This window comes from Euleptes europaea, chromosome 2 (assembly GCF_029931775.1).
Source record: "Euleptes europaea isolate rEulEur1 chromosome 2, rEulEur1.hap1, whole genome shotgun sequence".
NCBI classification, from domain to species: domain Eukaryota; kingdom Metazoa; phylum Chordata; class Lepidosauria; order Squamata; family Sphaerodactylidae; genus Euleptes; species Euleptes europaea.
Window position 1 is genome coordinate 131062304 of NC_079313.1, and position 72089 is coordinate 131134392.

General features: G+C 45.8%; 1 protein-coding gene across 1 annotated transcript; it reads left to right on the forward strand.

Annotated features, from left to right (window-relative positions):
* Nucleotides 1–19845: 19845 nt before the first annotated feature.
* On the forward strand, nucleotides 19846–51490 carry SLCO4A1 (solute carrier organic anion transporter family member 4A1). The gene is made up of 11 exons (XM_056845186.1): nucleotides 19846–20665; nucleotides 24156–24246; nucleotides 25697–25818; nucleotides 31860–31971; nucleotides 36032–36186; nucleotides 37711–37906; nucleotides 40173–40338; nucleotides 41912–42084; nucleotides 45148–45212; nucleotides 48382–48530; nucleotides 51298–51490. Exons 1-11 carry the CDS (start codon nucleotides 19846–19848, stop codon nucleotides 51445–51447), a joined length of 2199 nt encoding a protein of 732 aa, XP_056701164.1. The 3' UTR covers nucleotides 51448–51490.
* Nucleotides 51491–72089: the final 20599 nt, after the last annotated feature.

Consider the following 72089-nt stretch of genomic DNA (forward strand, 5'->3'; position numbering starts at 1 on the left):
CTACAGTGAAAAGGGAATTTGGGCAGGACTGAGTGGGAAAGCTGGTAGCATGCAACCCATGATGTAGAACCCTACATCACTGGTAGCTAGGGTTGCCAACCTCCAGGTACTAGCTGGAGATCTCCTGCTGTTACAACTGATCTCCAGCCGATAGAGATCAGTTGACTTGGAGAAAATGGCCGTTTTGGCAATTGGACTCTATGGCATTGAAGTCCCTCCCCTCCCCAAACCTCGCCCTCCTCCGGCTCCAGCCCAAAAACCTCCTGCCGGTAGTAAAGAGGGACCTGGCAACCCTACTGGTAGCATTGGGGGTGGATTTTAAGTTGATAAATCCAGTCCTCAGTCTTGACTTTTGAACCCCAAGGATTACTCTGAAGAGGCCAGAATTTGACCTGTTGATGGACTTTGCTCTGATGGACAAAAATAATCTTTTGTAAGTGGAAGAAGCCAGCCTGGGTTATCTCAGAAGCTTGCAGATGCTGTGGAGGCCAGATGGAGATAACAATTCAACAGTTCTGCTCAATAAGAAGATAAAGATTGCGGGTCTTTTCTGTAGAACTGAGAACAGAAAGTGGAAGAGCCACAGAGGCTGGCTTATATGATGAGCCAACAACCTTGGGGTAATAAAGGTGGAACAGACAATTAAAAACTTTTCCTTGATCAGCACGATGAGCAAGGAAGGGAGTTTCCTTGGAACGTACCAGTTGCGTTGAGCACCCAAAAGAAAAGAATTAGATAATAAAGCAGGTTAATTGGATAAGCAGGGGGGAAAGTTATCACTGCTCCTAAGAATGGGAGGAGCTGCCACTGATCAAGGGGAAAGTGTGCAAAAGACAAGATCAGAACATCCTAATCCCATTCTGCATGCATTATCTCTGGGCCAGTTCCAGGTTTTCAGAGACCCTGGGCAGACAGTTCCCAGGTAGGGATGCCAGCCTCCAGGTGGGACCTGGGAATCCCCTGGAATTGCATCTCATCTCCAGACTACAGAGATCAGTTCATCTGGAGAAAATGGATGCTTTGGAGGGTGGGCTCTATGGCATCGTACCCCTCTGAGGTCCCTATCCTCCCCAGGCTCCATCCCCAAATCTCCAGGAGTTTCCCAGCCTGGATCTGGCAACCCCCATCCCCCACCAGTGGCCATGGGGATGACAACCTGGCAGCCCTACTCACACCTCCTGTATCATCTGCAAAAGGTTGGAGGGGCTGAAGATAAGGGATGCCAGACTCCTGGTGGGACCTGGATATCCCCTGGAATTACAGCTCTTCCCCTGGAAAAAATGGATGCTTTGGAGGGTAAACTCTATGGCATCGTACCCCACTGAGGAGCCTCTCCTCCCCTGGCTCCCTCCCCAAATCTCCAGGCGTTTCCCAGCCTGGATCTGGCAACCCCACCCCCTCCTCCACCAGTTGCCAGGCAACCCTATTCCCAGGGCCCCCTTCCCTCTTCGGCTCATCACCAGACACTCCTTCCCTCCCACCCACCTGCATGACCCCCACCTGTTCATATGTCCTTCTCTTGTCTGCTCACAAGCAGCACTCCCACTGCTAGGGTGCCCAACCACCAGGTACTAGCTGGAGATCTGCTATTACAACTGATCTCCAGCTGACAGAGATCAATTCCCTTGGAGAAAATGTCCACTTTGGCAACTGGACTATGGGATTGAGGTCCCTCCCCTCCCCAAACCCCGCCCTCTTCAGGCTCCACCCCCAAAACCTCTTTCTGGTGGCAAAGAGGGACCTGGCAACCCTACCCACTGCCCATGCTCATAGCTGCCTGCAGAACCCTCCCCAGGGGCATCAAGCAGTGCATGCAGCATTGGTGGTGGAGTGCTAGCAAGTGAGTTGGCATGGGGGTGCTGCCAGCAGTGGGTCACTCCAGAAACCTTGGGCCCTGGCCAATGCCCCAGCCGAGGGTATGCTGGCGCCGTCCCTGAATTACCTTATTGCTTTCCTTCTTGTTGGTTTCCTTATATTTTAAAGAAAGATTCTGTTTCCCCCCTTTCTCCCCAGTTTCTCCTGGTTGGAATATTTTGGGAGATTCATCTGTCGGAAGTATTCCATCTATGAACCCCAGAGGGAGAGAAGGTTGCTATGCACACTGCTTTCGAATAAGGTAAAAACTCAGGGTAATTCAAGCTGCCCTGACCTGGATGGCCCAGGCTGGCCTGATCTCGTCAGATCTCAGCAGCTAAGCAGGGTCAGCCCTGGTTAGTACTTGGATGGGAGGCCACCAAGGAAGACCAGGGTTGCTGTGCAGAGGAAGGCAATGGCAAACAGTCTCTTGTTAGTCTCTTGCCTTGTTAGTCTCTTGCCTTTTGGGTTGCCATCAGTCAGCTGCGACTTGACAGCGCTTTACACACACAACTCAAGCTGCAATCCTGGAGGCAGTTGTCTGAGACTAAGCTCTATTGAATGACGTGGGATTTGCTTCCAGGTAGACTTGCTTAGGAGTGCTCCCTCAGTAGGGTTGCCAGCTCCCTCTTCCCCATTGGCAGGAAGTTTTTGGGGTGGAGCCGGAGGAGGGCAGGGTTTGGGGAGGGGAGAGACTTCAGTGCCATCGAGTCCAACTGCCTAAGCAGCCATTTTCTCCAGGGGAACTGATCTCTGTCAGGGGAAGGTTAGTTGTAATAGCAGGAGATCTCTAGCTAGTACCTGAAGGTTGGCAGCCCTATCCCTCGGGGTCCTTCCTTAGCTTTCAGATAGATGGGTGTGAAGTAGTATTGTCAATCTTCGGGTGGGGCTTGATCTCCCACAATTACAACCAATCTCCAGACTACACTGATAGCAGTTCCTCTGGAGAAAATGTCAGCTTTGGAGGATGGCATCTATCACATGTGAGCCCATGAAGCTGCCTTATACTGAATCAGTAGGGTTGCCAGGTCCCTCTTTGCCTCTGGCGGGAGGTTTTTTTGGGGGCAGAGTCTGAGGAGGGTGGGGTTTGGGGAGGGGAGGGACTTCAATGCCATAGAGTCCAATGGCCAAAGCAGCCATTTTCTCCAGGTGATCTGATCTCTATTGGCTGGAGATCAGTTGTAATAGCAGGAGATTTCCAGCTATTACCTGGAGGTTGGTAACCATATGATTCAGACCATTGGTCCATCAAAGTCAATACAAGTTGAGTATTCATTATCTGAAATACTTGGGACCAGAAGTGTTTTGGATTTCAGATTATTTCGGATTTTGGAATATTTCCATATGCATAACGAATATCTTGGGGATGGGACCCAAGTTTAAACATTAAATTCATTTATTTATGTTTTATATACACCTTAGACATATTGCCTGAAGGTAATTTTATACAATATCTTTAATAATTTTGTGCATGAAACAAAGTTCATGTACATTGAACCATCAGAAAGCAAAGGTGTCACTATCTCAGCTACCCACCACAGAGCAGAGAATAAGCACGGAAAAGATCGCTGAATGGGGCTTTTTCCCTTGAGGACACTGAATAAACTGTCTTTTGCGCACCTGCATTTTGACTGTTTTGGCAGGAGGCATCATGTTGGTGCTCAAAAGAATTTTTTTCAAATTTTGGATCATTTCAGATTTCGGATTTTTGGATAAGGGATACTCAACCTGTATTGTCTACTCAGACTGGCAGTGGTTCTCCAGGGTCTCAGGCAGAGATTTCCACATCACCCCCTACCTGATCCTTTCAATGGGAGATGCCAGGGATTGAGCCTGGGACCTTCTGTATGCTAAGCAGATGCTCTGCCACCAAGCCACAGCCCCTCACATCCCTGTTGAACTCCCTCCCCTCCCCAAAAACTCCCCTTACCAAGCTCTGCCCCCAAATCTCCAGGAATTTCCCAACCCAGTGGTGGCAAACCTAGCTGGAGGTGACTGAGAGTTTAGTCTATTGCCTATTTTATTGTTATGCAATCATGTGATCATGGTCTATATAATTTCTTTCTTACTATCCATATTGGTGTTTTATCTATGGGTTTTAAAACTGCTTTGCCTGAAATGCATTACATTTTCCACTGTCCATATTTTATGTGTTTTTTATTTTTTCTTGGTTTGAAGGGTTTATTGTTTTGGTGTGATTTGATTTGCAGAGCTGTACATTGCGCTTAATAAATCATTTCCCTTTATTTCAATCAACGAATGCACCTAGGACTGTCATTTGCCTGTCCGGGGCAGGTTAACCTCCTAATAGCCCCAAGCCTCCACCCTCAATAAACTGAGGGGTAGGAGAAACAATGGCTGGAAAATGGTCTCCATGATGACACTGTAGGAGGTTTCCCATGTTGCTATGGTCTTTACCATAGAGATTAGGGGAAATTCCTTGACCTTCACTGAAATTGACATCACCTGTTCTCCAACCCCCACCTTCACAATCTCCTAGGATTTGCTGAGACAGTGCTGGCAACCCTAAATGACTCTACGTGTGTTCCTCAGTGCTCGCTGGTGGCCCATTGGGGCAAATGGCAACCCAGATTTTCAGGGCTGAGCAAAGGTGAGGGGCAAAACAGGCTGTAGCTAGAGATGGGCGAGCTCTTTCCCACTCACCTGCATCTTTATTCCGCCACATCTGACCTCCAGTGTATTTTGAGAATTGTAATACTCAGAACACCTGTCATTAATGTTGATAGTTAGGGCCCTCCAGCCATTAAGTCCAGAGTCTAAACTCATCTAACTGCAACACTGGTCACAGTTGAAGAAGAAGAAGAGTTGGTTTTTATATGGCAACTTTCTCTACCACTTAAAGAAGAACTGGCTTACAATCACCTTCCCTTCTGCTCTCTACAACAGACACCCTGTGAGGTCAGTGGGGATGAGAGAGTGTGACTAGCCCAAGGTCACCCAGCTGGCTTCGTGTGTAGGAGTGGGGAAACCAACCCAGTTCACCAGATTAGCCTCCTCCGCTCACATGGAGGAGTGGGGAATCAAACCTGGTCCGACAGATCATAGTCCACCACTCCAAACCACCGCTCTTAACCACTACACCACACTGGAGATGCTATGAGGTTATTATTTTGGAGATTGTTGGTGTGAGAAATGGTCATTGTTCCAGACCTTGTACTCCATTTGGACTCACTGGTGTTAGACAGTGATGGACGAAGATCTTCTAGCCTCAGAGAGACCTGATATTTGACAGTTATATTCCATCATGCAAGACTTTATGAATCACTTAAACCGACATCTTGAAGCTTCAGATAGCCCTTCAGCAGTCAAAGGAACTATATCCAAGCAGATTATTTGAGAAATGCTAGATCTCTTTAATAGTGGATTGGTCTTGGGGGAAAATATCACTATGCTGTTTTCTTGTGTCCTGCTAACATATTGCTGCATCAGTTATTTCCAGTTGGCATCCCTAGGGTGAGTTTTGTTCCATAGACTATGGGCAAAAACGCATGGTCGCTTTATCCTCCTTTAATCCCTGTTTTAGCCAGGATCAAACTCACATTAGGCGAAACGCAAGCGTTCAATTCTGGCTGAAGCCTGGCTGAAACAGGGATTAAAGGAGGATAAAGCGACCATGTGTTTTTGCCCTATGTAGCAAAGAAGACATCCAAAAAGAATTTCTGGGCCTACCTCTAGGATGGCCAGCCTCCAGATGTGGTGTGGATGTCTCGCAGATGTTACTACTGATCTCCAGACTACAGAGATCAGTTCCACTGGAGGAAAGGGCAGCTTTGGAAGGTGGACTCAGAGACACTGAACCCCACTGAAGTCCCTCCCCAGCAATCCTGCCTTCCTTAGGATCCACGCCCAAATCTTCAGGAATTTCCCAACACAGAGCTGGCAATCCTACCCATCTCTATGACCCTGGAAGATTCTCAAATGTACCTCTAACACAGTCTCTTTTGGAATTCACCAAAGTAGGTACAGTGTATTACAGTGCAATCCAAAGCAAAATTACACCCTCACAAGACAAAGTGTGACCCTGACCTGGATAGCCTAAACTAGCCTGATCTCATCATATCAAGAAAGCTGAGCAGGGTCAGCTAGGGTTGTCAACCTCCAGGTACTAGCTGGAGATCTCCTGCTATTACAACTCATCTCCAGCCGATAGAGATCAGTTCGCCTGGAGAGAATGGCCGCTTCGGCAATTGGACTCTATGGCATTTAAGTCCCTCTCCTCCCCAAACCCCGCCCTCCTCAGGCTCTTCCCGAAAAACCTCCAGCCAGTGGCGAAGAGGGACCTGGCAACCCTAGGGTTGGTCCTGGTCAGTATTTGGATGAGACACCACTAAGGAAGCTCATGGTTGCTATGCAGAGGCAAGCAATGGCAAAGCACCTCTGAATGTCTCTTGCCTTGAAAACCCTACGGGGTCACAGTAAGTCAACTGTGACTTGACGGCGAAAGAAAAAAGTCAAATCAAAGTCAATGGGCTTAGAAGGGTTTAACTCTACTGAGGATTGCACTGTTGATGCTCATGATCTATGAGATGTGCTTTACAATATAATTACTCAGGACAAGAGGAATCATGAGTGCGAACAAAACATCCATTGTTGCCCACCCCCCTCAGTTCCTTAACCAAGATGCCTATCAAATGTGCTTCTAACTCTCTGGGGAGCCTGGTTTTTCATCAAAAAAAAAAAAAAAACCCTCTGTGGTTCTTTCACGATGAGAACCAGATACTTATCTAAGATGGATATTAATAGGGTTGTTACAAGATGCTAGTTAAGTATTATTTAGTTTAGCATTTCAGAAGTACAATGCCATTACATAGGACCCAAAGTGACATGAAGTTCAGGCTCTATAGTTCTTGTCATGCTACGCTAATTGCCATGGAAAATAAATGGCTTCCCATAAGACAGCCTGGATAGCAGATGCCTCTTGTCTGGAATACGTTCAACATCTTTGCAATCTATAACCTTGGGATTGCTCTGGAGTGCACTTTTATTGCTGTTATCTCCATCAGGAGAGGGCATGAAATATCCCTTTTGTACTTCTTGATGTCATTAAAGTGCGTTAGGTTCTTTTCTTTTTCCTTTCTTTTTTCATCCAGTAAAAATGTTGCATCTCCAATATGTGTTGCCAATACAATTCAGTCATCCCAATCAGACTTCATACCAATCTCTGTGTGCAATCTTAGGCTTGTAGGGTTGCCAGCCTCCAGGTACTAGCGGGAGATCTCCTGCTATTACAACTGATCTCCAGCCGATAGAGATCAGTTCACCTGGAGAAAATGGCTGCTTTGGCAATTGGACTCTATGGCACTGAAGTCCCTCCACAAACCCCACCCACCTCAGGCTCCACCCAAAAAACCTCCCACCAGTGCCGAAGAGGGACCTGGCAACCCTATAGGCTTGCTTCCAAGGAAGGAACTCCCTATTTATTCAAAGGGTCTTAGTACTAAGTAGGCTTGCCAACTTCCAGGTAGGGTATGGAGATCTCCCAGAATTGTGGATGATCTCCAGACTACAGAGTTGAGTTCCCATGGAGAAAACGGCTAGCATCACAGAATCAAAGAGTTGGAAGGGATACCAGGGTCATCTAGCACAATGCTGGAAATGCAAGAAAGGCTACTTTGGAGGGTTGACTGTATGACACTGTACCCCACTGAGGTCCTTCCCCTCCCTAAACCCCACCCTCCCCAGGAGCCACCCTCAAATTTCAAAGGCGGAGTGACAATATTTTAAAGAAACAGAATTCCTTTGAGCATGTACACACTGTTGTTTCTTACCTACCCAGCAACCAGCGTGGTGTAGCGGTTTTGAGCGGTGGACTCTAATCTGGAGAACCAGGTTTGATCCCCCACTCTTCCATTTGAAGCCAGCTGGGTGACCTTGGGCTAGTCACAGTTCTCTTCGAACTGTCTCAGCTCCAGGTTGGGAAATACCTGGAGATATTTGGGGCAGAGCCTGAGAAGGACAGGGTTTGAGAAGGGGAGGGACTTCAGTACCATAGAGTCCAGTTGCCAAAGCAACCATTTTCTCCAGGTGAACTGATTTCTATCAGGTGGAGATCAGCTGTAATAGCAGGAGATCTCCAGCTATTACCTGGGGGCTAGAAGAATTCAACATAGATGGGCATAAAGCAACCACAATTCAATAATGATTTTAACATATATAATTGCAAGTTAACCTGCAGTATCACAAAAAAGTATGCAACCTGCAGCCTCACAAAATGACATACAATATCAGTTCATACCAAAGAGTCTCCTCAAGGCCCTAAACAATATACTCTAAACAATGTTTGGAACTGCTCAATTGCTAGTAGTCCATTCAATCCAACTTTAGTCGCTTTAGGGAAGGAGATCATAAGCTGGTTTGATTCTCCTTAAAAAGGAGAGAAAGTAGGCATATACAAACCAACTCTTCTTCTTTAACTACAAAGAGCCTCACACATCTAGGATTAAAGAGAAGATGGTCCAGGTTATCAAATGTTTTTTTCAAGAAAGGCCTAAATCCCAGCTTCGCCTAAGCTCACCAGAGCTTGGAAGCTAAGCAGGGTTGGCAACAGCAGTGCTTGAATGGGAGACCACCAAGGAAGGCAGAGGTTGCTACCCAGAGGAAGGCGGTGGCAAACCATCTCTGCACATCTCTTGCCTGGAATGCTCATGGACGGGGTCACCATGAGTCGGGTCGCAACTCGACAGCTCGTTCGCCTCCTTTTTCCGGCGTAACCACAGGCCACTCTCGTTTTAGAAAATAAGCTCTGTGGTCATCTCTTATTAGCCCAAGCACGTGCTATTCTGGGTCTCGGTGAACCAGTGCAAATCCTTAGCCTGCTGAGCGGGATTATTTTAAGACTGTCCTTCTTTCAGGACCGGCTCCTGATTAGAGGGGATTAAAGTTTCTGCCAAAAATAAACAAAGAGCTTTTAAGCCAATTTTAAAAGAAACCCATCCTTTTCGCATCTCCTGGCAAACAGCTAAGAAATTAATTTGGTCAGAAGTACACCAAACTGCCCCTGAATGTATTCCAATGGAGTTTTTGAGTCAAAGCGAAATCGTTGAGAAAAAACAGCAAAATCCATTGATTTGATGTGAGCCTGCTGGAAACTCTCATTGGTCTCGCAAAGAAATCTTTCCAAGCGTATCCTGAAATAGCACACTTGGCATCATTTCTAAAAGCAGTTTTGGAATCATGCAAAGAGATAAAGAATTCAGCTTTCCAAAAAATAATTTAGACTGTGGAGTATTTTATCTGTTTCCCACATGAGACAGCCAGCGTGGTGTAGAGGTTAAGAAAGGTGGTTTGGAGCGGTGGACTCTGATCTGGAGAACCGGGTTTGATTCCCCACTCCTCCACATGAGCGGCAGAGGCTAATCTGGTGAACTGGATTTGTTTCCCCGCTCCTACACACAAAGTCAGGTGGGTGACCTTGGACAAGTCTTAGAGCTCTCTCAGCCTCACCTACCTCACAGGGTGCCTTTGGTGGGGAGGGAAAGGTGATTGTAAGCCGGTTTGAGTCTCCCTTAAGTGGTAGAGAAAGTTGGCATATAAAAACCAACTCTTCTTCTTCTGATGTTTAATCGGCTTAGCCCTTCAGGTTTGAGGAGGCAGCAATAAGGATGATAAAATTAACAAAAGTATAAATGTAATAAAAATTTTGGGAGGCAGCTGAAGGCTGTTTCACTGAGGACTGCTTTTAATTAAAGCACTCTTAAAAGGTGATTTTAAAATTGGCTTTACGCTTTAATTTTTTTTTAATGTATATGATTAATATCATAAGTCGCCTTGAGCTCCGTAGGAAAAAAGCCAGCTGGTAAACATTTTAAATAAATAAAGAATAAATAAAGAACCACGAGCAATGTTTCCACCTATGGAAACCCTTATACTCCAGGGCTGCTGCACCTGGCTTTTCATTGCAACCCCCTGTGCCCCCTAAAAAGCCACTTCAGAAAATTGCTGGGTTATCCAGAGTGATCTCTGCTATAAAACAAGTATAAGGAGAAGCAGTGTTGATAGGGGATAGAGTGTTGGTCAAGGACAGGGGGGAAATGGGTTCAAATTTCCATTTGTAATGCTGAAGATATACACATCACCCTGCATGCCTTGGAGGATGTATGGAATGCAAATATAATAAAATAAAAGCATTATTGGATTAGACCAAGGGTTTATCATCCCTTGGATAGGGGCTATGGTTCAGTGGTAGAGCATCTCCTTGGCATGCAGATGGACCCCATGTTCAATCCTCAGCACCTCCAGTTAGAATAGTCAGGTGGTACGTGATGGGAGGAGACCTCAGCCGGAGAGCCTGGAGATATGCTGAGTAGACAATACTGAACCTGACGGTCAGTACAAGGCAGCTTCATGTGTTCAACCTGTCTGCCAGGCACAGTGCATTCAGAAAACTCATCAGCACTGCACTTCAGTCACAGCTGGAATCTGGAGAGCCTTGTGATTCACATCTGCTTCGGCAGAACTCCAAGCCATGCCAGGATGGAGAGAGCATCAAGTCTCAGTCTTCATCCAAAAGATGCACTCCCCCAGTCTGCCTATGGACATGTGTGTGTGTGTAAATTGCCGTCAAGTCACAGTTGACTTATGGCAACTGCATAGGGTTTTCAAGCCAAGAAACATTCAGAGGTGGTTTGCCTTTGCCTTCCACTGCGCCTGGTCTTCCTTGGTGGTTGCCCATCCACGTACTAACCAGGACCAACCCTGCTTAGCTTTCAAGATTGGGCCATCCAGGTCAGGGCAGACAAGGAGAGGTGGTTTGCCATTGCCTGCCTCTGTGTAGAAACTCGAGTCTTCCTTGGTGGTCTCCCATCCATGTACTAACCAGGGCCAGCCCTGCTTAGCTTTCAAGATTGGGCCATCCAGGTCAGGGCAGACAAAAAGAGGTAGTTTGCCATTACCTTCCTCTGCATAGCAACCTTAGACTTCCTTGGTGGTCTCCCATCCACATACTAACCAGGGCCAACCCTGCTTAGCTTCCAAGACCTGATTTGATCAGGCTAGTCTGGGTCATCCAAGTCAGGGCTGTGGATTGGAAGCTTTTGTAAAACAAAACAAAAACACGAAATATGTAGGTAAAGGGAGGTACAGTGCATAGGCTGGATCCCACATAATGCATGAGTGGAAAGTAGAATGTTCTTAGAGGGATTCTGCTTACACCTGCGGCAAGGTATAGAACATTAATATAACCATTATATAATCAATATCATTAATATCCTTTTTAAGAAGATGCAGCCTTTTTCCCCCTCTCTGGCTGCAGTTTGGCAAGGAGAATGTCTTGAGGGTAGGTTGCCATCCTTCAGAGAGGGCCTGGAATTACCACTGTTCTGCACACGACATAGATCAGTTCCCCTGGAGAAAATGGCTGCTTTGGAGGGTGGACTGTATGGCATTATACACTGCTGAAGCCCCTCCCCAGGCTCCACCCCCAACTTTCCAAGAATTTCCCAACCCAGAATTGGCAATCGTACTTTAACAAGGACTATATCCCAGGTAATTTGATCCCAAATAGATGCTGGAGAGGAAAGCTAGCTGTGCATTTAGGGTTGCCAGGTCCCTCTTCACCACCGGTGGGAGATTTTCAGGGCAAAGCCTGAGGAGGGCGGGGTTTGGGGAGGGGAGGGACTTCAATGCCATAGAGTCCAATTGCCAAATCGGCCATTTTCTCCAGATGAACTGATCTCCATCAGCTGGAGATCAGTTGTAATAGCAGGAGATCTCCAGCTACTACCCGGAGGTTGGCAACCCTATCCGCATTTCCTCCATGGGTTATGGGATTGGCATGGAGGGCCTATAAAAAACCCTTCCTATTTAGATACAAAGGGACCAGCACATAGTCTTGGCTATGACACTATAAAAGCTTCCTCGGTTATTTCCTGCCTAGTAAAACCTGACTTTGCAAAGACAAAGAAACCCTTATTTATGGCAATCTCACTCTGATGTATGAACAGTTTGCATGTCACCACCACACATACTTCAGTTATTTTAATCCTTTCCTCAACTATCCTGGAGATCTGGATGTAAAACTTCCATCTGCAGAATTTTCCATGGACCTTGGACATTCCTGGGATGTCCACCCCCTCCCAGTTCAGAAACAAAAGATAGGATTACATCTTCCCATATGGAATTCATCCTCTGTGACAGAAATAATATGGATAATCCTCTTAGCCTATGGAAGAATTCAATACATGTTACCAATATAATATGAACAGATGGGGTCGGATGAACTTGCCCATTTTTGTCAAGGATGGGTGGCCACCATGGTCAAGATATGACATATTCTGAAATCTGGGTTGTTTGGGATTTGGGATTGGAAATCTATGGACTTTGATTAAGTTATTTTGCAGTACTTTTAATAATAGACTCCCATGATCAGCCCCTACAACAAAATAAAAAGAAAATACCACAATTGAGATGTAATTGAGTTGCTTTCTTGGCTCGCGGGACTTGTCTATTTATGTGAGCAGTGTAACATGAGATGCCTAAGCAGGCTGATCTCTCCTGGGCTATCAGCTGGGGATTCAAGGATGTATTAGGGGCTTTGTAGATTAGTGAAGTTACAACAGTTGAGATCCATTCTCTCCTAGTTGGCAAAATTTCCAATATGGTCATGCTCTTTGTCTTCCAAAGATAGGATTGATTCGATTGGCCACCCAGCGGCTGCTGAAAAAATCTGACAGGGTTGGACAGTTTCTATTCTCTGGGGCTACTGTGTTCTCCAGATGCTGCTCCAGAGCCCAGTAACGTGGATATAACAAAGTCAGCAGGCAAGTGATGCCATAGAGTTCATCCTTCTAAAGCTGCCGTTTTCTGCAGTAGAATTGATTTCTGTGGACTGGAGATAGGCTGTGGACAGCCTCCAGATGGGAACTGCAGATGGGGAGGGGCCGTGGCTCAGTGGTAGAGTGTCTGCTTGGCATGCAGAAAGTCCCAGGTTCAATCCCCGGCATCTCCAGTTAAAGGGACTAGGGAAGCAGGTGATGTGAAAGACCTCTGCCTGAGACCTTGGAGAGCTGCCGCCTGTCTGAGTAGACAATACTGATTTCGATGGGCCAAGGGTCTGATTCAGTTTAAGGCAGCTTCATATGTTCAACTGGGGAATCTCCCAGTATGATAGCTCATCTCCAGACTACAGAGATCAGTTCCTCTGGATAAAATGGATGCTTTGGAGGGTAAACTCTATGGCATTGTACCTTGCTGAGGTCTTGGTCCTCCCCAGGCTTCACCCCTAAATCTCCAGGAGTTTCACAAACTGGGTTTGGCAACCCTACCCCCCTCCCATCCCCTGCCAGTGATCAGGGAGAACCTGGCAACCCTATCTAGAGTTAGGGTTGCCAGACCCCTCTTTGCCACCAGCGGGAGATTTTTGGGGCTAAGACTGAGGAGGGTGAGATTTGGGAGGGGAGGGACTTCAATGACATACAGTCCAATTGCCAAAGCGGCCATTTTCTCCAGGTGAACTGATCTCTACCGGATGGAGATCAATTGTAATAGCAGGAGATCTCCAGCTAGTACCTGGAGGCTGGCAACCCTATCTGGAGATCAGTCATAATTCTGGGAGGACTCCAGGCTCCACCTGGAGATTGGCACCCTACTCACAACCCTATCCTTTGAGATGGACCTCTGCTCTTTCTGCAGCTGGTTAGTTTCTTTTCAAACTTCCCTTTTATATCCTGCCGTATGATACAATGCCGTCATTTCATTTTGCACGGCCTAAGCCGCTCCCAGCTATGAGAAAATACCGGATAAGAGTGAAATCTCGTTTGCTTTAGTAATTCCTTATCAAATTCACAAAAGCAAGCAAGAGTGAAAGAGAAGATTACCTACCACTGATCAATGGCTTGGCAAATAGGATTACTCGGCATGCCGTTTGACAGCTCAGTCATAACATTCATCTGGTGGAGTCTCTGCAGCTTAGTTTCCACTTTTAATTGGCCCTGCGGCTTGTTATGCTGGTTCAAATGAGAAGTTGATGAAAAACAGTGTCATCCAGTTTCTTAAAACATGGGTTGAGTGCCAAAAACAGTAGGGATCACATCATCGAGTCTGAGGAAGAGACTTTCTTATGGCAGCAGTTTTAGGGGGGAAAGTCATTCTTTTCTTTTTCTTTTCTTTTAAAAGTTGTAGATTCTCAATCATTTCTGCAACAAGGGTTGTTGTTAGCTTGAGTTTAAGGGTGCATAAGCACCACCACCTCTGGACAGGCCGATCATTTTGCAGCATACGGCCAGCGTGGTGTAGGGGTTAAGTGTGGTGGACTCTAATCTGGAGGACCGGGTATGATCCCCCACTCCTCCACATGAAGCCAGCTGGGTGATCTTGGGCTTGAGAGGAAGGCAAGGCAATTGTAAGACCGCTTGAGACTCCTTAACGGTAGAGAAAATTGGGGTATAAACACCAACTCCTACTCCTCTTCCTCTTCACACATGAACACACATGAAGCTGCCTTATACTGAACCAGACCCTTGGTCCATCCAAGTCAGTATTGCCTACTCAGACTGGCAGCGGCTCTCCAGGGTCTCGGGCAGGGGTCTTTCACATCACCTACTTGCCCAGCCCCTTTAACTGGAGATGCCAGGGATTGCATGCCAAGCAGAGGCTCCACCACTGAGCCACGGCCCCTCCCCAATTTAAAGCATATTTTGTAACCATTATTACACGTGATAATATTTGATAATTTCAACATTTGGGGTATTTTTTTTCTTTTCGACCTTGATCTTTACCCCTCCTCCTCACATTCATTTTTAGCCGTGAAATGGATTAAGCAGGAAAGGGATCAGCCCAAGGTCAAGCAGCGGGGGATTCGAACCCGGGTCTTCCTAGTGCAAGGCCAGCATTCTAACCACTACGCAGCACTGCCTGCCTCATCGCTCATGCTCCGAGGGGGACCAACGTCTCCCCACGGGGCATGGCCCCTTCTCCCCATCCCCACCCAAAGTCACTCCCATGAAGCACTGCGCCCACCCCTCGGCCCCTCACCCAAAGAACACCGACGCCTCCCGTTCCTCATCTTCTTCTTCCTGTACATGCTATGCTATGCAGTGGGTGCCTTAACCTGAATGGGCCAGGCTAGCCTGATCTCATCAGACCCTGGAATAGGGTTGCCAGGTCCCTCTTCGCAACTGGCAGGAGGTTTTTGGGGCGGAGCCTGAGGAGGGTGGGGTTTGGGGAGGGGAAGGATTTCAATGCCATAGAGTCCAATTGCCAAAGTGGACATTTTCTCCAGGTGAACTGATCCCTATCAGCTGGAGATCAGTTGTAATAGCAGGAAATCTTCAGCTACTACCTGGAGGTTCACAGCAGCGTTGGCCACAAAGATAAGAATTTAAACACAAGCCATGTAATGCCAAAGTAATATAAAAAAAACCAGGGGATGTAGTTCTCATGTATCATGGATATATATCATATATATTTCTCACAAACCATATACCGCAATTGATATATACACTCTTCCAACTTTGTCAATTTCTATGAATCACAATACAGCGGACATCGCAGCATATCAGTAAATACAGCCAAAATAGTCTCTAGAATAATTGAAGAGCCACCATATTGACAGGGATCCGGTAGTCTTCCTGTTTCGGGCCTTTTCTCACTCAAACTCCCAGTTTGAGTGGTAAAGGCCCCTTCCGATGCAGCACTTCTGGGTGTAAACTGGAAGTGACACGATCAAGGCGGCGCAGCCGCGATCTCTCCCTCACCTCCGCCCCAAAAACCGCCCGCTGGAGGAGAGGAGGGACCTGGCAACCCTAGGTAAAATACTCACACTCAAATACACTCAATCCCTGGCATCTCCAGTTAAAGGGACTAGGCAAGTTGGTGACGTGAAAGACCCCTGCATGAGACCCTGGAGAGCCGCTGCGGGTCTGAGTAGACGATACTGACTTTGATGGACCAAGGGTCTGATTCAGACCAAGGGTTTGATTCAGCATAAGGCAGCTTCATGCGTTCATGTGTTCACCCTTTCTCCCTGTTATTCTCCAGCTGGGTAAAATACTCATACTCAAGAAGGTTTGAATCAGCTGGCTGGAGAGTGTTTAGGTTTAGCGGTTTGCTGGCTTTAGACTGTCAGCTTTTATATTATTGGGATTCTAAAGTTTAGGGACATTCGAGTTTTTTATTGGTGTTACAAGAATTGCTGAAGGTCAGCCGTCTTGGGTTCACTGTGAGGTGAAGGCAGGCAGGCATTATGGAAGTGGTTTAATAAATAAAACAACGGGGGAAAGCCCTGAAGAGTCTCGTTCGAGAGTTCAAGAAATGAGTAGAAAAAGCTCCCCGTGTATGCAGATAAGCATCATCTGCTCATGTCTGCAAAAAATGCGGTTAAAGGCACAGGAGGAGAGACTGGTAGAAAAAACCCTGGCTACTCTAGATTTGACTCATCCCTGCATACTAGCAACCCTTTGTTGACTTCCTGAACAACATCTCATTCATGTCAGAAAATATGCATTACATGGACAGCTAAGGTGTCGTTCTGCTGTTTAATAGTTATAATGTGTGTGGGTTAGGGTTGCCAACTCTGGGTTGGGAAATTCCAGGAGATTTGTGGGTGGGGCCTGGGGAGGGCCTGGTTTGGGGAGGGCAGGGAGCTCAGAGGAGTTTCTCAGAAGCTGTTTTCTCCAGGAAGGTGCCTGCTTGGGTGGGGTGGGTGTTAATAAAAGACTGCCGGAGGACAGGGAAGGCAGTTGAGATCCGCCTTTGACAGCTCCTTGAAGCTTGTACCAGGGTATAAACCCAGGGTAATTTGGTATAGATATCCATTTGCATTAGGGTTGCCAGGTCCCTGTTCACCACCGCTGGGAGGTTTTTGGGCGCGGTTTGGGGAGGGGAGGGACTTCAGTGCCATAGAGTCCAATTGCCAAAGCAGCCATTTTCTCCAGGGGAACTGATCTCTATCAGCTGGAGATCAGTTGTAATAGCAGGAGATCTCCAGCTATTACCTCAAGGTTGGAAACCCTAATTTGCATCCTGCCCTGTGTGTAAAGTAGGGTTGCCAACCTCCAGATACTAGCTGGAGATCTCCTGCTGTTACAACTGATCTCCAGCTGATAGAGATCAGTTCACCTGGAGAAAATGGCCGCTTCGGCTATTGGACTCTATGGCATTGAAGCCCCTCCTCTCTCCAAACCCCACCCTCCTCAGGCTCCGCCCCCAAACCCCCCCACTGGTGGAGAACAGGGACCTGGCAACCCTAGTGTAAAGTGATGTCAACTTCATAGCCGGCTTATGTTAGGGTTGCCATGTTCCCCTTTGCTACCAGCGGGAGGCTTTTGGGGTGGAGCCTGAGGAGGGTGGGGTTTGGGAAGGGGAGGGACTTCAATGCCATAGAGTCCAATTGCCAAAGCGGCCATTTTCTCCAGGTGTACTGATCACTATCGGCTGGAGATCAGTTGTAATAGCAGGAGATCTCCAGCTAGTACCTGGAGGTTGGCAACCCTACTTATGGTGGCCCCTTAAGGGGTTTTCAAGGCAAGAGGCAGAGGTGGTTTGCCAGTGCCTTCCTCTGCACAGCAACCCTGGCATTCCTTGGTGGTCTCCCGTCCAAATACTAACCAGGGCTGCCCATAGCTACCTTTAAATGTGTATGCCATAATTTCGTATTTTAGAGATGTTGTAAAACAACAACAACAACTGGTATTCAATGATTTTAAACCGGATTCTCATTTTAAAAGTAATCTGAGATGTCGGTGCTTAATTTCTGTAAACTGGTCCAATCTGAAAAGTAAGCTGATAAATGTCAGTCAATTAGGGTTGCAACCTCTGGGTTAGGAATTTCCTGGAGATTTGGGGGGGGGGACCCTGGAGAGGGTGGGGTTTGGGGAGGGGAGGGACCACTAATGTTCTGGAGCCCACCCTCAAGCAGCCGTTTTCTCTAGGGGGAACTGATCCCTGCAGGTTGGAGATTAGTCTTAATTCCAGGTCGAGGAGCCTCCATCTGGAGACTGGCAATTGGAACCAAAGTCAAATGACTTTTAGATGAAGGCTTCAGCTGACCCACCATGGCCAAACGTTCTAGAACCGTTCCTTTGTCTCTTCCCCCCTGTCTTAAATTACCAAGCATTCCCCAAACTTGAAGAGGGCCCTCCACTATCCTCCGAATCTTAAATGCTTATAATTGTCACATGGTGTTTCCCGTGTCAGAATAATTTTATTCCAGGCCTTCGCATTTTTTTTTTGGAACTCCGCATCGGCCTGGCAGCAGCTAAGTAGGCAGCACAATCGAGAAATGGAAGGCTGCCGGTAGGCAAAGGTAGCTTGCAAATAAAAGGTTTCTCTACCGCGGTGACTGGGGCTTCTCCGGGATCCACTGCTGGAGAAGTTGAACGGTTTAAGCTGGGCTCTGTTGTTTATGAGGAGCCCCGTGACGCAGAGCGGTAAGCTGCAGTACCGCAGTCCAAGCTCTGCGCACGACCTGAGTTCGATCCCGACGGAAGTCGCTTTCAGGTAGCCGGCTCGAGGTCGACTCAGCCTTCCATCCTTCCCAGGTCGGTGAAAGGAGTACCCAGCTTGCTGGGGGTAAAGGGAAGATGACTGGGGAAGGCACTGGCAAACCACCCTGTAAACAAAATCTGCCTAGTAAATGTCGGGATGTGACATCACCCCATGGGTCAGGAACGACCCGGTGCTTGCACAGGAGACCTTTACCTTTTACTTTTACTGTTGTTTATTCAAACTTTTGTTGGAAAAGGTAGTCTATAAGTGTTTTAGTTAATCTGCTTAACCATTTTTCTGGGATGAGAACATTTTCCCGATTCTTTTATTTTGAGAGCCAGCATGGTGTAGTGGTTAAGAGTGGCAGTCTGGAGTGGTAAACTCTACTCTGAAGAAGTTAGATTCCCCACTCCTCCACATGAGCTGGGAGGCTACTCTGGTGAACCAGGTTGGTTTCCCCACTCCTACAAATAAAGCCAGGTGGGTGACCTTGGGCTAGTCACTGTTCTATTAAGAGCTATCTCAGTCCCACCTACCTCATAAGGTGTCTGTTATGGGGAGGGGAAGGGAAGGAGCATTTAAGCCGGTTCGATTCTTCCTTAAGCGGTAGAAAAAGTCGGCATATAAAAACCAACTCTTCTTCTTTTGTTCTTTCTGGCAGAATGCATAGACGAAGGAGTTCTACAACTTCATCCTTTTAGGACACGATCACCTTTTTTCTTTTTCTTATTTTGCTGTCAAGTCACAGCTGACTTATGGCAACCTCGTGGGTTTTTCAAGGCAAGAGATATTCAGAGGTGGTTTGCCATTGCCTGCCTCAGGACCTTGGACTTCCTTGGGGGTCTCCCATCCAGTACTAACCAGGGACTACCCAGCTTAGCTTCGGAGATCTGAAAAGATTGGGCCAGCCTGGGTTATCCAGGTCAGGGATTCTTGGCATTACTGTTATCCATATCTGTGGAATAAGTTTCTGTAAAAGGCTCAGGATCAGAGGTTGGGAACAAAAATCGGCAACCCTCGCATAATATGCTGTGCATTTGCTAACTCTTCTCGAGTTGGCCACTTTTCTGGTTGTCCACTGTGTGAAGTTGAACAGACTGCTGGACTTGATGGGCCTTGGGGGGTTACCGCACTTGTATTCCCAGCGATGTATTAAGAGGTTGAAAACGTTATAAAAAATACTGTTTGCACTTTGTTTGGCCCCTTTAGCTGCGAAGACGTCTTCCAACCATTTATAAGCCGTGGTATCCAAAAACCCTTTTACAGCGATGATTTTTATAACATTTTCAAACTCTTAATACGTCGCTGGGAATACAAAGTGCGGTGACCCCCTTGGTCTGATCCATCATGGCTTTTCTTATGTTCTTATGATTTTCTCTCCACAGAATGAAGTGGTTCGAGATCTCTTGTTTGTTATTCCTCTCGTTTGCACCCTTACCACAGAAGTGTTCCTTCTGAAATCCCAGATCTCAATAACACCACTGCAAGAATCCAAGCCAGACTGGGGGAATAAACGGAAGGCGGTGCCAAGCCCTTCGCTTCTCTCTGATGGAAATGCCTCACAGGCTGGCGGGAGAAAATGGCTTCAGGTTCACCCAGAAACTTATTTTTAAAAGCACCTCAGACCCAGTGGAGAGTAGCCTTAGTTTTGATATCCCCACTCCCAAAGACTCTTGTTCGACCCCTCTCAGCAATGGCACTTTATACTCCAACGCCAACAGCCCTTCGGACTCGTGCGTTAAACCCCTCTGCAATGCCCGCTCCGAAAGCAAAAGCCCGTACAGCACAGGGATTAAATACGTCTCCTCAGAAGAAGAGGCTCTCGAGTGTGGGTGGGGGGCCTTCACTCCTAGTTGTTTACAGTTCTGCAATACCCCGAAGGGGGTCTTGTTCTTCCTCTGCGCCGCCTCCTTCCTGCAAGGCATGACGGTCAACGGTTTCATCAACACAGTCATCACGTCCATAGAGCGGCGGTTCGACCTGCGGAGCTACGAGAGCGGACTGATCGCCAGCTCGTATGACATCGCGGCCTGCGTGTGCTTGACGTTTGTCAGTTACTTTGGGGGGAACGGACATAAGCCCCGGTGGCTCGGATGGGGCGTGTTCATCATGGGGATTGGGTCCCTTGTCTTTGCGTTGCCCCACTTCACCACCAGCCAGTACGAGGTACATTTCTCAGAGGAGACCGGCATGTGCTCCTCCAACCAGAGTGTGCGGTGCTCGGGAACTGTCTCCAGCCTCTCTAATTACCGGTTCGTCTTCATGCTCGGACAGTTTCTACATGGGATCGGAGCGACACCTCTTTATACCCTTGGAGTGACCTATTTGGATGAAAATGTCAAGTCTAACTACTCCCCTGTGTATATTGGTAATCAATATGTTGAAACTGTTTTCTCTCTGTTTTTCCTTTCAGTATTTTCACCTCCCCAAAGATTATAATTGAGTAGATTAGTGGTAGTCACTCTGCAGCTCACTCTGAGAGCCAGCGTGGTGTAGTGGTAAAGAGTGGTGGACTCTAATCTGGAGAACCGGGTTTGATTCCCCACTCCTACATGTGAGCGGCAGACTCTTATCTGGTGAACCGAGTTGGTTTCCCCACTCCTCCACAGGAAGCCTGCTTGTCACAGTTCTTGCAGAAACCTTGGGCTAGTCACAGTTCTCACAGAACTCTCTCAGCCCCACCTACCTCACAAGGTGTCTGTTGTGGGGAGAAGAAAGGAAGGCAATTGTACACTGGTTTGGATCTCTTTAAAGGTAGAAAGAAACTGGGGTATAAAAACCAACTCTTCTTCTTAAACACATGATCACATGAAGCTGCCTTACACTGAATCAGACCATTGGTCCATGAAAATCAGGCTGAGGTCTTTCACATCACCTACTTGCTTAGTCCGTTTAACTGGAGATGCCGGGGATTGAACCTGGGACCTTCTGCATGCCAAGCAGATGATCTACCACTGAGCCACGGCCCCTCCCTCCTCTTCCTCACAGAGAGCAACTGTCACAATTTCCATCAGCCAGAGGAGCCACATAATTACTCCATACCCTATGTGCCACCCTATCAAACACATCCATGTGATGGAACGTACCATCAAGTCACAGCCTACTTATGGGGACCCTGTAGAGTTTTCAAGGCAAGAGGCATTCAGAGGTGGTTTGCCATTGCCTGCCTCTGCATAGCGACCCTGGACTTCCTTGGTGGTCTCCCATCCAAAGACTAACCAGGGCTGACCTTGCTTAGCTTCTGAGCTCTGACAAGATCAGGCTAGCCTGGGCCATCCAAGTCAGGGCAGACACACCCATACAATAATATCAAACGCAACTAGTCATGTTAAATATATAACTAACCTTTAAAATTACAAGACTGCTTCTGGACATATGGGAGGGTCTCCACCACCACTGAACCTTAGCCAGCCCTTGTGTATCTGGAGTGAGGGGAATGGGTTCCCGCACAGCATGGCACAGTTCAGGTGAGAGAGTGAGACTGCCAAGTTCAACAGAGGAAAGCAAGCTCTTCTGTAGAAAGGGGAACAAACCCATCACTTTCCTAGAATGTGGGGCAGGTGCCACCTTGGTGAATAGTGCTTGGAAGAGCCACAGGTGGCTCCCAAGCCATTGAGTGAGTATCATTAGTGTAGACTACAATTGTGCTTATTTCAATTAAGAACATAAGAAAAGCCATGCTGGATCAGACCAAGGTCCATCAAGTCCAGCATACTGTTCACACAGTGGCCAACCAGGAAGTCCACAAACAAAATGACTGCAGTAGCATCCTGCCTGTGTTCCACAGCACCAGATATCATAGGCATGCTCCTCTGATCCTGGAGAGACTAGGTATGCATCATGACTAGTATCCATTTTAACTAGTAGCCATGAATAGCCCTCTCCTCCATGAACATGTCCCCTCTTAAAGCCCTCTAAATTGGCAGCCATCACCACATCCTGAGGCAGGGAGTTCCACAATTCTATTGTGCTTTTTTAATTCATGTGATTGTACATGATCTATATAAAAACCCATGGCTCACTATTAGCAAATATGCTTTGCTTAATTCAGTCCCCCAGCAGTGCCAGATGAGATTAGCAAAATTTTGTGGGAAGAGGGATTTGCCAGCATTCCCCCAAGGAGCTCGAGGACACATATATGATTCTCCCATCCTTCATTTTATCCCTATAGCAACCCTTTGAAGTGGTTTATGCTACAAGACGACACTCCATTAGTTTCATGATGGAATTTGAACCTGAGCCTTCCCAGATGTAGTGTAACACTAGAGCCTACTCGGCTCTGGCAGCCAAATTTAGAAATTGGGGATCACAGGGTGAAGCAATCACCAAATTGTATTTCTGTTGCGCTATGGCAGCAAGACAGCTAGAAATCCATTGTAAGCTTAAGACCTTCCTACTTACAGATTGTCTTCTAGGTTGGGCACCTCGCCAGTTTGCCTCCAAAAGGTTAACCAAGTATGTTCACACATGCTCTGCGGTTAATGCTGCCAGCACTCCAGTTATGGCAGGAGACCTCCCACCAGAGCCCTTCTTGCACGCTGCACTCTGAGCTGCAGCAGGAGAAATATAAAGAAATCACTGCGGGCCTCTGTGCCGGTACATCACTTCCAGGTACAACCCGGAAGTGTCAATGAGTAGCTCTAGGAATTGCTGGAAACGAGATGGTAAAACTATAGAGTTTCTGGTGACTCCTAGAGCTACCTACTGCCACTTCCAGGTTGTACCCGGAAGTGACATAGCAGTGCTCAAGAGGCTGTGACCCTTTCATTTCCCTGCCCCAAGCCTCCCGCTCTTTGCTAGGCACAACCTGGCAACCTTATCTAGAAAACTGTTTGCTCGTTGCACTTCAAACTATATTTAAACTGCAATTTTCTAAAACTATTCAGAAGGTAGTTTACTGGAAGCAGAGTTACATGACAAAAAAAGGCATTCCCCATATAAACCCCCAGAAGAAGAGTTGGTTTTTTATACGCCAACTTTCTCTACCACTTAAGAAAAAAATCAAACCGACTTACAGTCACCTTACCTTCCCCTCCCCACAACAGACACCCTGTGAGGTAGGTGGGACTGAGAGAGCTCTAAGAGAGCTGTGACTAGCCCAAGGTCACCCAGCTGGCTTCATTTGTAGGAGTGGGGGAACCAAACAGGTTCACCAGATTACCATCCGCTACTCACGTGGAGGAGTGGGGAATCGAACCCAGTTCTACAGATTAGTCCACTGCTCCAAACCACCACTCTTAACCACTACACCACCTGGTTAGTGGCGAAGCAGAGTTACATGCCAAATTAGGGCATTCCCCATATAAACCGCTAGCACCTGCTGGTGCAAATGCATCCCCCAAGATACTCTGTAGCATGTGTCAGATCTCTCCAAAAGGAAATGCAACTCTCTTGGAACCTTACAGTCCTCTTACTCACCTAATTGGCTCTTCGGCGCACAAAAGGGAGCATTAGTCACAAACACAGCTGTTAGCCAGCTTGAGTGCCAAAGAGGAGGCCAAGTAGTTAATGGCTTTTCTTCTCGTAATCACATCTTCCACCACTTCATTCATTCATACACGAAATACTGACAAGGAGCATCCCTCCTACGTTATCTGCTAGTATGGGCAGCTCAATCCCTGGGGCTTCCAGCGCTCCCGGTTCTTTGCCATAGCTCTGATATGGGAGGTTATTTCGATTGCATCGTCTATATGGGATGCAAGCCAGTCCCAATCAGCAGTTGGCAGTGGGTCGAAGAGTCTGAAATGAAACCTTGCACAAACCGAAAATTCACAACCTTTTAAAACTTGGGGGGGGGGGGAGCATTTGAAATATTAGCAGACTTTGCTTCTGATGCCTCTCTTTTTTTTCCCCTTCAGCAATTTTCTACACCGCTGCCATTTTGGGTCCTGCAGCTGGCTATCTGGTTGGAGGACTCTTCCTAAACATTTACACTGAAATAGACCGACGGTAAGTGAGCAAAACACGATCATTCCTTAAGCGCTGCATGTCAGTAGGGTTGCCAGGTCCCTCCCTCCTCCGGCGGGAGGCTTTTGGGGCAGAGCTGGGGGGAATCGTGTGTGCGACTGTGCCAGGGCGCGTGCACATCACTTCCAGTTCACACCTAGAAGTGCTGCATCGTGAGGGGCCTTTTACCTCTCCAACTGGGTACCTGGCAACCCTACATGTCAGATTCCTGATTCACTTAATTTTTGTGGATGGATCCTAGAGAAACTTTCAACAGGTTAAGCAGCCAGATGTAAACATGACCCAAGCAACGAACTAGACTTCCAGATTTCTAGATGGGCCGTTTTACACGTTTGCTTTTAACCTGTTTTTAGGGGAATACTTAAAAGCATCTCAACACAAGTAGTGCAATAGTTACTCTCACCAAGCAGCCAAATTCCTGATGACTGGCCCGAGATCACCCAGCAAAGCTTCTGTGGCAAATCAGGAATTCAAGCCCAATTCTCTAACCACTACACCACAGTGGCAACTTGCCAGTGATAGCTACTCCTCCGTTCCCCCTTTAATCCTACGGCGAACTCTGTTGTGGGAAAATGCTTCCAAATAGCTTGGGAAGGGTAATTTAGATCCTGACAATGGGGAGATATGGGGGAGATATGGATAAATATGGCTAATCCACCCTTCCCCCAGCATAGCTGCTCCAATATCGTTTGAAATCTAATGGACATCAGGTATAGGTTTGCCCTCAATGTTATCTTCATGAATTCCAATATTCATTCATTCATTCATTCATTCATGTATATATATGGAGATATATGAATATTGGCATTCATGGAGATAACTCTGAGGGCAAACCTATACCTGATGTACATTATTTTCAATATAGTTTGAAACCTTTTGCAGATTTTAAAAAATGTGAAAATAATGTACATCAGGTATAGGTTTGCCCTCAAAGTTATCTCCATGAATGCCAATATTCATATATATATATAAAAATGCTGAGGCTGTCCTTTCATGTTCTCCTAGGGTGAAAGCAACGTTTGAATGCACATTAATTTTTTTTTTGTCAGTTTGGATTTGTTGGCTCTGTAAAGCATTTCCCCCATCCTGCCGCTCAAACATGGAAGGGAATCGGGAACTACTAACAAAGATCATGAGGAAAGTCAGCCCTGACTATGGTTGCCAACTTCCAGGTGGTAGCTGGAGATCTCCCACTACTACATCTGATCTCCAGGTGATGGAGATCAGTTCACCTGGAGAAAATGGCCGCTTTGGGAGGTGGAGACTGTGGCATTATACTCCACTGAAGTCCCTCCCCTCCCCAAACCCCACCCTTTCCAAGCTCCACCCCCCAAAAATCTCCAGGTATTTTCCAACTCACAGCTGGCAACCCTAGTCCTGCCCTTTCGCTGATGCAGACTGAACTAATGTCCCTTATTTCTTCAACTTACAGAATTGATCTCACACCAGACAATACTCTATGGGTCGGAGCATGGTGGATTGGGTTTCTTGGTGCTGGCGCCGCTTCCCTTTTGACTGCCATCCCTATCTTGGGTTACCCTCACCGCCTGCCAGGTAGGTCAGAAGTCAAGAGATCAGGTCACATCCTTCCTGAGATACTGGAGAGATGACCGGACCCTTGAAGGTTGCTGCCTTTCCTTGCTTTCCCCTGCTTTGTTAACACAAACGGAAGTATTTATTTATTTAATGTAATTAAAAAAATATATGCCACCTTTCCACCCAATCAGGGTCCACAAGGCGGCACACATTAAAAAAATTAAAACATTTAAACATGTTTTAAACAGTTAAAATTAGAAAATTCAATTGAAATCACATATACAATCAATACTAAAAGGTGGGCCAAAAACAGTTTTTGGGGGTGTGCAAGATGAAATTAAAAAAAATCTTCACTGGCAAAAGACATCAACAGAGAGAGACAGAGAAATCTCCCTGGGGGAGGAAGTTCCCATGTTTTGGTGCCACAACGAACAAGGCCCTTTCTCGGGTTACCCCACCCCCACCTAGCCTCAGATGCTTCCAGCGCAATCCTAAGGAGAGTTAACCCAGTCTAAGCCCATTCATTTCAGTGGGCTTAGACTAGAGTAACTCTCCTTAGGATTGCGCTGTAAGTATGCTAAATTTCTTCTTGCCACGTGGATAGATGGACAGATGGTTTAACCAGCACGACCAGTGTAACCAGCGCAGGCACATGAACCATGGGAAAACTTGGGCAAAGGGTTTTCTGTGCTGATCTGGAGTCATTGCTGTGGGGACCAGAGTGTTCACAAGCCTTTTACATGCAACATTACATTTGTTGAATCAGGGACTGAATCAGGGACTGAGCAAAAGTGTGCTATTCCATCTCCCCCACCTACGCATGATTGCTGAAGAAGAAGAGTTGGTTTTTATATGCCGACTTTCTCTACCACTTAAGGGAGAATCAAACCGGCTTACAATCACTTTCCCCTCCCCACAACAGACACCTTGTGAGGTAGGTGGAGCTGAGAGAGCTCTAAGAGAGCTGTGACTAGCCCAAGTTCACCCAGCTGGCTTCATGGGTAGGAGTGGGGAAACAAATCCAGTTCACCAGATTAGCCTCCACCGCTCAGGTGGGGGAGTGGAGAATCAGACCTGGTTCTCCAGATCAGAGAGCATGGAATCAGTGTTCATATGCTTTCTCAGTGGTATTGGGAATGTTCAAAAAAGCAGTGCTCCTTACCACAAGGAGGGAGTCTACATTCATAACCTCCAACAGGTGTACAGTCCATGCTCATGTTCCGGACCAAGGCTCTGATTCAGTATAAGGCAGCTTTGTATTTTCAAAACAAGAGACAAACAGAAGGGGTCGTGGCTCAGTGGTACAGCATCTGCTTGGCATGCAGAAGGTCCCAGGTTCAACCACCGGCATCTCCAGTTAAAGGGACTAGGCAAGTAGGTGATGTGAAGGACCTCTCTCTGCCTGAGACCCTGGAGAGCCCCTGCCAGTCTGAGTAGACAATACTGACTTTGATGGATTCAGTATAAGGCAGCTTCATGTGTTCAAGTTTGCCACTGCGTGCCTCTTGATGGGGGATTCATATAAACCCAGCCCCCTCCACCTCTGTGCTCTGTTACTTTCAGCATTCTCCCACACACACCCCAGCTTAATTTGGATCCAAGTGCAGGAAAAGACATAAAAGCAATGCAGAACAATCGGGTAAGGGAAGTAAGGGGGCAGGGTTTACTTCCCCCCTGCCACGTGCTCTATTTTTATTTAAAAATAGACCCTCTGTTCCCAGCTTTAGACATGAACGGATGGACAGTTTTCTCAGTAACTGTAGATCTGTAGCACCTAGCTTAACCCTCAATTCACCAGTGATTGGTCCACGGATGCAGAAGAGAAACTGCTGTACACAGGAGTGAAAAAACAGAACAGGATATCAAGGAAGAGAACAGTGCAATATTGTTCATCTGGCATTAATGCGCCCCTTTGCCTTGTCATTCAAGCCGCTGCCAAGCTCAGGGAATTGTCCTCCTACTGTGCCAATTTGCCTATGCAGGGGATGAGAAATTCAATGCAAATTCGCTCACACACCTCTGTGTTTCTCTGTGGGATTCTTTGTGTGTGTGTGTGTTTGCATGGGTTTTCTCCCTTCCCACAGGTATATCTCTGGTGGTGGTTGTTTTCAACCCCGGCTTCTGCATTGTTAGAAACAATCTTGTGCACTTTCCCACCCAGCTTAATGAAGCCTGCTGGCCGAAGAGTGTTTTCTCAGCCTTTCGGATCTTTATTCCCTTGGCTTTGGGGTTTCTTTTTAAGGAATGTCCTTTAAGGATAGCTGCTGGAGTATTTGAGTGTACAACAGAGTAGGAACTAAAGTCCGCATTCACAGGGCACTATTTCATCTGTTCTTTCAGACATTCCCTTTCCCCATAGCTACTTTCTTCACAATAATAATAATAATAATAATTGAATGCCATCAAGTCACGATGAATTTATGGTGACCCCCATAAACTCAATGAACCTTTACTTGGACCACAGAAGTCCAATACTGGCTATGTCTAAGGAATCAGAAGTTAACTCGTTGGCTACTATCCAACTGTTTTCAATTCTAGGTATAGAGGTAGAAATATACAAGGACATTTTTGAGCTTAGGAAACCAGGTGTTTGATTTGATGGCCTGGGGTGTTTAATGTTTAGTTGAAGTCACTGGAATTTGCTTCACAGAGAGAGAGGGGGGGAGAGAGGGAGGGAGGGAGAGAGGGAGAGAGAGAATGAGAGAGAGAGTGCTGCCAGATTGAGGCTTAAAAACAAGAACCAGCACGGTGACCAAGTTTCAATTAGTTATGTAATGAAAATCTCATAATATGCAAGTAATGTACAAAATTACAAAAATGCACAAGGTGGATAATTTGCAAAATCTATAAGAAAGTTGAGTAGCAAACTTTTTACATATGTGTGTGAGCTAATGTATGCGGGTAAGGTGCTATCAAGTGGCAGCCAAAGAAGAAGAAGAGTTAGTTTTTATACCCCGGTTTTCTCTACCTTTTTTAAAGAAGAATCAAACTGGCTTACCATCACAATCCCTTCCTCTCCCCACAACAGACACCTTGTGAGGGAGGTGGGGCTGAGTGAGTTCGGAGAGAACTGTGTCTAGCCCAAGGTCACCCGGCAGGCTTCATGTGGAGGAGTGGAGAAACCAACCCAGTTCTCCAGATTAGAGTCCACCACTCCTAACCACTACACCACGCTGGCTCTCTCAACTTGTGGCGACCCCAGCAAGGGGCTTTCAAGTCAAGCGAGAAGCAGAAGAGGTTTGCCATTGCCTGCCTCTGTGAAGTCTTCCTTGGTGGTCTCCCATCCAAGTACTAACCCTGCTTAGCTTCAAAGATCTGATGAGACCAGGCTGTATCATATCCTTCCACATCCCAGTGCTGCCTTACCACGTAAAATCACCACAAGATGTGATAATGACCACTATCTTAGAAGACGTATTAAAAAAAGCACCAATTGCTATTAGCCATGGCTATGCTAGTTAAAAACGGACCCTTCATGCCCAGAGACAATACACTTTGAAATACTAGATAGTGCCTCTCATACCCTGCATGTGAGTGTCTAGACTAGAGCAGCATTTCTCAGCCAGGGTTCCCTGGAACGCAACGGTCCTGCGAGAAATTGCTAGGGGTTCTGCGGGAAATAGTGATGAATAGGCTGTTCATATGTAAATCATATATAATCATATGTAGGGGTTCCCTGAGACATGAATATTATTATTTCAAGGGTTCCACAAGGGTAAAAAAAAGGTTGAGAAATGCTGCTCTAGAGACACCTCACTAGTCACTGTGAGAAATAACATGGAACTAAATAGACCAAGGCAGTTCTCACATTTGTATAAGCTTTGGAAACATCCTTCAGCGGGCTGCCTGCCATGGAGAAGGATCACGCCACTACTTAAAGAAAGAGGTGAGATGTATTTGGAAACCTAAGATCTCTACTGCTGAGAGCATTATTCCCACGCTAATATCTCCAAAAGCAATTGTGGTAAATTCCAGGTTTCTTTGTAGGCTCTTTCTAAATAACCAGTGGGAAAGGCAACAGAAGAAGAGTTGTTAGGGATTGGATCCCTTTTTTCCTGGGAAGCTTCTTTGTCCCAGAGGAAAGTACCACCACTTGAAGAATGGATCCAAAGGATCTAACCCTGAGAATCAAGAATCGCTCTGTACACTAGAAAAAGGGGCTGGAAACAATGAGATTATGGTTGCCAACTGCCAGGTACTAGCTGGAGATCTCCTGCTATTGCTACTGATCTTCAGCCAATAGAGATCAGTCCACCTGGATAAAATGGCCACTTTGGGAATTGGACTCTATGGCATTGAAGTCCCTCCCCTCCGCAAACCCCACCTTTTTCAGGCTCCACCCCCAAAACCTCCCGCTGGTGAAGAAGAGGGACCTGGCAACCCTAAATGAAATAGGAAAAGGATGTAAGTGGCTTAAATAGGCACATTTTCAGTTTTGGTCACAGCATTCACTTCTTTTTGAGTGATTTTAATGATGGGTTCCCAAAAGTGGTGTCCATAGGGACCACAGAATCTGCCAGTGGGTTTCCTGGTGCCTGTTTTCTTCTTCCCCAAAGCACATCTTCCCAAAGCAAAGCATGTTGTCTCTCCTATACCTTACTGGATCAAGAGAACCCAGAAACAACTGACTCCATAGTAGGAGAATGCTTGGCTTGCAACTTTCCAACATTTAGCTTGGAAAGAAGACGGTTGAAGGGAGACATGACATCATCTATAAAATGATGCATGGTATGGGGAGAGTGGGCAGGGAGAAGCTTTTCTCCCTTTCTCATAATACTAGAACACGGGGTCATCTGCTGAAGGTGGAGGGTGAGAGATTCAAAACAGATAAAAGGAGGCATTTCTTCACACAACACATACATAGTTAAATTGTGGAACTCCCTGCCCCAAGTTGTGGTGATGGCTGCCAACTTGGATGGGTTTACAAGTGAAGTGGACATGTTCATGGAGGAGAGGGCTATTCATGGGTACTAGTCATGATGCATACCTATTCTCTCCAGGGTCAGAGGAGCATGCCTATTATATTAGGAGCTGTGAAACACAGGCAGGATGGTGCTGCTGCAGTCGTCTTGTTTGTGGGCTTCCTAGAGGCACCTGGTTGACCACTGTGTGAACCGACTGCTGGACTTGATGGGCCTCGGTCTGATCCAGCAGGGCCTTTCTTATGTTCTTATGTGATTGATCCTAGTGCCCCATTGCAGCCATGTTCTGATTAGCCCCAGCCCTCCATGGCTGCCATTAGCCCCAGCCCTCCATGGCCTCCATGGCTGCCTCCTCTCAAAATTCTAAAAGTGGCACAGGCTCAACAATATTAAAAGGTAAAGGTCCCCTGTGCAAGCACCGGGTCATTCCTGACCCATGGGGTGACGTCACATCCCGATGTATCCAAGGCAGACTTTGTTTTATGGGGTGGTTTGCCAGCGCCTTCCCCAGTCATCCTCCCTTTACCCCCAGCAAGCTGGGTACTCATTTCACTGATCTCAGAAGGATGGAAGGCTGAGTCGACCTTGAGCCGGCTACCTGAAACCGACTTCTGTTGGGATCGAACTCAGGTCATGAGCAGAGCTTTTGACTGCAGTACTGCAGCTTAACACTCTGCGCCACGGGGCTCTTACTCAACAAGATTGGGGACCCCAATTTTTAGGAAAACAAGAAACAAACAAGAAACCAAGGCAGGCTGTGCATTAAGTTAATTATATAAATTCTCAAAATTAAACCGAATGACTGGCAGAGTCCAGCCAGGGTCTAGTCTTCAGCTAGAAGGTCTCAAGCTGACACCAGCTTATCACTAATGGAAATGTACCATTGAATAACTTAGCAGACCTAAGAGCTCCCCCTTGGTGAGGTGCTTTTAAGAGGTCCCCCTCACTGGCAGTCTTTAAGCTGAGGCTGGACAAACATTTGCTCTAGGCTGATCCTGCATTAAGCAAGGGTATGGCCCCTTCCAACTCTATGATTCTATGATGCTATGAAGAGCTGGAAACAGCCCAATGGTGTTGTGATCAGATCTGCCAGCTACATGGCACAGACTGACTCTTGTTGAAAATGTCTGCATTCAGGATCCCAGCGCTACGTCGTCATGAGGGTTTCGGAAGCCCATCAGCTGAAAGACGGCAGCCACAAAACAGCCTCGGACCCTGATTTTGGAAAGACGGTGAAAGACCTACCACGGTAAGAACTTCTGTTTGCGCCTGTCCTGTAGGGAAATCTCATTTGAGTTAGTGCAGAAAAAATTTGTCTTAACCTTATGTTTATGAAGTGGCTGTAATCAAGGGTCATAACTAGATTTCGGGGGTATAAAAACCAACTCTTCTTCTTCTCCTCCTCCTCCTCCACACCCTGACTTCAGTACAGAGTTCAGCATGCTTAACTCCTTGGTCCCAAACAGCACGCATATGCTAGAGAGTGACCCACATATATTCCTTGCCTGGGGATTTTTGCACAAATATTATCCTGAAGACGTTTCAGCCTGGTTATTAAGTGAAATTCTTGATTTTGCGCCACTTTAGGAGATTATGACCCCACTCTCCTTCCTCAAAAGGAAATTAAATTCAAAAACAGCATTTAAATGCTGATCAGGCTAGAACCATAAACAGCACAGAGATGAAGAAAGCTCAACGTTTTGTTTTGTTCTTGGGGATTTTTCCAGGCACTAATTCAGCTTCCATCAACCCCAGTGCCTTGAACCCTTTCTAGCTTCAGGAAACCCGTTTCTCATAGACATGCCTGCAGAGGACTCTAATCTGGGGAACTGGGTGTGATTCCCCACTCCTCCACATGAAGCCTGCTAGGTGACCTTGGGCTAGTCACAGTTCTCTGTGAGCTCTCTCAGCCCCACCTTCTTCACAAAGTTTATGTTGTGGGGAGAGGAAGGGATGGGGTTGTAAACTGGCTTGATTCTCCTTAAAAGGGAGAGAAAGTTGGCATATAAAGACCAGCTCTTCTTCTTCTAGTCCGACACTCATGAACACATGAAGCTTTCATATTGAACCAGACCCTGGGTCCATCAAAGCCAGTATTGTCTTCTGAGACTGGCAGTGGCTCTCCGCTGTCTCAGGCAGAGGACTTTCATATTACCTTATGCTTGGTCCTTTTACTGGAGATGCTGGGGATTGAACATTGGACTTTCTGAACACCAAACAGCTGCTGTACCATTGAGCCATGGCACCACTATACCGCATTTCTGGGATGCTTTGATCGGAGTGCCAGTATGGTGGAGCTAAGGAAGCAGTAGCAGGTCAGGTGAACTTTTATTCCAAGTCAGGACAAAACTGAAGAGCAGACTCCTGCCCCATCCATGTCCATGTTCCCATATGCATTTCTGAAGGGGCTGTAGAAGGCGGCATGCCTTCTTACATGATTCACCTTGCTGAGGCAACAGATCTCTGCTGGACTTGGCCATCTTCTGGGCATGGAGTAGGGGTCAATGGTTGTGTGTGGGGGGGAGGTAGTTGTGAAATTCCTGCATTGTGCAGGGGGTTGGACTAGATGACCCTGGTGGTCCCTTCCAACTCTATGATTCTATAACTAATCCTGCACTAGGGTTGCCAGCTCTGGGTAGAGAAGTACCTGGAGATTTTAGGGGTCCAGCTGGAGGAGAGACTTCAATGGAGTACAATGCCATCAAGTCCACTTTCCAAAGCAGCCCTTTTCTCCACGTGAACAGATCTCTGTCAACTGGAGATCAGTTGTGATCCCAGGAGGTCTCCAGCCACCACCTGGAGGTTGGGAACCCTATCCTGCACTGCTAATTTCAGTTCTGAGTCGGTAAAGAGCTGGGCCACAGCTTCCCAGTGCTGTACTAGAAAAAGCTTCACAACAGTCCCAAAGCAATCAGCATACATTTGAGTCAGCATACATTTGACCAGCCTTAACATCTGAGAGAGGGAAGGATAATTGGGACCAGCTTGTGTTCCATCAAGGGCCTTTCAGTACCCAGAAGAAAGGGTCACAGCTGGAATTGCTTTCTGAGGAGAAATTCTTAAATAATCACCTTGTCAGATATTCTGAAGGGTCTGAGGGTTTATTCATGTCTTATGCTTCTGGGTTCTGTTTCGTTTTGTGAGACAATGTTTTACCCAGGTCTTGATGTCAGGCTTAGTGGTCTCTAATTGCCTCAGGGTCTTTTTTTTAAAAAAAAAGAAGAATAAAGAATTACCAGTATAGTTACCTTACAGGGGTCTTCTGTTTCCACATCAGACCTTGATCATTAATTCTCAAAGGTAATTCCTAGAGGTTCTGAGGTTTGAAACAGTGTGCTTCATAAAACATGTACATGAGACACTCTTTGGCTTAGAATCTATATTATTCGGCCTAAGACAGGAAGGAGGGCCCAGGATATGGTCTGAAGGCATGAGATGCAGAAAATTTGAAAAAGCTATGCAGATCTGGATCAGGTCAGCTCCTGGATGAGAGATTAGCCTTGGTGACCAAAGGGAATCTCCCCAATCAGAGGCAGTTAGCTTCTGAATACCAGTGCCAGGAGGAAGGCCTTGGCCTCTGTGCCCTGTTGTTGGCCTCCCGGAGGAACTGGTTGGCCATTGTGTGAGAAAGGATGCTGGACTAGATGGACCACTGGAATGATCCAGCAGGGCTCTTCTGATGTTCTTGTGAAGGCCTCGGCCTCTATGCCCTGTTGTTGGCCCTCCTGAGGAACTGGTTGGCCATTGTGTGAGATAGGATGCTGGACTAGATGGACCACTGGAATGATGTTCTTGTGAAGGCCTCGGCCTCTATGCCCTGTTATTGGCCCTCCTGAGGAACTGGTTGGCCATTGTGTGAGATAGGATGTTGGCTAGATGGACCACTGGAATGATGTCCTTGAGAAGGCCTCGGCCTCTATGCCCTGTTATTGGCTCTCCCGAGGAACTGGTTGGCCATTGTGTGAGACAGGATGCTGGACTAGATGGACCACTGGAATGATGTTCTTGTGAAGGCCTCAGCCTCTATGCCCTGTTATTGGCCCTCCTGAGGAACTGGTTGGCCATTGTGTGAGATAGGATGTTGGCTAGATGGACCACTGGAATGATCCAGCAGGGCTCTTCTGATGTTCTTGTGAAGGCCTTGGCCTCTATGCCCTGTTGTTGGCCCTCCTGAGGAACTGGTTGGCCATTGTGTGAGAAAGGATGCTGGCTAGATGGACCACTGGAATGATGTTCTTGTGAAGGCCTCAGCCTCTATGCCCTGTTATTGGCCCTCCTGAGGAACTGGTTGGCCATTGTGTGAGATAGGATGTTGGCTAGATGGGCCACTGGAATGATGTTCTTGTGAAGGCCTTGGTCTCTATGCCCTGTTATTGGCTCTCCCGAGGAACTGGTTGGCCATTGTGTGAGACAGGATGCTGGACTAGATGGACCACTGGAATGATGTTCTTGTGAAGGCCTCAGCCTCTATGCCCTGTTATTGGCCCTCTTGAGGAACTGGTTGGCCATTGTGTGAGATAGGATGTTGGCTAGATGGACCACTGGAATGATCCAGCAGGGCTCTTCTGATGTTCTTGTGAAGGCCTCGGCCTCTATGCCCTGTTATTGGCCCTCCTGAGAAACTGGTTGGCCATTGTGTGAGGTAGGATGTTGGCTAGATGGACCACTGGAATGATCCAGCAGGGCTCTTCTGATGTTCTTGTGAAGGCCTCGGCCTCTATGCCCTGTTATTGGCTCTCCTGAGGAACTGGTTGGCCATTGTGTGAGATAGGATGTTGGCTAGATGGACCACTGGAATGATGTTCTTGTGAAGGCCTCGGCCTCTATGCCCTGTTGTTGGCCCTTCAGAAGAACTGGTCGGCCATTGTGTGAGAAAGGATGCTGAACTAGATGGACCACTGGTCTAATCCAGCAGGGCTCTTCTTATGTTCTTATATTCTTATGACTTCATAGGAACCCCATGTTCACTGCCTTAAATTTCAAGATGAAAGAAAAGTGAACCAAATCAATCAATCAACCAATCAATCAAATATTTTTTCACTTTTCTTTAATTAATGTGGTTCACTTAATTAATTAATTAATGTGGTTCACTTAATTAATTAATCAATCAATTAATTAATTAATATGGAGAGAAGGTCAGGGATTTACAATAAGAAATCAAATGGCCATGAACTAATCAGCTGAGGTTTGTGTGATACAGAACAGAAAAGCATCATTGCAGAGATCACACTAAATAAATGCAAGGCTGATGAGGAGGAGCCCATTACAAAATGCTTAAATGGTCCCCCTATGTTTTCTGAATCCTGCAGGTCAGCATTGATGCTACTGAAGAACCCAACCTTCATCTTCCTCTGCTTAGCTGGAGCAACCGAGGCCACACTCATTGCTGGGATGTCCACCTTTGGTCCCAAATTTCTGGAGTCCCAGTTTAGCTTAAGTGCCTCAGAAGCGGCAACCTTGTTCGGTAAGAGAACTGTTCATGAGGTAAACAGTTGATTATGTTGCTGGTTTCAGATTTAGGGAGGCCCAGGGCTACAGTGCCCAGAGGGTGGCCCCTTCTTCCCACCACCAGCCCCCTCTTGCGCTTCCCTTTTTACCCACACACCTGTGTGTCCCCCTGCCTGACTGCGCCTTCTTCTCCTGCAAAGAAGAAGAAGAAGAGTTGGCTTTTATACCCCACTTTTATCTACCTTTAAGGAGTCTCAAAGCAGCTTACAATCACCTTCCCTTCCCCTCCTCACAACAAACTAGGGTTGCCAGGTCCCTCTTTGCCACCGGCGGGAGGTTTAGGGAGGCGGGGTTGGGGGCAGAGATCAGCGTCATCTACGTGATGACGTTCTCCCTGTGCCTCCATAGAGATACAATGTATACATTTCCCACCATTTAAAGCCCAGCTTCTCTTTTGAGATACATTGCAAAGATCACACTAAAGCATCTGAACACAGCCACTTTGCCAGTGCATTTCAATGGAGGAGAATGGGGGAGACCCCTTCCAGACCCCGTAACTCCGGACCCCCTGACCCAATCTTTACCAAAATTGGTGGTTCTTGCAAGGAGAGTCCCTTCTAGCTACCCTGAAATTTTGGGTCCTCTACCTGCAAAAATGTCCCCCACAAGTCGCAGAAAAACCATGAAAAGCCCCCATAGGGTTTAAATGGCCGATTTTTTCGGGAAACCCAAATTTAAAGCTGAATTCCTACCTTTATCGGTATAGGAAATTCAGCATTCAGGTTTTCCAAGGGGGCGGGGAATGGCCAATAAACCCAAATCTGAATTTTACCGATTTCCCCCCCCCCCCCCAACAGCCCTACTCAAAGCCCTTTCAGTGCCCTTCCCCAATGGCAGTGGCTGGTGCGTGCAGAAGGCACTAGTGTTGCTGTGGCCATCATAAATGCCCCATTTTGCGTTGTCTGCATGCACTTCCTGTTCAACAATGGGAAGTGGGAGCATGGGTGGCACACTCGCAAACAAACGGGCAGGGAAGGGCACACAGACTGGTGGCAGGGGCAGTGACCTTGGGCCAGACACAGTTTTCTCATGAGTCTCTCAGCCCCACCTTCCTCAGAAGGTGCCTGTTGTGGGGAGGGGAATGGAAGGTGATTGTAAGCCACTTTGAGCCTCCTTAAAGTTAGCGAAAAGCAGGGTATAAAAGCCAACTCTTCTTCTTCTCAAACAATACTTGGTGTAATCATTGTCTCACTAGTGAAACTGGGCTTATAGCATTCTGTGGAGGGGAGTGCAATTTTTATTCTGGAACTTGTGCAGAAGGAAGGGTTAATCCTCCCTACACCAATTTTAAATGAACATAAAGACCCTGGGAGATCCATTCATTGATCTCCTTTGTTTCATTCAGTGAAGCCCCACAGTATTACATTTTTCTACAGGCTTTCTTATCAGGGTCCTCTAAGCACAAACCGGAGATTGTAGAGGGGGATGGCTTTTGATCCCATATTCAGGCTTCTTTGTTTCTCCTTCTTTTCTTTGAAAGGTTACCTGGTGGTTCCTGCAGGAGGAGGAGGCACGTTCCTTGGAGGGTTCATTGTGAACAAATTTAAGCTCCGTTGTTCAGGAATCATCAAGTTCTGTTTGCTATGCACCCTGTCAAGTCTGCTGGCGATCTTCATCTTTTTTGTTGACTGCCCCAATATGCCCATGGCTGGAGTAACACAAATGTATGATAGAAGGTAATCCTCATGATTCTTCTTATTCTTTTTTTAATAAATATTTTTATTAAGGGTTTTTGGGGTACAAAAATAAAAAGGGTATGGGGAGGGATATGGGAAAAACATTGGGGAAAAACATTGGGGTCCAAACTTTTCCAACACACAGTAGACAAATCTCTTAAATTAATATTAAATTATGATACACCCTTTAATTTCTTATCATAAAATAGAATAATAGAATTACAGAGTTGGAAGGTACCACCAAGGTCATCTAGCCCAACCCCCTGCACAATGCAGGACATTCACAACTACCTCCCCCCCTACACCCCCAGTGACCAGAAGATGGCCAAGATGCCTTCCCTCTCATCATCTGCCTAAGGTCATAGAATCAGCATTGCTGACAGATGGCCATCTAACCTCTTCTTAAAAACCTCCAGGGAAGGAGAGCTTACCACCTTCCGAGGAAGCCTGTTCTACTGAGGAACTGCTCTGTTAGAAAATTATTCCTAATGTCTAGACGGAAACTGTTTTATAGATAAGATTTATTAGATTTATAGCATATCCTTCTACAAGTCACTCTTAAACACTTACTAATATCTTCACTTAAAATCATATAGGTATCTCTATTGATAACTATTAATAACTAATAATCCTCATGATTATTCTGTCTCCTGGGTGACACTTGGAGAAGAAGCAAAGGGAAAACTCAAGCGTAACTAACACTAGATTTTTTTAATGCACAGGGCAATCTTATTTAGGTCAGAACTGCTCAGTGTGAATCCTTAAATTACCACAGTCATTTTCTTTTTGACAATGATCAGACTAAGATTATGTTACATTGCATTTACTATGCTGAGGTTGTAAATTCAACAGACTTGTTAAGAAGTCCAGTTAAACCATGGAATTAACTTGAAGTGAAAGTCTTTAGAGTTGGGCTAATAATTTTGCTTTTGGAGAGCTGATGTGGCATAGAGGTTCTTCTTCCTGTGCTTTAAAATTCGCTCCCAGGTTCTATTCCAGGTGTCCTTGCCTTCAGAGGTTAGGTGGGTGTTGACCAGGAAATGGGGCCTTGTGTGTGTGGAGATGCCTGGATTTATTCTTGTGTTATATTTTATGGGAGACAAAAAGCAATGAATGGTGCAAGGGAATAAAATTTAATAAATTTAATAAAGTACCCCTATGCGTTTCACACGAGCATCTTCAGGGGGATTTGATAAATAAAATTAAGTGCAATATCAAGATAAAAATTCATATGGAAAACATTAACATAATACAGAAAACACCACATTCTATATAAATTTATACAAAACCCTTCTTTAAATTTACATTAAATACTACTGAACTTTCTCTGCTCAAGCATCCCATGCAAACAATAAAACAATTATGAAAATTGGTATATTATATATATTAGGGGCCCTGATGCCCTGGTGGGGTCAGGGAATCCCCTGCCCCCTTCTCCCATTATTATTTTTTTAATTTAAAAACCCACAGCCCCAGCTGCAGCTCTACATAACTTCTGGTAAAAGTTTTTAAAAAGTGACATAGGGTAGCTCTAGGAATCACCAGGAGCCATGTAGTTTTTCCATAGGGTTTTTAGCGATTCCTAGAACTACCCTATGCCACTTCCTCCTTTTTTTTTTAACAGAAGTGATTTGGCACCGCAGCCATATATAATCATCATCATTATAGATTAGGCAAAGAGATGGCATCTGGCCTAAAGTCACCCACTTTGCTTTATGACCGAGTGAGAATCTGCATGCAGTTTCTATAGCCAACAGCTCTAGCCACTACAACATACTGCCTCTTAGAATCATAGAATTATAGAGTTGGAAGGGACCACCAGGGTCATCTAGCCCAACCCCTTGCACAATGCAGGAAATTCACAACTACCTCCTCCTCCACACCCCTAGTGACCCCTACTCCATGCCCAGAAGATGGCCAAGGTGCCCTCCCTCTCATCATCTGCGGAAGGTCATAGAATCAGCATTGCTGACAGATGGCCATCTAACCTCTGCTTAAAAACCTCCAGGGAAGGAGAGCTCACCACCTCCTGTTCCACTAAGGAACTGCTCTAACTGCTAGAAAATTCTTCCTAATGTCTAGACAGAAACTCTTTTGATTTAGTTTCAACCCGTTGGTTCTGGTCCGCCCTTCTGGGGCGACAGAAAACAACTCTTCTTTGTGGATGCCACTGTATCGAATTCTCTCAAATATTCTGGTCTGGGAGTATTCAAGGGCTCCATATTAACAGCCTACTGATCTGCTCTCTGTGTCACATTTCATGTAGCGTCCTGCCGGAAGGCCGCCTCAACCTGTCCGCCCCTTGCAACACGGAGTGTGATTGTCTGCGAGAAACGTACAGCCCCGTGTGTGGCAGAGATGGGATCATGTACTACTCCCCCTGCCATGCAGGGTGCAAGAGAATATTGACAAATCAGAATAATGGGAAGAAGGTAAGTTGTGAGCAACGGTGGATAGATTTCCCTCTACGACTGTAGCTTTTTTATCATAGAGTTGGAAGGGACCACCAGGGTCAAGTCCAACCCCCTGCACAAAGCAGGAAATTCACAACCAACCTCCCACCCCCAAACCCCTAGTGACCAGAAGATGGCCAAGATGCCCTCCCTCTCATCATCTTCCTAAGGTCACAGAATCAGCATTGCCGACAGATGGCCATCTAACCTCTTGTTAAAAACCTCCATGGAAGGAGAGCTCACCACCTCCCGAGAAAGCCTGTTCCACTGAGGAACCGCTCCAACTGTTAGAAAATTCTTCCTGATGTCTAGAAAATTCTTCCTGATGTCTAGATGGAAACTCTTTTGATTTAATTTCAACCTGTTGGTTCTGGTCCGGCCTTCTTGGGCAACAGAAAACAACTCAGCACCATCCTCAATATGACAGCGCCTCAAATACTTGAACATGGTTATCATCTCATGTGGAAACAGTTAAAGCTGTCTTGTCGTTGAGCCATGTTTTGAATACAGCGCAAACAAACTGGGAAGGGAGGTAAATTCTCGAGCAAAGACTCCCTTGAATTTGTCGGTAGAAGTTCCTTTATGTTATTAACAGTATTTGTGAAAGCTGGTGGATTTTGAGGTCAAATGCTTAATGGGCAATTGTGTTGGTACGTGTATTGGGTTAAGGGTTGCCAGCTCTGGGTTGGGAAATATGTGGAGATTTTGGGGGCGGAACCAAAGGAGGGTGGGGTTTGGGGACTTCAATGCCATAGAGTTAAGGTTGCCATCCTCCAGGTGGTGGCTGGAGATCTCCTGCTATTACAACTGGTCTCCAGCCGATAGAGATCAGTTCACCTGGATAAAATGGCCGCTTTGGCAATTGGACTCTATGGCATTGAAGTCCCTCCCCTCCCCAAACCCAGCCCTCCTCAGGCTCTGCCCCCAAACCCCCAAAAATGCATCAAAATTGTGGTAGTGTGGAATGTACCACCATAACTTGCAAGCTGGGGTAGAGATCTCATTTTTAAATGCTTCCCTCAACGTAAAATATCCTGGAAGCTGAAAACCAGCACAGCAAAAAGAGAACGAGACTTGAACCTTTACATTCAGCTTACCACTTGCAGGGAGGCTTTTCTTTGGGAAACATTCTTTTTTAAAAATCCCTCTTGTCATAAAAAATGGTATGGTCCAGAAATCTACCACCTTATTCTGCCGCACATAAACACCCGGCCTTAGCAATTTCGTGGAAAGAATAATGGTGGCATCTCTTGAACACATATGAAGCTGCCTTGTACTGAAGCAGACCCTTGGTCCATCAAAGTCAGTATACTCTACTCTGACTGGCAGCGGCTCTCCAGGGTCTCAGGCAGAGGATCTTTCGCATCACCTACTTGCCTAGTCCCTTTAACTGGAGATGCCGGGGATTGAACCGGGGATCTTTGGCATGCCAAGCAGATGCTCTACCACTGAGCCACAGTCCTTCCTCTCTTCCCTTGTAGCATTGCCTTTCCAGCTTCTCTGAATTGTCCAGACTTCTTCCTCTGTGAATTGGTGTGTTTTTCTCACCAAGGTTTACCATGAGTGCAGCTGCATTGTTGAGAGCCATCCCATGGCGCCTGGCTCGGCTACAGCGGGAAAGTGTGCCTCATCTTGTGAGAAAAGGACCCTCCTCTTGCTTTTCGTGTTTGTGGTCATCATCTGTACATTCCTCAGTAGTATTCCTGCTCTGACTGCTACTTTACGGTAAGTGATTGGAACCAGTCTTCATTTTTTAAAAATAATTGTTATTGCAATTTAAAAAACACCAACCCAAAAACACACATAACAAACTCAATCATTCCCATGCATACAATATAGTCCAACTTCCCTGGGATTCATTTTAAATTTATCAGTTCAAGCTTATAAGAAAGAAAAAAGAGAAAAGCAAAGGCCTATTCAGCTGTCTTTTGATACACTGCTTAATCTTAAACTATACCAATAATATTAATCATTTCTACCTATTCACTTAATCTTCAATTGGCTAATAACCTCTATTTACCATTCCATATAAACTATATCATATATCATTGAATATATAATCTAATATTGCTATTCCAATTATTTTTTCAAATTTTGATGCTCGTAACAATGTAATGATAAAATAGCAATTTTTTAAAAAAAAATAGCAGTAGTTGCAGCTGGACACAAAGGGGAATGTGGTACTTAAGACCTGTCCACCCACCACTGAGAACAAGACCTGATCATTTACAATTGAGATATGAATGCCACAAGAGAAACAGAAATGAATCGACACTCAAAAACCAGGGGGAGAACATTTTAATGTTCCAGGTCATTCAGCTGATGACCTAAGAGCGGCAGACAAGCCTCAAGGGGAGATTACAATGAGAGATTGCTGAATCTGAATTCATTCACAAGTTCAGAACAATACACACACCCCCAAGCCTGAATAGGGACATAAGATTCTGATCTCACTACACATGCTAATTTCTGCCCCCAGCATTACCCCTCTGCTGTAATCAAGCTGATTACAATGTGTATTGTACCTCTGCATCCTGAGTTCCTTCTTTACAACACCCCTCCCACCTTCTGACTTGGATTTAAGGACTCCGAGATCTCCATTCTGACTGTGGCCTTTTATGCATGGCTGTTTCCCTCATGGTCACCCCTCTGACAACTTCGTATCTTTGTTTTGATGACACGTGCAATTTCCAACCCTCCATGAGGTTTGATGGATTTTCACTTGATACCACTCAATGAAATGCCTTCCGTGATAATCCCAAAAGAGCAGCTGGGTTTATCTGCTGTGGCGAAGCTTCTCAGGAGCCTTGTGGCACCTGAATGACATACCAAATTTTATTCCGGATCCTGGTTCTCCAGATTAGAGTCTGCTGCTCTTAACCACTACACTACGTTGGCTCTCTTGGGAACATGCTAGATGTTTATAAAAGTATGCACTGGGTGCAGAAAGTGGATAGAGAGAACCAATTCTTCTTCTCCCATAACACTAGTGAAGTTAGTGGCAATAGACTCAGGACAAACAAAAGGAAATACTTCTTAGAAATCATAGAGTTGGAAGGGGCCACACAGGCCATCTAGTCCAACTCCCTGCTCAGTGAAGAATCAGCCTAGAGCATCTCTGTCGTGCGTCAGCCTGAGAGTTACTCTTCAGAAGAAGAGGAGGCGGCAGAACAAGCCCTCACTCCTTCTGAAGAGATAACACCGGAACAGCAAGACGGGGCCTCTGAGCCAGAAGACCGGCCGGCTGAAACAAGAGAACAGGAACAGGGAAGAGAAAGCCTTTCACCTTCAGGGTCTCCTCCACCAGTGGAGAGATGAAGAGTAAAAAATAGAATGGCATTGCAGCAAAGGAGAAAGTCGGCCCGGCTTTTGGACAAAAGACGTAAGTTGGCGCAGGAGGAATCAGAGTCTGAAGCCGACAGTTGAGCTGAAACACCTGGAGAGTCACGAAGGCAATATAAGCAAGACTGACTGTTAAGTGCCTCGTGGGAGCAATGTTATTGCATGCCACCTGTCTCTTATCTTGAGAAGCTTCGTTTGGAGTCCTGTTTGCCGTGCTGTTGAACTTGGAAGAAAGCCGTGGCCTGCAGCCAAGACCTTAAGGGCGAGGAGCTTGTGTCTGTCTGTGACCTTGTTCCTGTATAGTGAGTATACTGTTTCTGTCCTTATTAAGGAGCTGCCGGCCCCTCCCGGCAAGCATAAAATACGCGTCAGGCTCTGCTTCCTTCAGCACCGATATATTGCTGTGTGGAAAGCAGAGACTCAGACCTGCCTGTATGCAACATCCCTGACAAGGGATTGTCCAGCCTCTGCTTAAAGACTGCCAGTGAGCTCACCCCCTCCCTAGGTAGCTGATTCCACTGTCGGACAACTCTTTCTGTAAAAAAAAAAAAAAAAATCCTTCTTCACTCCGAAAGTGATTATTGTGTGGAACGCACTGTGTTGCAGGCAGCAATGATGTCCACTAAATCTGATGGCTTTAATGGGAGATAAGTAACCTTAATGGCGGTCCATCAATGGCCATTAACCACGATGACTGAATGGAACCTTTATGTTCACAAGCAGTAAATTATCTTTAGGCAGTTAAGGGGAGACATGATAGAGGTCTATAAAATTATACATGGTTTGGAGAGAGTGGACAGGGAGAAGCTTTTCTCCCTCTCTCATAATACTAGAACGCAGGGTCATTTGCTGAAGCTGGAGGGTGAGAGATTCAAAACTGATAAAAGGAAATATTTCTTTACACAACGCATCATTACATTGTGGAACTCCCTGACCCAGGATGTGGTGATGGCTGCCAACTTGGAAGGCCTTAAGAGGGGAGTGGACATGTTCATGGAGGAGAGGGCAATCCAGGGCTACTAGTCAAAATGACTACTAGTCATGATGCACACCTATTCTCTCCAGGATCAGAGGAGCATGCTGAATATATTAGGTGCTGTGAAACACAGTCAGGATGGTGCTGCCGCAGTCATCTTGCTTGTGGGCTTCCTAGAGGCACCTGGTTGCCCACTGTGTGAACAGACTACTGGACCTGATGGGCCTTGGTCTCATCTAGCATGGCCTTTCTTATGTTATTATGTTCTCTTAATACCAGTTGTTGGGGGATGACAAAAGGGGGAAGGTTGGACTTCTATGCTTTATTTGCAGATCTTTAAGGTGCATCTAGTCACCACTGTGTGAAATAGTATGCTGGATTCGATGGACCATCGGTCTGATCCAGCACACCTGCTCTTGGGGTCCTTTTTGCCTGCCACCATTTGTAAATGCTCCTTTTGTGTTTCCTAGGTGTGTCTCAGACAGGCAGCGATCGTTCGCCTTGGGAATCCAGTGGATTGTCGTGAGGACACTAGGTAACGTATGCAGTCGATAACTAGGGAGGGGCCGTGGCTCCGTTTGTAGAGCATCTGCTAGGCTTGCAAAAGGTCCCAGGTTCAATCCCCAGCATCTCCAGTTAAAAGGGACTAGGCAAGGAGGTGATGTGAAAGACCTCTGCCTGAGACCCTGGAGAGCCGCTACCAGTCTGAGCAGACAGTACTGACTTTGATGGACCAATGGTCTGATTCAGTAGAAGGCAGCTTCATGTGTTCGTGTGCTTTTTTTCATACATGCAGTGAGTAATGCCATAGTTCTTTTTTAAGACAGTTGATCCATGTTGCTTCAGGGCAAGTTCTAGACAGCTGTAGTGATGCAAAGAGAAATGTGTTAGGACCTTAGGGACCAACGGGTGTTTTGTGGCCAGGAGAGCTTTTATTAAGCATCATTGGGCTTTAAACAAGTGCAGGAGCCGCTCTGCTGAGCATTGCTTTCCAAGTCCTTCATTCAGCTGAATGGTTTTTGCATCTGTGTATGAACATCTGAATCTGACTCCTATTGAATCAAACCATCGGTCCATCTATCTCAGTACTTTGCCCTCTGATTCAGAACAGCATTCCAGGGTCTCAGGGAGAGAAAAAGTCATCCTTAGCATCTGCTACATGAGATAGGTCCAGTCACTGGCATCTCCCCTTAGCTAAGACTTTCTGCATACATGCAATATGTGAGCTCTACCAGAGCTCCCTACCAGAAGAAGAAGAGAAGGAGGAGGAGTTGGTTTTTATACACTGATTTTCTCTACCTTTCAAAGAGAATCAAACCAGCTTACAATCTCCTTCCCTTCCTCTCCCCACAACAAACACTTTGTGAGGTAGGTGAGGCTAAGAGAGCTCAAAGAGAACTGTGACTAGCCCAAGGTCATCCAGCTGGCTTCATGTGGAGGAGTGGGGAATTAAACCCAGTTCTCCAGATTAGATTCCACCACTCTTAACCACTACACCACACTGGCTCTACAACATCTGATACACAGGAGTAGCCCATCGTGGCCTGGGATGCCAGAGGGGCCGGGGCACAACATGCATCCCAAGCATCACCCCAACACCACTGCCCAGGGTGGCCAGCTTACGAGTAGCTCGGGGTTCATCCACCTGAGCCAACTGACCTAAGGCACTGCATGGCCTTGGGCTGTCCCTGGTGATACATTGCACCCATTATCAGTTATGCATCGGGCCAAAAGACATACCATACTGAGACTTCCATTCTGGGGGGGATGCCTGAAGAACCTCTAGAGATTGGGTTAATCCAGCGTGGTGTAGTGGTTAGGAGTGGTGGTTTGGAATGCTGGAGTCTGATCTGGAGAACCGGGTTTGATTCCCCACGCCTACACATGAAGCCAGCTGAGTGATGTTGGGCTAGTCACAGTTCTCTTAGAACTCACTCTCTCAGCCCCACCTACCTCATAGGGCATCTGTTGTGGGAAGGGGAAGGGAAGGTGATTGTAAGCCGGTTTGATTCTCCCTTACAGTAAGTGGTAGAGAAAGTCAGCATATAAAAACCAACTCTTCTCCTTCTCCTCCTCCTCAAATATAATTACTTGGAGCTAAGAGCCCTCCAGATTTTCTGCCTAACTTTTTTTTTTAATTTTTAATGCTTTTATTATATTTATATAGGGTACAGAAGGAAAAAAGGGAGGAGGGAAAATTCACTTCTGTCTGCAATAGGCGGTGTTTTCTGTGGTCGGTATTATACGTTCAAAAAAAACTTTATACTTATTACAGTTCGATATACTAGTTTTCATCATAGTCTTATTCAATTAGAAGATTATAAAAAAATCAAATAAATGAATCGAGTATATTCTTGAACATGAAAGACAGCCACTAACGTAAAAAAGAGTAACACAATAAATATACCATGGCTACCATTTCTCTAAAAATTACTCATTGTATAAGTAAGTCAAGTATAATCTTAGATATGAAGAGCATCTACTCATCTGCTCATATGAAAAGGAATAAAGCTAAGTCTAAATACTTAGAGACATATAAGTATGCCATGGTAGCCGTTTCTCATAGAATTGCTCTACAAATTGTTTGTCAACTGGATTCATCATTTTGGCCATATTTACATATTCTGACATCTTTTCTTTCCATTCGTCAACTTCTGGTAAGGGCTTTTGTCTCCATCTCCTCACGAGCACCACTCTCGCTGCTGTTGTAGCATATTTAAACAAGTCTTTGAATCTCGCTGGTAAATCTGATGGTGTTCTACTTAGCAAAACAGCTTTTGGGTCCAAACTAAGTTTTAAATTGAGCATTGTCTGTATTTCACCACGAATCTTTTTCCAATACACCTGTAACTTCGGACATGTCCACCAAACATGAAAGAAAGAACCGTCTGTCTCCCGGCATTTCCAATATGCCCCCTCTTCCTTGTTCTTTTGTTCCATATGAGAAATCATATTGGGGGTAATATACCATCTGTAATACATCTTATACCAGTTTTCTTTTACTTCCTGACTTGCTGTGTATTTTAGTTATTGCGTACAGTTTTTCCCATGTTTCCATAATTATCATTTCACCAAAGTTTTGCATCCATTTTATCATATTAGTTTTGACCGGTTTCTGAGTTGTATTTCAGTAACAGCTTGTAAATTTTTCCCAAAAGGTGCTGGTTATTCTTGGTTATGATTGTTTCAAACACTGTTAGATCTCTCATATCTCCAATTTTTAGACAATCTTGTTTAAGACAGGATCTTAATTGAAGATATGTCAGCCAGTTGACAGATTTTCTGCATAACTTGTGTAACTGTTGTTATTTCATGGTTGCATTTGAAATTTTCACTGCTGAACAGAGATTGCTGTGTTGGGTTATATAATGGAAATTTCCACTGACCCTAAGAATACAAATTATGGTGTTATCCAAGGGAGTGTGCTTGTATTAATATAAAACATTGACCTTGGAACAGGTGTTTTTAAATACTATGAAATCACCAAAGTAGGCATTGTCTGTCTGATTCTTCCCAAGTAATAATTTCCAGTCCATTATTGAAGCTGGCCCAATAGCCAATGGCTGATATTCTCAGACCTCTAATGAATACAATGGAAAATATCCCACTGAGTTTGATGGAACCAAAATTTCTCTTGGGTGGGACACTTTTAGCATGAAATATATTTTTGGCAGATGATGTATCTCAATTCTGTCTTTACACAGGAGGCATTCCAGGCCCAATTGCCTTTGGGTCAATGATTGACAAGTCATGTCTCCTGTGGCAGAAGCAGTGTGGAGAACAAGGATCATGCTACGTCTACCAGAACTTTGCCATGAGTCGGTACACCTTGGTTGCTGGTCTTATTTACAAGGTAATGCCCTGTGGCGCAGAGTGGTAAGCTGCAGTCCAAGCTTTGCTCATGACCTGAGTTCAAACCTGCCGGAAGTCAGTTTCAGGTAGCCGGCTCAAGGTTGACTCAGCCTTCCATCCTTCCGAGGTCGGTAAAATGAGCACCCAGCTTGCTGGGGGTAAAGTGTAGACTAGTGGTTCTCTACCTTTTTCTGACCGTGGCCCTCTTCCAACCTTGTTTCCTTCCTGTGGCCCCCTGTCCTACCAGTAGAAAGGTAGCTATTTAAATGTTTTGTTTGTAAATAGCTAAGGAAAAAAGAAGCATAAACAGTCACACAAAATGCACACAGCAATTTTCACCCTTAGAATATCCTGCCCCCCTGGGGGGGCCATATGGCCCCAGGTTGAGAACCACTGGTGTAGACGACTGGGGAAGGCACTGGCAAACTGCCCCATAAACATAGTCTGCCTAGTAAATGTCGGGATGTGACGTCACCCCATGGGTCAGTAATGACCCCCTGCTTGCACAGGGGACTACCTTTACCTTTTTAATCCCAAATTATCATGTGTTTGCTTTGGCTGTCTTTTACTGAGACCTTTTCTGGCTCTCTGTTCTGCCCTCCTTTCCTAAGGTACAGGCCATGCGGACGGGGCAAGCCAACCTCCATCCAAAGGAAAGTCAGGCAGACAAAGATGGAGGAATAGGTAGGAATGCTGGAGAGTGCAGATGCTTGGAAGATATGCAGTCAAACAGGGAAACCAAACCGTCTGTTGCCCAGGCAATGATTCAAGCCTGATTTGCAAACATTTATAACTAGTCCAGGGGAACCAGTGGGCATCCTGGGTGGGTGGTAAAGTTGACAGGCAGTGCATGGTAACTGGCAGGAGGTTTTTCAGGAGGAAGCATCCTGAAAGAAAAAAATTAAAGAAGAAAATAAGGCTTCTTCTACTGACAGGAAGTTCTTACCGCAAGGTCATTTATGCATGGGAATTTTACCTGAGATTCGTTGCTGGCTACACCTAGGGCTGTGCATATCGATAAACCTGAACTGGGAAAAAAACCTGGAAAAGCCATTTTGGTAAATTTTGGGTTTACTGAATGGCAAAGCCTGGGGAGAAAGCAAAAGCTGAATTTAAAATCCCCCCAAAAACTGGCAATTATTCGGCTTTTCTGGGTTTGGCTTTCTCCAGGCTTTGTGAAGCTCCCCGGAGGAATTTTTTGAGGTAGACCCCCCAAAATTGCAGCGTAGCTACAAGGGACACTCCTTGCCAGATCCCCCAAGTTTGGTGAAGATTGGGTCCGGGGGTCCGGAGTTATGGAGTCTGGGAGGGGGTCACCCCCATCCTCCTCAATAGAGAATAAATAGTGAAGTGGCATGGTCAGAATCTCTATTGTGAATTTCGCTATATATCTCTATGCAGGAGCCTGGCAAACTTTCCCACCATTGCTTTCAATAGTGGGAAAGTTTGCCGGGCACCTCCATAGAGATACATGGTGAAATTCACAATAGAGATTCTGACCATGCCACTTCACTATTTATTCTCTATGGAGGAGGTTGGGGGCGACCCCTTCCAGACCCCCGGACTGAATCTTCACCAAACTTGGGGGTTCAGGCAAGGAGAGTCCCTTGTAGCTATGCTACAAATTTGGGGGCTCTACTTGGAAAAAATGGTCCCCCCAATAGCCACAAAAATCCCCATGTACACTAATAGCCTATTTTTGGGGGGAAACCTGAAAATAAGCCAAATTCCCATATTAACTGGTATGGGAATCTGGCTTATTTCGGGTTTACAAAAAAAAAAAAAAAAAAAATGGCCCCAATAAGCCCGAACCCAAAATGTACCTTTTTTTTTTTTTGCACAGCCCTAGCTAGACCAACAATTTCCAGTTGGGAATCTCTGCACCAAGCTCAAATCAAGACCCACCCCTTTAAATGCTGCTTTGTAATTGGCTTACTTCACAGTGCTTACTGTGAGTGAAGATTCTCCACCCCAAACCCAACTGCCGCATAAAAAAGCATTTTAAGAACAAAAACAAAAACAAAAAAATGGAGCAATCTAAAAGAAAGGAGGAGAGAAATCCAAGCCTTGGTTTTAAAACGCCTTTCTTTTGCTCAGAAAGAGCCCCGAGGAAGCAGGAAGCATTTGAATCCCCACCTCTTTACACGCTGCTTTGTGATTGGCTGTGAGATATACCAATTTTCCTGTGGCCCGGGTTTTACCTTCTGCATGGAGGTTTCGGCCGGGCTAAGCTCAGGGCAGATGGAAGAGTCGGGTTAACAGAGGAATGGGAAGACCCGGACATTGTGAGGGCTGGCAGCAAGGTCATTTCTAATGGACGGAAAACATGTGCAGAACTCTAAAAAACAACTGAGTCAGACAGGGGGCGAATGTGAGTTCAAGTACCCATGCATAAATGACCGTAGAGGTCCTGGCAATTCCTAGAGCTACTCAGACAGAACAAAGGGTCACTCTGGGAATCACCAGAAACTCTGTTGTAAAACTGGAAGTTCTTACAGTGGTGGCAGGAAATAGGACCTGGGAGTGGGTGATCCCCTGCCCACATGGGAGGTTGGGGGTAGGAAGCCCTAGTAGGTGGAGCTTTGGAGATTATACAATAGCAGGAGTCTGCCCTCTGAAACCTCCAGTGGTTCACTGGAAAGAACAACAAATCACAAGTCAGGTGATTTATTTGTGCACAGTTCTGAAGAAGGCAGGACAAGCAGCCACCGTATCTCAATGACTGTGTATCTCAAATGCTCACAAACTCATGTCTTCTTATCTCGCAGGTGATTGGAACCTTCTTCTTCCTCCTCGCCTGGTTGCTGTACAAACCGCCTCCTCCAGAATCCCTCCCGGGTAGCTCTGATGCCTCCGAAAACGGCAACTGTGACCTCAAAGAGATCGAATGTCCTCTTCAGTCTCAAGAGAACTTATAGCACTGTGGTTACGACTAGAGACTTCCCACACAATCTCAAAGATATTGTGTCAGAAAATGTTCTTTGACTCTTCCAGTTTATTATTATTATTTTAAGCTTTCTTCTTCTTTTTTTCTTCCCTTTCTGGGGAAGAATAATTTAATGAAGTTCTTGTCTAAGTTAGTATTTTACCAACAACAAAAGCACACTGCAAAATCCTGTGCACCAATCTTTCCACCTCTGAATCAGGGTGTCACCAGATCTTTGGGGCTTCTCCCTCGCGAGGTGGATGGAGGTGCGTGAAGCTCGGAGAACTTGTTGCTGCAATCTTGAATGTTCCCCCCTCATGGGTGCTGCCATTTTGAATCAGGGTGCTGTCAAGATGCGTATTTTCTTCTTGGTCCGAGCAAGAGATCCTCGTTGTATGAGGTGTGTCCAAGCGTGTGTTTTGACATCTTCGTCGTGAATCCACAAAAGTTTGTGATACTGAGTTTTTAACCGACATCCCAGTGTTAATTTAATTTATTTAAAGAAGGGCTAAACATAGCTTCAAACCATTCCTGTATCAAAGCACTTAAAAAAAGCTGGACCTAATGGTGCAACCTGTGGTAGCAAGCTCCCAATTCTTTGCTGGTGTGTATGTGAATCGACTGGCCCATGGTGGCTCCTAGAAAGAAAGTCCTGAAATCTTGGAAGTATCTGCTGGTTCATCGCTTGATAGCTGCAACATTGTGGTGGCTCAGCCTATAACTCAGCCATAAAGTACAGGTACGGTTCTTTCATGTGGCCTCGCAGACCTTCAAATTCAATAACTTCCAGTGGAAGCCATTCTCATGTTCAGCTGTGACTCACGGAGTGTTGCCATCAAATGAAGAATCCTAGAGTGATGCATGTCTGAATTAGCCAAAGACCTCAGGCAGGCTTCTAGCCAGGATACCTCTGGACCCCTTTTTCTGACCTCTTCCACCTCTTTTGTTAGTTTTTGTTAGTCCTTGTTCAGACAGTAGCTTCCTACCCTGTCCCATGTATTCAGGAGCACAGGAAGCTCTCCCTGGAAAACAGGTCCTCGGAATTGTTTGGACTATTTTTGTAGGTTCTATCTTGTCTGTTGCTACATTGCCTAGGACAGTTGGAGCCCGAATGCCATCACGAGCCCTCTACTGCTTCTGTAAATCAAGTAACATTGTAATGTAAAACTCCCGGGACCCCCTGCGGGTGACAGAGAATTCACCTCTTGGTAGGTATGTGGTAGGCCCCAGAATCTGTTTGAGGAGTCGATTCTGTCTTGTTTCAGAGGGTAGCCATGTTCAGTAGTTAGATTCGAGTCCAGTAGCACCTTAGAGTCCAACAAGATTTTCAGGGTCTAAGCTTTTGTGAATCAAAGTCCACTTCGGGACAAAGGGAGCTTTGACTCTTGAAAGCTTATACCATGAAAATTTTGTTGGTCTCTGAGCTGCTAATAGACTCGAATCTAATTGTTTTCTATCTTGGACTCAATGGGTATTGGCAATGTGGGGGAAAAACCCCAGGGAGAACAATGAATTCCCTCATGAATTCCTGAAGGTATATTTATGGTTTTTCATTCCTCCGCGGTGTAGGGAAACCACTAAAGAAACACTCTACTTCTGAAACAGGCCATGGCTTTATGTCCGAGATGTCTGAGAGTTTGTTTAGCATTTGTGAATTCTTGTGAGAACGAGTGAAGCATTGTAGGAGCCGGATGAATGCTAACCGGCCAACCTGAAGCGCGTATGAACAGTTTGAGCACAATCTCCTGAGAATGAAGAAGACATCTTGGTCAACAGTGTGATTTTGAAGGGCGATCTAAAGTAAATTGGCTGGGGTGGGGGCAGGAATCTTCTCCTCTTGTGAGGAGAATCCTTGCGGGAGGAGATCTCTGGCGTCCTTCAGAGCCATGAGACGATTTTACTGGAAGACTGTGTTGGGAACTGACCTTGGGAGGGAGTCCTGAAAGAACAGAAATGGTGCCAAATCAGAGCTTCAGAATTTTGGGAGGTAAAAAAGGTAACTTTGCTAATACACATTTCTGCCCGAGCCGATTCCCATGGTTTGGTCTGAAATTTGAAACGACCAAAAAAGTAGAGAAGCATCCAAACGTTCTTGCTCCTTCACTTGTCATTAACTGGCTTGCTCTGGCTTAAGGCCATGGTACCGTTGGCAAAATTGTGAAGTACAGCTTTCATTGGATTTTACCTTTTCAAAATACGAGTGGTGGTGGGGGATTGCATATTGGAATATTCCTTTATGGGAGGATAAGGATGCCCCTGCCCACAGAAAACCAGAATGGCAGGGAGAAATTTGATGGAACCCTTTCTCTTCACAGGCTAGCCATTTTTGTGGAGGGAGGATTTGGGGTAGGGGAGCATTCAAAGATGCAAGTTTATACTTTTTTTGTGTAAGGAGTGATAGTATACTCCAGGAAATGTGTCTGTTTATTTATTTGCTTCATTTATAACCTGCCTTTCTCCCTAATGGGGACCCCAAATGACTCACAACGGTTCTCCTTTCCTCCATTTTATCATCCTAATAACCCTGTAAGGTAGGTAAGGCTGGCCCAAGGTCACCCAGTGGATTTCCATGTCGGGGCAGGGATTTGAACCTGCGTCTCTTGGATCCTAGTCCGACACCCTATTGCTGTGTAAAGGAAACCAGTACAGCATAGCGATTAAACAAGAACCAGACGAGACTAGGGTTGAAATATCCTGCCAGCCATTAGTGGCCTCAGACCAGTCATGATCACTTAGCCTAATCTACCTCACAGGGTTGTTGTGAGGATCAAAGGAGAGGGAGAACCATGTTTGTCCCCCTGAACTCCTTGGAAGAAGGGCAGGATTTAAAAAAGAAAGGGAGGAAAACGATGTTAACTTGTCCATAGATTCAGTTCCCTGATCTGAGTTTCCTGAAGATTTTTTTTAAAGAAAGCAGCAGACACCCATCCAGAAATGGTTGGGCATAAACCTCCCCCCCCACCCAGGTTGCCACCCTGAATCACAAAGCACCTGCAATATACAGTAAGGTTGTCAAGATCCAGGTGGTGGCTGGAGATCTCCTGGGATTACAACTGATCTCCAGGCCACAGAGATCAGTTTACCTGGAGAAAATGTCCCATTTGGAAGGTGGACTCTATGGCATTATACCCCATTGAAGTTCCTCCCCTCCCCAAAGCCTGCCCACTTCAGGCTTCACCCCCTCCCCAAAATCTTCAGGTATTTCTCACCCCAGAGCTGGCAACCCTAAATATACAGAGTGAAGAGCGAAGTCACCTGCCGGGTCTCCTTTCTGCTATGAACCCATACGAGATGGTTGTTGTTTCTCCTGCCAGTGTTAAGCTCTTTGTTTATATTGTACATATGCAGTCGAGAGAGTATCCTTTTACCGTGCAACAGAAGAAAGGTGAGAGAAGGACGGGGATTATCCGGCAAGCCGGCCAAAAGATCCTTTTTGTGATGTCACCGTCTTTTTTTGGGGTACGCCGATCATTTCCTTTCGACTCACCACCAAAGCGTTTTCATCCGGCTGAGTTTCTTCCCCGATAGGCATCCGCACAATCTGCTTTCATCCTACTGTTCTGAAGATGGACATTTCTCTCTTTTTAAAAAAATGTACCATAACTGAGGTTTGACTGATTGGTTGTGTTCGTGCTGTAGCCTCCGCAGATTTCTGGACACAAGAAATGTGTAAAAAAAAAGAAAGAAATTGATCTATGCAATGTTTTGCTTGCTCTACTCTGTAAAGAATCAGTTTTTAGATACATGGGGAAAAAAGAATGATTCCTTGTGAGATTGTGTAGTGTTTTTTTCCCCTACACTATTTAATGCTCAGAGGGGAGGGGAGGCAGCATGGTATGGCCCAATCTAGTCAGATCTGGAAGCTAAGCAGGGTCAGCCCAGGTTAGTATTTGGATGGGAGACCACCAAGGAATACCAGGGTTGCTATGCAAAGGAAGGCACTGGCAAACCACCTCTGTTAATCTCTTGCCTTGAAAACCCCATAAGAAGTAGGGTTTCCAACCTCCAGGCACTAGGTGGAAATCTCCTGCTATTACAACTGATCTCCAGCCAATAGAGATCAGTTCACATGGAGAAAATGGCCACTTTGGCAATTGGATTCTATGGTATTGAAGTCCCTCCCCTCTCCAAACCCCGCCGGTGGCGGAGAGGGACCTGGCAACCCTAATAAGAGGAATTGGTTTTTATATGCTGATTTTCTCTACCTGGTTTAAAGGAGAATCAAACCGGCTTACAATCTCCTTCCCTTCCTCTCCTCTGACATGGAGAATCAAACAGATTAGAGTCCACCGCTCTTAACCACTACACCACGCTGGCTCGCCAGCTGAATCAGCTGAAAGTTGACAGCACTTCACACACACAGAGGGATTGGGGTGGCAACCCTGATTTTAAACAAGCATATGCGCATGCATGCATGCATGTCCCAATGACTAACTGGTTTCAAAAGAGAATTAGACACATGGAGGATGGGTCTGTCGATAACTATTAGCCATGATGACTAAATGGGACCTCTGTATTCAGAGGCAGTCAATCTCTGAATGCCAGTGCTGAGGGGGGCAATAAGAGGAGCAGGCCTAGGCCTCCGTGGCCTGCTCGTGGGCCTTCCAAAGGCATGCGGTTGGCCACTGTGTGAAACAGGATTCTGGACTAGATAGACCGTTTCCTTATGTCCTTAAGGCAGAAAGGAGGATCAGGTTCCCCAAAGCCTTCCCTTCCACACATCCCTCACACGGTGTTCCATTTTCTCCATTTTCCCCACAATTGTCCACCTTCCAGAGGGTTACCCAAACAGAAATTCAGTGTGTCCGAGATACAAAAGTTCTAAAAACATAAGAGAAGCCCTGCTGGGTCAGTCCAAGGCCCATCAAGTCCAGTAGTCTGCTCACACAGTGGCCAACCAGGTGCATCTAGGAAGCCCCCAAACAAGACAACTGCAGCAGCACCATCCTGCCTGTGTTCCACCGCACCCAATATAACAGGCATGCTCCTCTGATACTAGAGAGAATAGATGTGCATCATGACGCGTATGTATTTTGGCTTGTAGCCATGGATAGCCTTCTCCTCCATGAACATGTCCACCCCCCTCTTAAAGCCTTCCAAGTGGGAAGCCATCACCACATCCTGGGGCAGGGAGTTCCACAATTTAACTCTGTGTTGTGTGAAGAAATACTTCCTTTTATCTGTTTTGAATCTGTCACTCTCCAGCTTCAGCAGATGACCCCACTTTCTGCTATTATGAGAGAGGAAGAAAAGCCTCTCCTTATCCACTCTCTCCATAGCATGCATAATTTTATAGACCTTTATCATATCTAAGCTGCTTTTTCTATAGAGAGAAGCCTATAATTATTTTGTAGGATGCTTTGGCCATATCCCAGTAGGGTTTCAAAACAGATACTAAGGGGCCAAGGTGAGGTAGCCAGCTCTGGGTTGGACAATTCCTGAAGATTTGGGGAGGAGGGCAGGGTTTGGGGAGGGGGGAACCCTCAGCAGGGTATCATGCCAATGAGTCCACCCTCGGCAGCCGTTTTCCTCCCAGGGGAACTGATCTCTGTCATCTGGAGATCACGTCCAGGAGATCTCCAGGTCCCACCTGGAGGTTGGCAAGCCTAGGCGAGTCTTCTAGGAATGCTGAAGACAGAGTGAATTATCAAAGCAAATGGAGGAGGAGGAGAAGAAGAAGAAGGGTTGGTTTTTATATGCTGACCACTTAAGGAAGAAGACCGGCTTACAATCACCTTCCCCTCCCCACAACTACCTGTGAGGTAGTTGGGGCTGAGAAAGCTGTGACTAGCCCAAGGTCACCCAGCTGGCTTTGTGTGGAGAAGTGGGGAAACAAATCCAGTTCACCAGATTAGCCTCTACAACTCATGTGGAGGAGTGGGGAATCAAACCAAGTTCTCCAGGTCAGAGTCCGCCGCTCCAAACCACACCACCACGCTGGCTCTCGAGCAAGATCCTCCCAAGTTGGCAAACCTGTGGGGCATGCTATTTTTTAAAGATTGCCCCAGTGGAGATCGTATTTGTGGACTGCAATCCCCGGAACACAAGACTGTTCGCCCAGATGGTGAGCTGTTTTACTGTTCCATTGTGGCTCCTCCCAAAGACCTCCTAGCTTCTTTCTCTGCAAAACATGTCCTGAACGGAGGCAGAAGCATTTAAAATGTCAGCGCTCACAGTAGCTGCCTAGCTTGTCTTTAAGCAAGCCCGCACAGGACTTAACACCTGGTGGTACGTCCCTTCACCACCACCCATCTGGTTTAGCATGAGCATATCAAATCAGCCACTAGGAGCTGCTGTCTGAATGCTGATTTGAAGTTCAGGCCATATCTTGTGCAGAAGACAACAGCCTGGAGTGTTTCTCTCCGGTCACTTGATGGCAGCCAAGGCAAAGCTGTCATAAAATTGTTCTATTCAAGGAACTGAAAGTGTCCTGTGTGTATTTCTCTTTAGTAGACGAGCGGCAGAAGCAAGAACCGGAATGGATTAAAAAGCTGTTAATTCCATCACTAGGGCTGTCAGCCTCCAGGTGATAGAGATCAGTTCCCCTGGAGAAAATGGCCACTTTGGCAATTGGACTTTATGGCATTGAAGTCCCTTCCCCCTCCAAACCCCGCCCTCCTCAGGCTCCACCCCTAAAATCTCCAGGTAGTTCCCAGCCCAGAGCTGGCCGCCCTATTGGTCACCAGCCTCTATTCAAAAGAGCCAGTGGTCCATTGTTGGGTCTAAGTTCACATTAGGTTTTCTTCAAGTCTCCATGAGTTCAGTGCTAGAAATTCAGTAGTAAGACTGCCAACTCTGGGTTGGGACATTCCTGGATATTTTGGTGGTGGACCCTAGGGGAAGCAAGTAGAGCTAGCGTGGTGCAGTGGTTAAGAGCGGTGAACTCTGAGATGGAGAACTAGGTTTGATTCCCCAGGCCTCCACATGGGCGGCAGACTCTAATCTGGTGAACTGGATTGGTTTCCCCACTCCTACACATGAAGCCAGTCACAGTTCTCTCCGAACTCTCTCAGCCCCACCTACCTCACAAGGTGTCTGTTGTGGGGAGAGAAAGGGAAGGTGATTGTAAGCAGGTTTGAGTCTCCTTAAAAGGTAGCCAAAATCCAGTGTATGTGTGCATTTTGCATTTGCATTTATTTATTTATATCTCACTATTCTCCCCCATTAGGATTCCAAGCAACTTTTACAACATCATTCTCCCCTCCTCTGTTTTCTCACAACAACCCTGTGCGGTAGGCCAGGCTGAGAGTTTGTGATGGGCCCAAGGTCACCCCGTGAGCTTGCATGGCAGAGGCAGGGATTTGAACTTGAACTGTCCAAGGTCCTAGTCTGCCATTCTATCCACTGCACCCCACTAGCTGTTGTTAACATACACACAAAATTCTCCCCTTAAGTGATCGTAAGAGACATGCATACTCAAAACCCCTGGAAAAATCACTCAAAAAGCCAGCTGAGTATTTTTTTTTATTCATTCATTCATTTTTAGACTTGTATCCCGCCCTTTCTCCTGGCCGAAGCTGGGCTCAGGGCAGCTAACATCAGATACAATCACCATAAAACACAATAGAATATACAAAAATTGTGCGTGTGTATTAAGTGCCATCAAGTTGTTTCCGACTCATGGCAACCCTATGAATCAATGTCCTCCAAAACGTCCTGTCCTTGACAGCCTTGCTCAGATCTTGCAAACTGAGGGCTGTGGCTTCCTTTATTGAGTCCATCCATCTCTTGTTGGGTCTTCCTCTTTTCCTGCTGCCTTCCACTTTTCCTAGCATGATTGTCTTTTCCAGTGACTCTTGTCTTATCATAATGCAACAAAAGTACAACAGCCTCATTTTAGTCATTTTAGCTTCTAGGGTCAGTTCAGGCTTGATTTGATCTATAACCCACTGATTTGTTTTTTTGGCAGTCCATGGTATCCGTAACACTCTCCTCCAACACCACATTTCAAAGGAATCTACTTTCTTCCTATCAGCTTTCTTCAATGTCCAGCTTTCACACCTATACATAGCAATGGAGAATACAATGGCATGAATTAACATGATCTTGGTGGCCAGTGACACATCCTTACACTTCAGAATCTTTTCTAGCTCCTTCAAGGCTGTCCTTCCCAGTCTCAATCTCCTCCTGTTTTCTTGGCTGCAGTCTCCCTTTTGGTTGATGATGGAGCCAAGAAATAGGAAGTCTTCAACAATTTCAGTTTCCTCATTGTCAACCTTAAAGTTGTGTAATTCTCCTGTAGTCATTACTTTTGTCTTCTTGATGTTCAGCTGTAGTCCTGCTTTGGCACTTTCTCTTTTAACTTTATGCAGTAGTCGTTTCAAGTCTTTTCACGTGCTGTAAATTAAAGTCAGATGGTGCTCATTCCTAGCACAAGGGGCCATGGCTGGCCCGGGGAAGCAGAGAGGTCCCCTATTAGAAGATCTGATGGAATAAGCAGCAAAGGGGAACGGGCATGCAATATGCCAACGGTGATATTTTGCTGCCTGTGCTCACATCCTGCTTTTCAAGAACCTGGGGTTGCACCCAAGAAGAAACACGCCTGTCAGGCATAAAACTGTATTAACATCTCATTGCCGTAATGGAGGAGATCTGGCCGAAAATGCAGCAAAAGCGTGGGATTATCACAACGTCCGCAGGATTGCTTGGCAGGCCATTTAATTACTTCGAGTTGTGCGGGGGGTGGGCACAGAAGGCAAGTCTGCTGATTGGAAGAGAATAGTTAAGAGCATTAATGTGCTAGAAAATGGTCTCCGCAAGCAAGTCGGTCAGTACGCGTACGTGTCGTGTGTCTGCTGGTGTCACTGTTCATGCCGGCGGCCCCAGGTTCATCCCTGGTGGCGTCTGCTTAATCTCTGGGTCACTTGGCATGTACTCAACTGACCTCGCAATCCCTCGCGGAATCTTCTTTGGTACGCTCCTGGGAACCATTTCTGTATCTGAAATGCAGGATGTCCCGGTGGAGATTTCCGGCAATCGGATTTCTCAAGACCGTTGACGTGTCACGACTGGGAAACGTTGTCCTAGACGCAAACCAGAATTAGACTCAGAAGAGCAAGGCACTTCAGCATGAACACAACTTGGCCATCTTTAATGCCAACACCTATACTTTTTTTTTAAAAAAAAGAGAGAGCCAGTGTGGGGTAGTGGTTAAGAGCAGTGGACTCTAATCTGGGGAACTGGGTTCAATTCCCCACTCCTCCACATGAAGGCTGCTGGGTGCCCTTGAGCCAGTCACAGTTCTCTCAGAACTCTCTCAGCCCCACCTACTTCACAAGGTGCCTGTTGTGGGGAAAGGAAGGGAAGGTTATTGTAAGCCGCTTTGAGACTCTATAAAGGTAGAGAAAAGCAGGGTATAATAACCAACTCTTCTTCTTTTTCTTCTTCCTCTTCTAAGACAAAATACTCTTCAAAGCCAAATTAAGTCAACATTTCTCTAAGCAAGGCATAGTATTAACTTTCTTAAATTTTCCCTATAGCCCTGAGCCTGCTGACATATATGTAGTGCCTACACCCCCTACTTAGAATGGCATGGAAAGGGGTTATTCTACCAACTCAGAATGCTAACTCTTCACTGTACTGCATGTGTCGACCAGGACCTAATACAATAGCAGTACAGAGTGAAATCCTGTGAAATCCACTCCTCAAGAACAGGCCGCCAGAGTAGGGATGCCAGCCTCCAGGTGGGGACTGGGGATCCCCTGTAGGGTTGCCAACCTGCAGGTACTAGGGTTGCCAGGTCCCTGTTTGCCACTGGCGGGAGGTTTTTGGGGCGGAGCCTCAGGAGGGCGGTGTTTGGGGAGGGGAGGGATTTCAATTGCCAAAGCGGCCATTTTCTCCAGGTGAACTGATCTCTATCGGCTGGAGATCAGTTGTAATAGCAGGAGATGGGCATTAAAATGGGCATTAAAATGGCAAATGAGATTCAATGTGAGCAAGTGTAAAGTGATGCATATTGGGGCAAAAAAATCTCAACTTCACATATACACTGATGGGATCTGTGCTGGCAGCGACAGACCAAGAAAGGGATCTTGGGGTGGTGGTGGATAGCTCAATGAAGATGTCAACCCAGTGTGCGGCTGCTGTAAAAAAGGCAAATTCCATGCTGGCCATAATCAGACGAGGAATAGAGAATAAAACTGCTGATATCATACTGCCCTTGTACAACTCTATGGTGAGACCACACTTGGAATACTGTGTACAGTTCTGGTCACCACACCTGAAAAAGGATATTACAGAGCTTGAGAAGGTGCAGAAAAGAGCAACCAAAATGATTAGGGGACTAGAGCAACTGTCCTTTCTCCTTCTCCCATAATACTAGAACACGGGGTCATATGCTAAAGCTTGAGAGCGAGAGATTCAAAAGAGATAAAAGGAAATATTTTTTCCACACAATGCATAGTTAAACTGTGGAACTCCCTGCCCCAGGATGTGGTGATGGCTGCCAGCTTGGAGGGCTTTAAGAGGGGAGTGGACATATTCATGGAGGAGAGGGGTATTCATGGATATTAGTTAGAATGGATACTGGTCATGCTGCATACCTATTCTCTCTAGTATCAGAGGAGCATGCCTATTATTTTGGGTGCGGTGGAACACAGGCAGGATGGTGCTGCTGCAGTCGTCTTGTTTGTGGCTTCCTAAAGGCACCTGGTTGGCCACTGTGTGAACAGACTGCTGGACTTGATGGGCCTTGGTCTGATCCAGCAGGGCCTTTCTTATGTTCTTATGAGATCTCCAGCTAGTATCTGGAGGTTGGCAACACTAGCAGGTACTAGCTGGAGATCTCCTGCTATTACAACCAATCTCCAGCCAAAAGAGATCAGTGCACCTGGAGAAAATGGCCACTTTGGCAATTGGACTCTATGGCATTGAAGTCCCTCCTCAGGCTCCGCCCTCAAAACATCTCACTGGTGGTGAAGAGGGACCTGGCAACCCTAATCCCCTGGAATTACAGCTCATCTCCTGACTACAGAGACCAGTTCTCAGGGAGAAAATTGATGCTTTGGAGGGAGGGCTCCATGGCACTGCCCCCCCCCCAAAGAGGTCTCTGTCCTCCCCAGGCTCTGCCCCCAAATCTCCAGGAGTTTCCCAATCTGGATCTGGCCACTATACCCCTCCATTCCCTGCTGGTGGCCAGGAGAGACCTGGTAACCCTACACCAGATGCCCCGGGCCTTTGGCCAAGTGATACACTTTGCGGTATGGGGGGGCAGCACCATTGGAAAATAATCTGCAAGCATGGTAAGAATCCCACCTCTGTGTGGTGATTGATAGCCATTTGTTTTGCCTTGAATTTGCTACTCTCTAGATGCACATTTTCCCCATCTGAATTCTCAAAACTCTGCATGGGGGCTTATTGTTGAGTTTTGAGAATTTGGATGGGGAAAATGTGCATCTAGAGAGCAGCAAATCCAAGGCAAAACCTCCCAGGCGTCAATGGCCAATGTTTCTGAGACGTGTTCTGTTTAGTTTAGTCGGGCTGTTTTGCAGTACAACATTTCCAACAGCCAGGTCCCATTCAAAGGCAATGAGCTTGGCTTCCTAACCTGCCATTGACACAAATGACAATTCTCCTTTCCAGACAATGTTTCCCCTTGGACCAGTCCTGAATACTAAAGGGAAACAGAGGGTTCTGACAGAATAAAGCAGACAAGACTATCAAGACCAATCTCTTGCTCCTTGGATCGGAGGCACCTTGTACCTGCCAGTAATTGGGAACAGCTGTCCAGACTCACATCCATTTTATTTTGTAAGGGATTCAGAAAAGCCAGAACAGACTGGCCTTTTATTTATTTTTTCTTGGCCATCTTTGGTGCTCTACCTGAGAGGAAATAAATGTCATCGTAATTATCTCAAGCCCCCTGAATGCTTCACTATTAATCTGCAGATGGCAAGGCACATACATCCGAGAACAGTAGAAAGAGATTTTCAAATGGAGGAATACAGTCTTATTTGTCGGGCTGCAATTAGTTGATTAACTGGTTGGATGTAGAGTTGCCAACCTCCAGGTACTAGCTGGAGATCTCCTGCTATTACAACTGATCTCCAGCTGATAGAGATCAGTTCCCCTGGAGAAAATGGCTGCTTTGGCAACTGGACTCTATGGCATTGAAGTCCCTCCCCTCCCCAAACCCCACCCTCATCAGGCTCTGCCCCAAAGACCTCCTGCCGGTGACGAAGAGGGCCCTGGCAACGTAGTTGGATGAAAAGCATTGCCTTGTGGGTATTTGTTTCCATTAGGGCTGTGCATTTCGATAAACCAGAGCCGAAAATAAGCCGAAAAATTGCCATTCCGTCTTATTTTTGGCTCGGGTTTACCAGTAGCAAAAGGCAGGGGGAATAAACTGAGCCGAATAGGTGATTCCCAGTAAAGCCAAATAGAAAATCAGCTTTTCAGGAATCTGCTTTTCCCCTGGTTTTTGCTGCAAGGAGAGCTATCTCCTTGCTTCCTGGTGCAACCTACCTTGATTTTTTTCTAGGGAGGACAATCTAATGTGGGGGAGGGAAGAGGGCCATGAATAGGGTTGCCAACCTCCAGGTATCGTAAATGCTAAACAATTGATATGTATGCTGAATAAAACACAGTCCTCAGAGAGTTAGAACCGTATGGTCTGCTGGTCATTGAGGTCTATGGACCCGTTCAATTGAAGGAGAATCAACTGAAGAAGCATTGTCGGCGAAACGTACACAAATCCGGAGGTGCCGTTTTGAATTCTTTGAATTGAAAATATTTCTTTAATCTGATTTCATTACATGGATCATTGGACTATTGGACTATTTACCATTGCTACATTGGACTTTTGGACCAAAAGTCCAATACCTGCTGCATGGATTACATTGGATTGCTTTGGAGTTTGGATTGCTTTGGATTGCATTGGATTCCTGCCTGTCTGCTGCCTGGAGGAGAAGACATCGAAAGGTTTGAGTATATCATTTTCCTTTCCAACTAGTTGCATTTGGGGGCTTATTTTCTAAATTTTGCTAGTGGGGGGGAGTTGGAAGGGCTGATTGAGGGAAGGGTTCCTGCTTCTTCCTCCTGTTGATTGAAAGGCCCCTCCCCTCCCCACCCCAAAAATCTCCAGGTATTTCTCAACCCGGAGCTGGCAACCTGTTTGCTACCCTGACTTTCAGATTCCATGGAAGCAAACTCCTGCTCTCTCTCTCTCTCCCCCACCCCAATGAATTTGTCTAATTATTTAATTATGCCTCTTAGCTATTCTTCAGCACATTCCCATGCAGTCTATTTCCATGGAAGTCCAGCTAGGTTGGATCCAGACCGAATTTTCTACCAGCCAAATGGAACTTTGCCTTCCTCCTCCATTTAATCGCAGCCCACTGATCTCAACCAAATGCTTTTACAAGAGACGGGGGGAGGGGGTTCCTGAGAAATGACATAAGGGGGGGGGATTGCAGTGGGAATTGGTGAGAATTGCCCCTCCCCTTCTCTTAATAGAAAATTTAGTCGGGATCCAACCTACTTTTTTCAATATATTATCATCATTCCTTTACTGGCATAAAAACACGATTCAAAAGGTTACAAAAGGAATGGAAATATTAAAGGGTGCCCTTTATAATATGGTTAAAAGGTGGTTATGTCGAGAAATACTGTTAGTTAATACAGCCATCTAATTAGCTGGTTGACGGGCTTTTAAAACAAACTTTAAAAACTGTGCCACAGTCTCCAATATTTGGGGCGAACGATTGTTTCATAAATAGAAAATGTTAAGAGAGTCTGGGGCATTCAGTCTATTTACCAACAGGGGGCTTAGTAGTTCATTACGAGATTCTGTATAGAAACTGCGATAAAGTGAAACGTGAGCAACTGTTTTGATACAATGTTTTCAATATAAGTGTGCATAGGATTTCCACCTTTGTGTTTCACCTCAAGCACTGCTATTGAAGTTTCTGGTTTTTATTTCGGTTTTAATAACGCTTCTCTTGCTTTACTGAAAATACAAATTAAGAGGCTGGGATTCAGCCAGGTAGGTTAATAACCACCACGACACCCTCTGGCAATTAATTCCGTGAGTTAATTACCTTTTATGCGAGAACAAGTCCTTCCTTTTGTTTGACATGATCCTGCAGCCAATCGACCGCATTGGACAAGTCCCAAGTTCTGCTGATTGGGGAAAGGGGTTTTCTTTCCAACTTGCTTTCTCATGAAGCTAGGTTTTCACAGCTTTGGCAGCAGACAGCTCTGAAGAATACCCAGTCTTGCTTGGCAGGTTAAAACCTTTTGTTCAGCATGTCCACCTGGAGGCATATCTGGAACTACACATATGGAATCTGACAAAATGAGCATCGACCCACAAAAGCATATGAGCTGGAAATTTTTGTAAGGTGCTCCTGGACTGCAATTTTGTTCGAATCATAGAATCATAGAGTTGGAAGGGGCCATCCAGGCCATCTAGTCCAACCCCCTGCTCAATGCAGGATCAGCCTAGAGCATCCCTGACAAGCGCTTGTCCAGCCTCTGCTTAAAGACTGCCAGTGAGGGAGAGCTCACCACCTCCCTAGGTAGCCGATTCCACTGTCGAACAACTCCTACTGTAAAATCTCTTTCCTAATATCCAGCCGGTACCTTTCCACCCTCAATTTAAACCCATTATTGCAAGTCCTAACCTCTGCTGCCAACAGGAACAGCTCCCTGTCCTCCTCTAAGTGACAGCCCTTCAGATACTTCAATGATGACATCTTGCGATTTGGATGTTATGCCTCTGTTGATGCACCCCAAGATTGCATTCGCCTTTTTTGTCACTGCATCACACTGGCTGCTCATATTTAATTTACGGTCCCCCCGTACCTCAAGATCGTGTTCACACACACTGCTATCCAGTAGTGTTTCCCCCATCCAGTTTGCGTGTCCCTCATTTTTGTTACACAGATGTAGAACTCGGCACTTATCCCTGTTGAATTGCATCTTGTTCTCCTACCACAGACTAACATGGTTATTTACCTAAAAAGGGAACTTAGTGTTGCCAACTCAAGGTTAAGAAATGCTTGGAGATTCGTGGGTTGAGCCTGGGGATGCTGGGGTTTGGGATGGGGAGGGACCTCAGCAGGGTATAATCCCATAGAGTCCACCCTCCAAAGTAGCCATTTTCTCCAGTTAGATTTGAGTCCCATAGCACCTTAGAGACAAACATGATTTTCTCCAGGGGGGCTAATCTCTGTAGATTGAGGATGAGCTGTAATTCGGGGAGGTCTCCAGCTCCCTCATGGAGGTTGGCAGCCCTATCTGTGTTCATCTCAGAATACTGCTATGGGGTGTGGGAGGGGGGCAGAATTTGCAGGGGTGACTCTATGGGTGGGAAAGGCACTCGATCTCCCCCCTGGCCTGGTGGTCTGATTCAGTATAAGGCAGCTTCATGTGTTCATGTGTTCCTCAGATCTGGAAAGCCAGGGTAGGTACTTGGAGGGGAGATCACCAAGGAAAGCTCCATACAGGAAGGTAACGACAAACCATCTTTGTTTCTCACTTGCCTTGAAAGCACCTTGCTGATGTTGACAGCCAGCATGGTATAGTGGTTAAGAGTGGTGGACTCTAATCTAGAGAACCAGTGATTCTCCCCAGTCTGTTTTTAGTTCATCTCTTCTGCTGCTTGCTCCAGAGAACACATTTTAGCAGGTGGTAGGGGTGAATGGGGTTTGGGACGACTACTGCTGAAAGTTAAAAGAGAAAGTCTCAAAGCAGGACTACAGCTGAACATCAAGAAAACAAAAGTAATGACTACAGGAGAATCACACAACTTTAAGGTTGACAATGAGGAAATTGAAATTGTTCAATATTTTCTGTTCCTTGGCTCCTTCATCAACCAAAAGGGAGAATGTAACCAAGAAATCAAAAAGAGATTGAGACTGGGAAGGGCAGCCATGAAGGAGCTAGAAAAGATTCTGAAGTGTAAGGATGTGTCACTGGCCACCAAGACTAGATTAATTCATGCCATCGTATTTCCCATTACTATGTATGGGTGTGAAAGCTGGACAGTGAAGAAAGCTGATAGGAAGAAAATAGATTCTATGATGTTTTGACTAATCATGAATTTCATCCCTTTCTTCCATAAATTTTCCCAATTTTCCAGTGGAATATTTTCTTTAAAAATTTCCATCCACTTGATTACACAAGTTTTTATCTGTTCTGCTTCCGTGTCGTATTTTAGAAGTAGTTTGTATATTTTACCCAAATATATTTTACTCTTCAGATTTTATTATTATTTTCTCAAATTCTATTTCTTCTTTCCACTTCCCTGCTACCATGCAATCACTTTTAAGTCTTGATATCAGTTGGTAATGAGCAAACCAGCTAAGTTTAGGATTTAATATTGCTACCTCTTGCCATGTTTTTATCTTTCCTTTTTTGTGCAATAAATCTTGGTACCTGATATGTCCAAATTCTTTTCTTTCATTGTTATTTCCATAAGCATTGTAGGGAGCCATTAATAAAGAAGGAGTGGGACTGAGTCTGTGTTTGTTCTTATTCCATATCCGAATTAAGTTTTCAACAATAGGATGTGGAAGATATTGTTTCATTTCCTTTGTTACATTTTTAATCCATAATAACCGATGGAGTCCACAATTAAGCTCAGCTTGTTCCACTTTCAGATTCCTAGTATCTGGGGTTACAATCCATTCCCTGATCCAGATTAACCCTGCTGCATAATAGTAAAGTTTTAAATTCGAGACCGCCAGTCCTCCCCTGTTTTTTTCATTCTGCATGCATTTGAATTTTATTCTTGGTTTTTTTCCTGCCCATATGTATTTGTTGATTTTTTGCTGCCATGTTCCTATTGTCTTATCACTAGTAGTAATAGGTATAGTTTGGAAAAGAAAGTTTATTCTGGGGAGCAAGATCGTTTTAACTGTTGCTATCCTCCCCATCCAAGATGTTTGTAGTTTGGGCCATCTTTGTAAATCTTTATAAATATTTTGCCAGACTTTCCTGTAATTTAAATCGAATAGGTTCTCATTTTTTCTAGGGTTATATATGCCAAGGTATCTAATTGGGTCTTTGGTTATTTTACCTCCTGATTTCTTTTCTACTTCTACCTCCTCCTCGGTAGTAAGAGATTCCAGAGATATCTTCATTTTTGTTTTATTGATTCTATATCCTGACATTGATCCATAGTTCAATATCTCTTCCATTAGATATCCTAATCGTTTATGTGGCTCCAAGATTGTTAACAGTACATTGTCCACATAACTTCTTTTTTTGAACTCTTCTTCTCCTATGATCAAACCTTTAATTTTAGGGTTTTGCCATATTTTATTAGCTAAGATTTCATAAGCTAGATTAAAGTTATGCGGACGATGTACTGTTTGAAATCTTTTTAAGCAGTTGAGGATATTTCAGATTTGCTTTCGACTTTCAAACAGATCGTACTAAGCCATTCTTACAAGGCTGCTCTCCAGCTTCCGAGGAAAGGCACCAGCCAAGCATGAAGAACTGGAACTGAGTTTACAATGCAGCCCTAAGCATGAACAGATGCTTATGTCAAATCAGGCCCCTGGTCCATCAAGGGCAGCATTGTCCACCCAGACTGGCAGCAGCTGTCCATAGTTTCAGCTCTTTCACATCTCCTGCTACCTGAACAAGGAGGGCAGGCAGGATAGTATAGGGGCTGTGGCTCAGTGGCAGATCATCTGCTTGAAATGCTGAAGGTCCCAGGTTCAATTCCCGGCATCTCCAGCTAAAGGAACCAGGCAAATAGGTGATGGGAAGGACCCCAGCCTGAGATACTGGAGAGCCCCTGCCAGTCTGAGTAGACAATACTGACTTTGATGGACTGGTGATCTGATTCAGTATAAGGCAGCTTCATATGTTCATCAGATCTCGAAAGCCAGGGTAAGTAATTGGAGGGGAGATCACCAAGGAAAGCTCCGTACAGGAAGGTAACGACAAACCACCTTTGTTTCTCACTTGCCTTGAAAGCCCCTTGCTGAGGTTGCTGTAAGTAGGTTGCAACTTGACAGGACATATATAAGTACTAACCGATGCTGAGAGCCAGAGTGGTGTAGTGGTTAAGAGCGGTGGACCAGGTTTGATTCTCCACGCCTCCCCATGAGCAGCAGACTCTAATCTGGTGAACTGGGTTTATTTATTTATTTATGTATTAAATTTCTAGCCTGCCCTCCCTGGCCAAAGCCAGGGTTGGTTTCCCCACTCCTCCACAAGAAGTCAGCTGGGTGACCTTGGGCTAATCACAGTCCTTTTTTTGCTCTCTCAGCCCCACCTACTTCACAAGGTGTCTGCTGTGGGGAGAGGAAGGGAAGGAGATTGTAAGCTGGTTTGATTCTCCTTAAAAGGTAGAGGAAGTTGGCATATCAGAACCAACGCTTCTTCTTCTTCTTAAACTAGAGATACTGAGGACTGAGCCTGGGACTCCCTGTCTACCAAGTAGAGGCTCTACCACTGAGCCACAGCCCCTCCCCTTCAATGGACTTATAAAGGTAAAGGTCCCCTGTACCAGCACTGGGTCATTCCTGACCCATGGGGTGATGTCACATCCTGACATTTCCAAGGCAGACTATATTTACGGGGTGGTTTGCCATTGCCTTCCCCAGTCATCTATACCCAGCAAGCTGGGTGCTCATTTTACCAACCTCAGAAGGATGGAAGGCTGAGTTGACCTTTTTTTTTTTTTTTTTTTAATATAGATTTTATTGGGTTTTATGATAGAAATTTTCCATTGCATTAAACAACATCTATAACAATATCGAATTTCAATTCTAACCTAAAGTTGTTATAATTCCATATCATATAATAAAAAAGAGAAAAGAAAAAAGAAAAAAAGAAATGGAAAGGCTGAGTTGACCTTGAGCCAGCTACCTGAAACCGACTTCCGTCAGGATCGAACTCAGGTCGTGAGCAGAGCTTTTGACTGCAGTACTGCAGCTTAACACTCTGTGCCACGGGGCTCCTCAATGGATTTAGAAGGGTGTTAACTCTGATTAGGACTGTACTGCCAGTATACATCTATGAGCATTCCAACAGATGGCTAAGAATAGCTCTGGCAGCTGTAGTTTCTCAGGCACTGGCAGGAAGGCAGATGGCTCTCATACAACATTAGTCCTCAGTCAGATGGTTGGGGAGGCTACATTTCATCCCAGCCAATGGTCTTGTCAACCAGCTCAACGTGAACCATAAAACACTTTTTTCTACACTTGGTATAGCAAGTGTAGAAACCTGTGAGCTGACATAATTGGAAAAATAGGCCAATGAATATTGGCTTGAGATGGCCTTGGTGGTAACCTAGTGGGGGATGTAAACTAATCCATGTGACTCTTCCAAGTAGCACAGCCATCTTTTCCTTCCCCCACACAGGTAGCTAATGCTGATGTCTGCATCTGCTTAATTACAACTGTCAGGGCCACCATGGTGGGAAGAACCACCCCGTCGCAGATGATCTTGAGACATTCCTATCCATAGTAATTACCATTCATTTAGTGGCTCAGTTTCCAAGGGCCAATTCAGCCAAATTAAAACGAATAGTGCATAAATGAGATTGAACAAAACAACATGTTAAGACAGGGTAGACTTCATGGGGTGTTCCCTTTTTTATTTTGAGGGAAATGTTGGCTAGGATAAAAGTGGAACAGACTCCGGAATGAACTGTAGAATCATAGAGTTGGAAGGGACCACCAGGGTCATCTAGTCCAAACCCAGCACAATGCAGGACATTCACAACGACCTCCCCCCATACCCCCAGTGACCCCTACTCCATGCCCAGACGTTGGGGGGAAAAACCATCATGATGATGAAGAAGAAGAGGAGGAGGAGGAGGAGAATAGTTGGTTTTTATATGCCAACTTTCTCTACCACTTAAGGAAGAATCAAACCGGCTTACAATCACCTTTCCCTCCCTACAACAGACACCCTGTGAGGTAGCTGGGGCTGAGAGAGGTGTGATTAACACAAGGTCACCCAGCTGGCTTCATGGGTAGGAGTGGAGAAACCAATCTGGTTCACCAAATTAGCCTCCACAGCTCATGCGATGTAGAAACTGTGTTCCTTCTTAATGGTCAGAGGTCCTCTACAGAAAACTATTTACTACACATTCCACCACATATCTGCACCCAATGTGTGTTAGAATGAGCCTTACCACCTAGCAGGATAATGTAGACAATTGTTCCCCTAGGGTGAGAGATCTCTCCTTGGGACAATTTGGTTATCTCTATGGATGTAGACATGACCATTTCCCAAACTTCCAAATAAATTTTAATTTTCTCTTTTTTTAAGCTTGTCTTCCAGAAAGACAGCATCAACCGCTCGGAAGCCCAAGTGCAACATTAATGTTCCTGTGAATGCATGTGAATTCAAAGATAAAGCAGAGGAACAAGAACTCGGCAAAGGTTACAAGCTGTTAGCTCCGCACATAAAACAGCACCAATATAATCACATCCACCCACTGCACCACCTTATTAAATTCACCTGAAGGAAATGTAGAAAGAGGTTTGACTTACAAGATGCAACCAGCACAGAGACAGGATGTTTCATTCGACAGTTTACGAGGGCCAAGACAGATGCAGGAATAGTAAAAACAGAAGAGAAACATTTCTGTAGTCCAGTGGCTTACAGAACATTCTGCAGAAAGGTGTGATTCTTCAGAATCCTAGAGGTGGTTCAAGGTCTTTTGTT

Coding starts and splice junctions, on each gene's coding strand:
- SLCO4A1 (XM_056845186.1), top strand. CDS start 19,846: ATGGAAATGCCTCACAGGCTGGCGGGAGAAAATGGCTTCAGGTTCACC. Junction 31,972..36,031: donor ACGGTGAAAGACCTACCACG/GTAAGAACTTCT, acceptor TGAATCCTGCAG/GTCAGCATTGATGCTACTGA. Junction 37,907..40,172: donor ACACAAATGTATGATAGAAG/GTAATCCTCATG, acceptor CATTTCATGTAG/CGTCCTGCCGGAAGGCCGCC.